Source organism: Streptopelia decaocto (genome assembly GCF_964273445.1).
Source record: "Streptopelia decaocto genome assembly, chromosome: 22".
Taxonomy (NCBI): Eukaryota; Metazoa; Chordata; class Aves; order Columbiformes; family Columbidae; genus Streptopelia; species Streptopelia decaocto.
Window position 1 is genome coordinate 3,959,427 of NC_138677.1, and position 68,101 is coordinate 4,027,527.

Consider the following 68,101-nt stretch of genomic DNA (forward strand, 5'->3'; position numbering starts at 1 on the left):
GAAGGAAACCAACCTAAAAAAAATAATAATAATAAAGCAACTCCAAACAAAGGGGGAAGTTTTCAATTTGGATGTGACCCCAGCAGGGCTGCCGGTCACCCCCGCAGCCCCGCGGGTGGGAGGTATGTGGAGAATGCAAACAGAGCCTGGTGCTCGGGATGCGGGGCGAGCAGCGCTGGGACGGGGACCCCCCCACCCCGAGCCCGGGGAAACCCCCCCCCCCGGGACCCCCAGGGCACCAGTGCTCCCCTGGCTGATTCAAACTGGGACCCACTGGGATCATGGAGCCAGCGAGGGGCTGTGCAGCACTTTGCACCCGGACTCTGTCCCCACTCAAACCCTCCACGGCCCTTTTTCCTCCCCAGGATTCCTTCAATTGCAGGGTTTTTTTAAATAATCACCCTGAGGACTTGATTATATTTTTAATGATTTTACAAACATCTTCAAACTTTACCGCCCCACTCTCCTAAAACTGCTTCTGATTTTATACGTAAAAATCTGTCTTGGGCAAAAGTTGAGGGGTTTTGAAGATTTCAATCTTTTAATGAGGCAGAAGTGGTCTTAATGAGTTTTGATCATTTATCTACAAGTTCAAATAGTTATTGTTGCCTCTTAGGAGTTTGGGGCAATTTCTTAAGGCAGGAGGTTGTAGCTGGGTGGTAAAAATGCAGCAAAGATTTCACTGGAACGAGGGTTTGATACAAAAGGATGTAATTCCTGCAGTTTGCTGAAGTGCTGCTTGTCCAAGGCAGAAAATAACTAAACCAGAACCATTTTTAATGTCAGATTAGCTGTAAACAAGAAGAGATTCTATTCTGTTACTTTTCTGCCAGTTATCACTTGAATCTTTCTTTAATTTGTTTTTTTGGGGTATGTTTTTTTTAATCTCTGGTGTATCACTGATTTTTAAATTTGGACATCAGAGATGTGCTTAGAAACCCCAAAACTTTGGGAAAAAAAATCTTCATGTTTGAAAGTTAATTCATACATGAAAACATGTATTAATTACTATCTAATAAATACACCTGGAAGTTTTCAGGAAAATACATGGGTCATAAAGGAAAAAAATATAAGAATTTTGTTTTCATAGAATCTGTTTCAATCAAATCTCAACCAGCAGAAATAACCTGAACATGGAGCAAGTTTGTCCTGAAAACATGGGTGAGAATTGAACAGAATAAGGAGGGCGAGGGCTGCAGTTGGCAAATATTTCCTTTGACTTAAGTGGAATCCCAGTTTGAACCACCTTTTGTTCGGTTTTGATGACGTGGAAAATATGCACGACTGGAAAAAGCAGCTCGTATCTCAGAAGATCCAGCTGATAAAAGCTCGTTTTGGTAAATTTGGTTGCGCATCCAACTTGCTGTGAAATTAATAGTTTGCTTTAAAACCAAATCCAGGTTTGCAGTGGGTTGTTCTGGATCCCCTGGTTCTCTGCACCTGAATCCCCACCCCGGGCACTGAGCTGCTGCTGCTGGGAGCTCAGGGGCATCCCCCATGTCCCCCAGTGTCCCCCCCCATGTCCCCCAGTGTCCCCATCCCTGGGGCAGGTCCCTGAGCTCCGGGGGCAGCATCTCCAGCAGCACCAAGGTGGGAATGGATAAACCTGCAGCTCGCTGGAAGATCTGCCCGCTCCCCCAACACTGCAGTGCTCCAGTTCAAACCAAAGCAAACGCTGCACTAAACCCTGCCTTGGAAAACCAGCTCCCATCCTGACAAATCCTTTCGTTCTGGTACTAAAAAGCCAGAGGCTCTTTCAAACCAGCCCAACAGAAAAGCACAACCAGAGGAGGATCCGCCGCTCCGGGTTCCCCCAGGACACACACCCAACTCTCCCTTGGGCTTTGCAAGCGCACAGAGAACTGTTCCAGTTCCCTCCAGACAAAGCCGCTTTGCATAGGTTTAAATTTTTGCCCCGCAATGGAAATGGTTCGGTTTGGGGTTTTTCTGTCTCTTCCTTTGGGCGAGTGGTAAACTTTAACTGCGAGGAAAAGAAAACGCTTCTCACAATGAGCCCTGAAACGTTGTTGTTCCGATAGTCCCTTTAGCGTTCAGTTCTTCCCCCAGATGAATATGCCACCACTTCTTTAGAGCAGACCCTTCTAACCTGTCCAAATTTAATGGTTTTGTCCTCAAAAATCAGGGAGAGCAGCTGGGCAGGAGCTGGAGCAGCCACTTCTACAGACGGCTGGAACAGTGGGGGAAGTTCTGGTCTTGGTACAACGATAAACTAAACTCCAGGAGCAGAGGAAGCATCGTGGGGGATGAATCCTGCCGTTGCTGAACTCCCCCTGACCCTATTCCGAGCAGGAGCTGCTCTTTTGAACCCCCCTCCAAACATTTGCAGCGCTTATAAAGCACAGATGAGATGTTTTCCTCTCAGGAACTGTAGGTATCTGTATCAGATTTCCTCCAGTCTGAAATAAATGCGTTTATATCAGACTTATGCTCCGCGAGTACAAATTTGGGGGGCCTATAATTTCGAGTCACTGTTGAGTTCTTGCTGCTCTTCATCCCTCCACTTTCCAAGCTCCCTGGAGCAGGAGGCGACAGGCGCCTCAGCCACTAATGCCGTTGCATTTTTGCCTAATTCTCTCTACCCAAAACAAGTGTATCCCGGGAGCTGCACAGCAACACTCGCTGCTCCGGGTCACTTTAAAAAAAGAGATGGGTCATTTCACAATGGAAACCTTGACCCGTTCCCCGCCGCCCGCGCCGGGGCACCCGCACCGCTGTGCTGCGGGACGGCGACGTGAGCGGAGCAGCGAGGGCACGAGATGGAAATAATCCCACGTTAGTGAACCGGCCACTTGTGCAGGCGCCTTGCCGTGGACCGGCCGGGCTCGTTGCTCGTCCTGCTGGTACAGACTTGGGATTTAGCGGGGCTGATTATTTCCTCTCCTTTCCTGCAGCTCCGGCGCCCTGACCTCCCCAGCCGGGCAGTTCTGGCTCTGTCTGTGCTCCAGGAGGTTCGCACATGCCAATAACTGCATGAGGTGAAGCGCTAGCGGGGTGAACGCAGGTGGGGTTCATGCGGGGCCATGTGGGGATCATCTCTCCAGCCTCTGGAAGCAGCGACAGTGCTCACCACGTGGAGGGAAAACTTGCAGTTGTGACATTTTTCTATATGGTCCAAATAAATCTTCCCTGTATGGATGTTACAGGGGCTGTTGCGGGTTTTTTGTTACACCGGTTGCGTCCTGTACCTGCTTCTGGGGGGTAGGATAAGAGCTTAAGAGAAAAGAAACAAGCAGAGCACGAAACAAGGAGAAGCCCACACTCCCCATGTTTTCCGGTTCCCATTTTTAGCTGTTGTGGGGGTTCTTTTCCCCAAAAAAGAACTGGTAATCAGGAAGGTTCTGAGACAGCCACCCCAGTGAGCTGAATTCATCAAGAACAACTCCCAGAGACTGAAAAGGCCCTGGGGTTTGTTTGCACTTAAAAGAGAGCACTGGCGACTAAAACCAGACCTGGTTTTGGCCATTGTGACAAAACTTGATCCATTCCCACAAGCACTGGAGGGGCTGACGGGTCTGAACCCCAGAGAGGACGAAGCGGGTTCCTCGTGCGCTGCCAACGTGCGATGGGACGGGCAAGGATAAAGCACCAAGAGTTAAATCCTCTACAAGACTTTGCTGGTGTTTGAGGAGAGGAATGAGCTCCCAGGACAAGCTTTGAGCCTCCATAGCAAAGCTGAGTTTAGAGCAGAACTGGTCCTAAATCGGGACCGAAGTTGGGATGACACTGAGATGACTGTGATTTCGGGGAGGACACTGCTCCAGAGGGAACGGGGACATCCTGCTCCCCACATCCCCTGGGAACAGAGGGAGGTGCCAGTTGTGCCATGGAAGGGGAGATGTTAGAACTAAACAGCAAGAACTTTCTTGGGTAGTTTGCAGCACTTCAGCTTCTGAAAACTTTTGGGAATGGATCAGACTCGTCCATTCCGAGTGACCGAAGCAGAGCTGAGGTTGCCTGGGAGCCGGGAGGGAACCAGTGACCTCTTAAGGTCACCTCAAGCCCTATTTTCCATTATTACAGGGACATCTAATACTCGAAACGCTTTGTAACTGAAGTTGCCCTTGAGAGGTTTCGGTGTCTCAGAGCAGGATGGTTTCGGTACCGCAGCTGCGATCTTCCCAAAACCCCGATTCCTGGAGCCGGTTCGTTGTCATGAGAAATTCTAGAGCGATGCTGCCATCCAAACCGCATCACGAGCGGATGCCCTGAAATAACCGTAACTGCGAACCCCGGGTCAACATTTAATATTGCTCGATATTTATTTCACTCTATTAACTTTACGTCCTACAGAGGCACTTAATGAGAGGAAAACAAATAGGTTGCACTTTGGAGAAACAAGATATCTGGGTTGGCTGGGAGTGAAGTACCCAGAATACATATAATAAAGATGCCGGGATAAACTATTGCATTTTATTGATTAGCAACTGTGCTAGGAGTGCAAATTGGCTACTTGTAACTATTATAGAGCCTCATTTATTGCAGCGGGAACAACGTTCCTGCATGGGCGAGCAGCTTTTGGAGAGCCTGGCACGCGTGTGCTGCCAGCGAAAGGACGAAGCCGCGTGTTAAACAGCTCCTGTGAAAGTCATAATTACTCCCTAATAGCACTGCACTCTTCATCTCCACTAATAACGTCCTTCTGAGCCTTTAGCTTAACGCAATAGAGATGCAACAGCTTTTGCTGGCGGGGCTGGTTGTGCCGGGAGCTGTGGAACAACCAAGCTTGGTGCTGCCGGTTCTGTGCTCTGGGGCTGGAACCAGCCTGTGTCTGACACTCTGTCCCTGCAGCACGTCTCGGGACAGCACAAAACCCTCATCTTTTAGAAATAACCTACAAAATGGAGAGTTTTTACGTGGAGACACGAAGGTCTTCATGCTGCCATGAAACCTTCTCCCGCGCCAAACCACTGGCACTTCAGTTTTGCTGTTGTCACCATGAACCCACCATGGGCTGCTTCTTGCTCAGCCCCATCACCCAAAATCCCACTTCTTCCCCACACAATCGCTGACGTGGCTGAGCCAGCACAAACCTGGGAGAACAGATACACACACACACAGGTCCCTGCGGTTTGGGCTCCACAGCTCAGCTCAACTCCACAAATCCGGCAGCAGAGCCGAGGGGAGGGTTGTAACTCAAACGCCGGCACAAGCTCCGGCTGCTCAGGGGAACCGAGGCCCGGACAGGACCGTGCTCTGTATCACCTCAGGAACAACGTGAACAGAGCTCAGCTCCGGGTTAGGCTGGCACAGACATAATCCTGCTCTGCTGCTTCCGCAGGTGGCAGCTGGGGGGGACAGGGACCCTAAAGCAGCGGGAACACACCTGGTAACGGTCCCCGAGCAGACCCAGGGGACGTGGGGCAGGTTGGACACGGGGAAAATCTCTTACCGGGACAGTCGCAGCAGAGCCGGCGGGAAGCGGATTCGCCCCTTGTGCTCTGGTGGTACAATGAACATCTGCAGAACATCTGCTTGCCTGGATCCAGCTGTGCAAGGGCAGGGGGAGGTAGTGGCCCCGCTGACCCATGTCCCCAGCAGCTGCAGAGCCCCAGGAGCCGCTTCAGTGCTCCATCACCCCCCAGGAGCTGCTCCATCACCCCTCGGGAACTGCTCCATCGCTCCATCACCCTCCCGGGACAAAACCAGCCCAAACAGGGCTGGGGTGCAGCTGCTGTGCTCACCCCATGAGTGGCTGTGGTGCCACCACTCCCACTCTTTAACCAAATCTGCCTCCCCAGCTCCTACTCGTTTCCCCTTGGAAACTCTCCATCCCAAGCTTTCTCCTCGGAGAACGTGCATTTTTGGTGACAGACGCTGTTCTCTGTACTTGGGGTTTGCACAAGGGGTTGCAAACCACAGCTGGGATGCCCAGATTTGATAGCGACAAAAATAACCATGACGGGAGCTACTGATTTTAGCAAAGTTATGTCGCCCATGAGAAGGGAGCAGCCTGGATCTCTCTAAGATCAGCGCTCACACTTGGCAAAAGAAAAGACGGAAATTAAGGCAGTTTTTACCATGGAAGAGGTGGAATTAAGGTTTAGACCAGCGCCATACGTATTACCCGTGTTCGTTCTTGATTTTGTGATATAGCGATGCTTAATTGCCATTAATGTAAACATATTTTAAAAGGTTATTTTCCTGCTCCGCAGGTCAATGGACCTAATGAAGCAGCTCTAAGTGGGTTTGAATTGCCCTGATGAGGGGTTTGATTTCCTGTTTACGCCCAACAGAGGGTTTGGTCCTGCAGAGCCAACGCTACAAAAGCCCCACAGGTCCCCCCAGCAGCAGAACCTGCTGGAGCCCTCGGGGCAGCAGAGAGGAGGGAGGTAAGAAGCTCTATGGCACTCTCTCTTTTGAACTACTTCTTTAAAATATAAGGTTATTTTCTCCTAAGATAACGGTGGGGTGAACAAGTGTGAGCGTCAGGCAGGAGCCCCAGCAGAGCAGGACCAGCTGGGCTGAGCTCTTCCCAAAGTGCTACAGGATCTGCTGTTTCCTGCCCAGCTTTGGGCTGCTCTTCCTCCCTGTTCGGGTAGATTCTGCAGAGGAGCGCTGCCCTTCCTTAAAATTAAGGCTACAATGCATTTCCTCTCCTAAATACCTGAAGTAGAGCAATATTCTTGCACAACGCGGCTGCTTTCAGATCATCATTGCCACAGTTGTAGCACCAATATATTAAATGAAAAGCAAATAGGGAAAACCTCTGTTATTTAATCACTATTTTCTGTTCTCATTTAAAATGCTCCTCATCTTTCTGTACAATGGAATTTACTTCCACTGTTAACACTATTTGTCTTTTATTGCTTTAGCGCTCCATACTTGGGGGCTTTTGCCAGTGTTGAGTGTTACACCTTTGCTTTTGAGAGCGCTCAGAACTTGAGGCATCTGAGATCATGTTCAATATCTTTCTCACTTAACAGGGAGGGCTGACAACGCTTGTAAAAGATATCACAACTTTCCAGAAATACCAAATGCCACAATTGCAAGCAACATCCTAATCTTCAAATTCTCGCTCTTTCCAAAACAATAACCGGGGTGTTGTGAGGGTACCGGTAACTCAGGAGTGATGCTCTGCTGCGTGTGAGGATGTTTCTAAAGGGTGGGATACCCCATCCGGAGCTGCTCCTTTGGTTTTGTTCCCGTGTTGCCCCTGTTGGCAGCAGCTCCTTTGCAAACAGCTCTAATAAAGACTGAGGTGCGGGACGGCAAAATCTGCCTGTGAGCCGTGATCAAACACATTTTTGTACAGTTTGCAGGGCTGGAATAGTAATTAAAAGAGCTCAGATGTCCAAGGGCTGTTGGGCTGAGCTGTGGACATGAGGAGCAGGAACAGCTTGAAACCAATAAATCTTGGAATCCATCACTGTCCATGGGTTATTTCATAAGTGATATTCCTGCCTGTGGCTCCAGTCCCTATCAAGCACCATCCGTCCTGACAGAACAGCTCCCAGAAATCAGCTCAGGATCCCAAATCTCGGTGTGGGACACGTGGATGTGGCTGAACTGCCCGATCCAGCTCTGGTCCCATCAGGCTGGGACTGAGCCGACCCTCTAGGCACAATGAGGCACCCCCAGGGTCAGCTCGTAAACCCGGGAGGACAAAGCGCGCGCCCCGCAATGAGTTATTTACAATAAAAGTGCAGGGAACCGACGTTAAAACCACCAGGGTGGGAAAGAGCATCGGCATTGAACGAGTGATTTAACGGGGAGGTTTGCGGGTCTGCGCCGGCTGCTCCGCGCAGCCAAGGAAACGCGGTTACAAGCACCGGCACGTGCCCAAGCACCGCGGGTCACCCCTTGTCCCCTGTGCCACAGCGGCCGGACATCTGCACCGTCCTCCGCCTCGGGACAGAGAAACCGGCCGAGAACATGCTGTCTGTCAAAGTCCTGTCTCTGCTCCTCGCTTCTCTGGGCTTCGTTCTGATGGAAGACAACGTCTCGGGGTAAGTGTTTTGGAAAGCTCACGGTGGATTTTGAGTCTTTTCCAGCTCCCTGCCAGAGGCAAATTGACGTTTTTCTATCGGTGTCTCGGTAAGTGGGTGAGAACACGAGTCCTGGGGTGGATCTCGGATAACAGAGGCAGCCAGGCGTGTGGAGATGAGCAGGTGATACGGGAGATATCAACCCAAAGCCCGGAGCCTTTGAGGCAGAGCCAGGAACTCCCCAGATTTCACGGCGTAGTTGGGAGGGACCTGCTGGAACCCAACCAGAGGAGGAGGTTGACTCGGAACTAGAAACAAGATCCAACCGTCTCCCATGAATGAGGCTGGTGGGCATCCAGTATCTGGAAGCTTCTGAAAATGTGCCCACAGAGCAGGTGTAGAACAAAAACTTCCCCTCTTTCCCACCACAACATTTCCAGCTACACCCAGGAATATCCAAAAGGAGCTGCCGCATTCGCGGCTGATAGCGCTAAAAACAGATCAGCCATGAGCTCCTTTGCACCCTCTCTGTGCTCTCACCAGTGCTCCCAGTGCCAGACCAGTGCACAGACGCTACTCGGAGGCCACCCTGGCCAGCGACTACAGCCGCACCATGGACACCATGCTGAAGAAGAACTTCGTGGAGTGGTTGCTGGCCAGGCGGGAGAAGAAAAGCGAGTAAGCGTGCGACGCAGGGCGCTCGGAGCTGTCAGCAGAGTCGGCTTCTCTTTTCTTTCTCTTTTATTTTCTAAGTCCCAGAAACGTTTCTGGTCTGTTGGCTCAGGGCGCAACCATCGCTGTCCCTGGCCAAAGCGCCTTCTCCTCGGGCTGCTGGATGGGGCGGTGGGAGGGGGGAAGCCGGTTTTTGGTGGTAAAGCTGCATTTTGGCTCCATCTGGCGGCACCTGCCCTGAGCTCGCCCTGTTTCCTCTTCCAGCAACATCATCGAGCCCTACAAGAGAGAAGCGGAGTCGCAAGTGGCGGCGGCGAAGGGACAGAGGTGGGACCTGCACAAAGATCTGCTCCCCTGGCTGCTCAGGGCCCGGGAGAACCCCAGGTGAGGGGAATGGGGGTTTGGGGAGGGACGAGGCCCCCGAGGGTTCAACACCAGCAGGAAAATTTTGGGGTGGGTCAAGATGGTAACTGTGTCGCACAGGAAAATGAGCGGATTTTAATTCGAAAGGAAATCTTCACGTTGTGCAATCCTGTCTCATGAGGGAGGAAAAGAAAAAAGGCGAAAGAAGCCTCTCTAACCTTGAAATTTCTCACAAAATACGAATTTCGAAAATATAGATGATTGGGGTCATTTTTGCCTTTGCAAAAGCCAGAACGGGCTCATCAAAAGCCAGCGCCCCAAACTGCTCCTGACACGTCCGTCCAGCCTGTGCTGGGGAGGGAAGGGAAACTTCTGATGCTGGAGATTAATCAGCTTGATTAGCTGCATTAAAAGAAAAGGTTTTCTAGTGTTTCCATTAATTACAAATAAAAAATGTGACTTGCAGGGGAAAGTCCTTCCTGGAAACAAAGACTTTCCTTGGGGGTTTACGGCGCATTTCTTGCAGTTTTACTTCTCTGGAGGGCTTGGAAGGTCTGAAGGACGTTTTGACCCCCGAGATTCTGACGTGGCTGATGTCGACTGGTCTCTGCAGAGACACGTGAGTGGCTGATCCACCTGTCCCGTTGTCACAAGTGTCCCCAGATCCTTCCCTGTCCCCAGTGGCACTCGCTGCCGTGCTCAGCCCATGAGTTCAGCATTTCTGAGGTGACCACCGGCAGCGCAGTTGGACGGGGCTGCAGAGTTAAGAGCTCTGCCCAGAGGTTGGTTCTGCACAAGCATCTTGAGACGATTCCTACAACACAGGTGGGCGAAGACACATTTCAGAACTTACTGTCTGGAGAAGGGAGGTCAGTAAAGCCTTTTCTCCTCTTTAATGAGAAAAGGAGGTGTTCACCAAACCACCGACAGGAAATACATTTGCTGTGCGTTGCACGCTGCTGTGAAAGGCGTTTGGAGAGAAACACAAGAAACTGGGATGCAAAAGGTGCAGGGAAGGGCCCCAGGGAGGCTCAAGGGAAGGGTGAGCCCGTCCAGTGCTCAGGCTGAGAGAAAGGCACCATCTGTAACAAAACAGAGCCAGAAAAGAGCTGTTCATGCTCATGGCAGAAGTTGGCACAAGCACAGACAGGGATGAACTGGCCATGAATAAATGGAGGTTGGAAATAAGAGGCAGCTCTGTGCTCTGGACAATTCCACATGGTTTGGTTGGTGAGCTGAGCAGCCAGAGAACACAAGTGACTGCTGAGCTCGTCTGCAGCCTGTCCTGTGCAGAAACGCTTCTTTGCACCTCTCACCTCTCACCAGTTGCTGATTTTTTGGTCAAACTTGAAGATACTTACAATGAGATCCCAACCTTGGCCCCCGCCTTGCTGCCCAAACGTGTCTGCGGGTGTCGGGGGGCAGAGAAGGGAAGAACTGCCCTATTTCTTGCAGGAACCAGATGTAGAGCGCTCAGTGCAGCACCGCAGGGACCGATGGCTTTGTCCCCTCTGCTCCGGCAGGACCGTGTGACGCCCGGAGCTCCCGTCACCTCAGACGCCGCGGAGGACGGTTGACATTCCCTGCTCGGCGCGCAGCGTCTGGTTTGCCGTATAAATAAAGAGTTTAGTCTGAAGCTGAAATCAGACTCGGAGGCGTGATTTGGGGATGGACTGTAAGATATTAGTTAAATCTGTAAAACCGAAGTGTCCTTGCACACGAGGCTCACAGGAGCCACGGGTGAGTGGGTGAACACACCGACCCACCACCCGAGTTATCCCGGTTTGGGGGGTTTCAGGACCCAACACTGGGTGGTGGCTTAAAAACAGATGTTGGCATCGGCTGGGGGGTCCTGGCTTGGAGGGTCCTGGTTTGGGGGGGTCCAGCCTGGGCGGGGGGACGGGGTCCTGGTTTGGGGGGTCCAGCCTGGGCTGGGGGACGGGGTCCTGGCTTGGGGGGGTCCTGGTTTGGGGGGGTCCAGCCTGGGCTGGGGGACGGGGTCCTGGCTTGGGGGGGTCCTCGTTTGGGGGATCCAGCCTGGGCTGGGGGACACAGCCCTGGTCCAGAGGAGCCCTGAGCCCCCCGCTCCCTCCTGACCCCCCAGAGGGGACCCGATCCCCCAGAACCTCGCCGCCACCCCTGGGGACACCACCCCCCACACTCACGATGCCCCCATTGCCCCCCGTGTCCACCGGGGGTGACCCGGGTGTCCCCGTCACACGTGGGGAGTGGGACCCCGCCGTGCGTCAGCGCCGCTCGGCGCGGGGTGATGACGTCAGCGGAGCGCGCCGGGCGGCGGCGCCGGGATGCACCGGCGGGGAGTGGGCGCGGGCGCCATCGCCAAGAAGAAACTCGCGGAGGTGACGGGGGCACCGGGACCGCGGGGGGGGGCACCGGGACCGCGGGGGGGGGCGGCCGGGCCGGGGTGTCGGACCCGTACCGGGCCCGTGGGAGCGTGCCGGACCCCCCCGGGCTCGGGTCGGGGGAGCCCCGAGCTCCCTCCTCCCGCGGTCCCGGCGCCAGCCCCGTGTTTTCCTCCGCAGGCCAAGTACAAGGAGCGCGGCACGGTGCTGGCCGAGGACCAGCTGGCACAGGTGCGGGAGCGGCGCGGGTGGGCCCCGGGCGCGTTTCCCCTCCGCCGTGTCCCGGGTGTCACCCCCGAGCGCTGGGGCCAGTCCGTGAGGACTCCGCTCCCCAAGTGCTTATGGAAAATCTGTGTTCAATAAGCAAACACCTCTCTGCAACCACCTCTCTGCGGTTCTCTTCCAGATGTCTAAGCAGCTGGACATGTTTAAGACCAACTTAGAAGAATTCGCCAGCAAACACAAGCAAGAGATCCGTAAAAACCCCGAGTTCCGGGTGCAGTTCCAGGACATGTGCGCGACCATCGGCGTGGATCCCTTGGCATGTGAGGAGCAGGCGCCGGGTTAACGGCCGCGGCTTCGGCAGCTGCAGCTTCCCCGGGCAGAGCTGGTGCTGGTTCGATTCTTGGGGCTTGTGAATCCGTGTGATGTCCCTCTGGGTGTCATTTACTGAAAGCCGGGGGGGAAACAGGCGAAGTGAACCAAACCGGAGACTAGTTTGTCACTGACGGATGGGAGTCTCCTCACAGCTTCGCACCAGTTCAGGCCTGCTCACTTTCCCCTTTCTCTCTTCACAGCTGGGAAAGGATTCTGGTCAGAGATGCTCGGAGTCGGAGACTTTTACTACGAGCTAGGGGTTCAGATTGTAGAGGTTTGCCTGGCTCTGAAGCACAGGAATGGAGGTGAGGACTCCCCAGGCTGGTTTCCAGGGGCTGCAGCAAGCGGGAGGGCAGCGTTCGCGGGGGAGAACGAGTCGTGTCGCTCAGTGGAACGTTCTGTAGTCGATTTCACAAAATACTGAGATGGTAGTTTTGTCTTTATTGCCCCCAAAAACTCGTTCTGTTTGTACAAGGTTACAGCTACTCCCCGGTGACAAACGCACAAAGGACCCTTAGGTGCAGCTGGAGTGATGTTGCTGTGCAGTGACACTTCCCTGTCCCCTTTTGTCCACTCCCAGGGCTGATAATGCTGGAAGAACTTCACCAGCAGGTGCTGAAGGGCCGGGGGAAGTTTGCTCAGGACGTCAGCCAGTGAGTGTCTGTCTGGGACAGGGAATCGAGTGGCATTTGGGGAAGAAGAGGGGTGACTGGGCTCCAGATGTGGAGCCACGTACATGTGATCCACAATTAACCCACGACTAATGACGTTGCAGAAAGCAGCGCTGTGCTCAGGGAGCCCTGAGGTACAAAGGGCTGTTGCCTTGAGCTGGAGACAGTGGGTTCCCCGCAAACCCAACTCGCTGCCGCGGTCTCTGGAGCTGCGGGAAGGGGCTGAGACGCGTCCTGCAGGAGCGGATTTAAGGACACAGCTCACCACTAATTGTGGCTGAATCTTGCAAGTTCAACACTTGAAGCTCAGGTGCTACAAGTGTGTCTCTAGCGCAGGTCTGCACTTCTGAAGGGGGCACAGACACGCAAACTAATTCTAAGTTGCGCTATGAACACTTTTTCAGCTGCTGATTACCTGAAACTGCAGCAAGCTCCGAGGAGCTGCTCTTGCTCGTATCTTCTGCGCGTCGAGTGTCCCTCATTGCAGAACGCAGCGTGCGGCTGGGGAGCAGCTCCCGCTTGACAGCCTGGTGCATGTCCCTCTGCTCCGCAGGGACGATCTCCTGCGGGCCATCAAGAAACTGAAGGTCTTGGGGAGCGGCTTTGGGATCATCCCTGTCGGGGGAACGTACCTGATCCAGTCTGTACCCGCCGAACTGAACATGGATCACACTGTCGTCCTGCAGCTGGCAGAGGTACCGAGCCAGGAGGTTTTAAAGTACAGCCACCTTGAAAGAACCTTATTGCATCTGTGATGGGGAGCTGTGATTAGGCCAGGCCTGAAGGCAAAACTGTCCACACTCTTCTAAACTATGGACTTAAGTCTCACCTGTAAGCTCATAGTATTTTTCCTCTTTCAGAAAAAGGGCTACGTAACGGTCAGCGAGATCAGGTCCAGCCTGAAGTGGGAGACGGAACGTGCAAAGCAAGTGCTGGTACGTACGAGGGTCTCTTGTGTGCAGCGAGTTCAGGGGCTGTGTTAGCGCAGCAGCGCGGGGGATCCTGCACCAGCTGGGAGACCGGGGGCTGTGGACACGCTAAAAATTATTGTAGCCCAAGCTCTACACCCTCCCTTGCCCTGGACTGAAGGTGGGCTCAGGCTTGTGTTGTGAACGGCTTCTCAGCCGTTAGGTTTTGCTCACGGTTTCCGCTCTGCGCAGGAACACTTGCTGAAGGAGGGAATGGCCTGGCTGGACACACAGGCAGAGGGAGAAGCTCAGTACTGGCTGCCCGCGCTCTTCACGGAGCTGTACGCCCAGGAAATCACTCCGGAGGAGGCCAAGGAGGCAATTCCGTGACTGCTCTGTGCTGTGCCCCTACAGCCCTGCCTGCGAGGGTATTTGCACATCAGCTGCAACAGGGACAGCGGACTCGAAATAAACGTTTTGTAAAAAGTGTCTAGCTTGGAAAGTTTAATAGGACTGATTCATATTCGCTTGGCTCTGAATTTTCTCTGTTGTGGGTGGAAATGCCACTTACCATTACAGACAACTTATGACCTTGTCCCAGCAAGAGGCAAAGGGCCTGAGCTGCTCTTGCAGCTGCAGTCTGGGGGGCTGCAGCTGTGGCAGCAGCGACACTGAGAAACTGTCCTGTTGTCCTCTCTGCTCTGAGCGAGTCGTTGTTCCACTAAGGAGCAGCACAGGCTGGATTCTGCCAAAACAAACTTTATTGCACCAAAAAAAAAAAAAGATCTTATGTACAATAGTATATAAACAAGGTATCTTAGAGTGACTCTTGTGCATATATTTTCAACTCAATTAGGTCTAAAAATCTGTTGCTAAAACATCTCTGCCTAGAGCAGTCATTGGAGGATTGTCACTTTGAAATGGAAACATTCGGAAATGGCAGGACAGACGACACCAGAGCTAGAAAACTAATTCCTTTACAGCCACATGCGCGTTATGTGAATAGTGTCCACAATAAGGCATTTTCTTGTTCCGTCGGGTCAGTGGATGGTAACGCCACATGCATCACAGACAGATTTCAGAACCAGCTCCGCCTGAAGGCAGCGGAGTCACAGCTCCACCCGCAACGCTACCGAACGGCGACAAATGTGACATTTACAATGGGATTAGAGAGGCGGTGACACAGCACACAGTTCATGGCTTCTCGGGAGACCCCGCTGCAACCCCCAGACCTCGCGTCAGGGTGAAACCCGCTTTATTCCCTCTCATCTGGTGTATAGATGTAAGTCCTATGTAAGTTCAGCTTTCCCTTGAGGGAAGACAGAGTTTAAGTCTAAAGCCAATGACAGACCCACGGGCGTTTGCTCACTAAAGGGAAGAAAGGTTCCCACGTTGTTAAGTGGCACCTTCACAATTCAGAAACGGCTGCAGGTTCCAGCGCCGTGGCCGCGGCAGCGCAGGCTCCGGGGTTCTGCGAGACAGGTGGGAATCTCAGAGGCTGAAGGTCCTTCAGTGCCGCGGGGGCATCGCCATCCTGTCCCGCGCACGCCGGGGCTCTCGGCTGCTTTCAGCCGTTTTCACTGTTTTCAGAACCAAGGTGACCGCGTTGGGAATTCTCCCGCCATTGAAAGTCTGAAACGGGGCCGAGCTGGTGGGAAGGTGTCACAGAAACTGGGAGAGGGCCCGGGACAATGTGCAACTCTGTGCTTAGCTTGCTATTGAAGCTCCCATAAAAATAACTGAAAAAAAATATATAGATTAAGCTCTTTATCAACAAACATTCTGCTGCTCCAATGAGTCATCACCAGGCTCCTTTACATGGGGAAACTGGGTGTTTCGCCTCCACTCGGGTTACACCGAACATGTCCTGGGTGCGGCGGCACCTGCCTCTTCGCTCCCCGCAAAAAGCTGCTGCGTGAATCAGTCAAAGCACTTGGCTGTTAAACGTTTCACTCGGCCAAGTCTGGCAAAGGAATTGGTGGGTACCGAGGCGCACGGCTCTGCAGAACTGCACCCACAAACTGGCCTCCTTCACTACAATCGCCCCGTTCTAGCGCTTCATTGTGGTGGCTCAGGGCGGCAGGAGGGAGGAACGTCAAATACTCCACTGCCCGGGTGGCGAGCAGAGAGCGCTTCAGTCGAGGCAACAAAACAGCTCCGTTCAGAGCAGCCAGAACAAAAGCTTTCCAGAATGCTAAACTCAGATCAACACCTTAAAAAAATAATACTTAAACTAGACTTATTTTTAAGTGCTCCCCAATCTGTGACCAATGATTCGCTCGCCCTCCTTTCCCCATAAGGCCAGGACAAACACACCTGCACTGCATTCAGCGATTCTTGCAGTTTCCACTTTTCATCCAGCATTTTGCAGCTGGAGTCTCAGTGGACGAAGGCTCCAGGAAAGCTTTCGGAGAGGAGCCCAGACTCCAGCACTGCTCCTGATCTTTGGTCTGTCTAGAACAGCGTCTAGAAGAACGACATGGGCTGGGTGGGCTCCCCAGAGCAGCGAGGCCCCGGCTCTCCCCACCCGCACAAAAAGGCTCTGCGTGGGCCCCGTCACAGCCTGGGCTCATCGTGGGCTCCCGCAGCTCCTCGCGTGGCCCCAGGGAAGGGCTCGCTGTCTAGCAACAGAAAAGCTGTCAAGAGGATTTGCAGTCGAGATCTCATTCTTTAATCAAATGGAGGGGAAAAAAAAAAAAAAGAAGAAAAAAAACCAACCAGTGTAGGCGTTTCCCAAAAAAATAACCTGATGCCACATGCTCCGGCTTTCTAGGGTAGTCAGTACCTTTGAAGAGTAGCCTGCCACAAGCTCGGCTTTGTCTCGCGTGAAGTCTCGCTCAGCGTTATCCACCAGAGCAGCACGAGGACACAGAACATCCCGCAGTTCTCTCCGCCCTGGCCCTGGTTGGGTTGAGTCTGTCCGGGGTGCGTGAGAGGGTGAAGACAGAACATCCCGCGGGCAGCGCAGCTCTAGGCTTTGGAGCAACCTTGCGTGTCCGTCTCTGTCTCGGAGGAGCTGCTCTCAGAGTCTATTTCTGTCGTCTCCTGCTGGTGTTTCTCTTGCACCTTCTGCCGGATTCCTTGCAAACGCACCAGTAGGGACAGATAGTCAAAGTGGCCTCGTTTTTCACCAAAGGGATCCTGGAAGAAAACCAGAGATAAGCCCATCAATATAGACCGTTATCCACCTGGCAAGAGGCAGAATGAAGAAAGCCGTGTAGCAACTGGGCAACAAATGGTCAAAGCATTAAGGGTTAAATCCGATCTTATGATGGAGAGGCCCCTAAACTTTCCCCTGTCATGGCAGACCTTCCTGGTGGGAATTTCTCACTCCATACATCAGCCCTTCTGCTTTGGGAGTGCTTTGCATTTCTGGATGGCACTGACAGGAAAAAAGGGCTCGGATACACAAGATCATTAAATCAACCACCTCCATCTTTTCTCAGCAGTGGAATTTCTCAATGAGTCAGACAGAGGTGGCTGATGAGGGAGGAAGACGTGTCTGTTCACATGCAAACAGCTCGGCAATCTGTTCTGTACAGTGCAGAACCCGGCTCCTGCGCCCAGCCTGCCCTGTTGTCACTGCTCCTCCAGCCCGGCCTCCCCAGCAGCTCCCGACTCGGCCACTTTCAGTCTCATCTGCCAGAACAAGGAGCATCGGGGCAAAGTTCCCACCCAGAACCTCAGCGAACGAGAAACTCTACCTGTGTGGCATCAGGAAACGCTGCTGTGGCGCTCGGCTGCCACCAGCACCGCGTAACCCGCCTGCGCCCGCCCTGCCAACCCAGATCCAGCGGGGAGCAAGCGGCCCCGGCTGCGCTGCTGGGAGAAGCCCCTGCCTGCCTGGAGCGGCCCCAGCCCAGCGCCCGGGGACTCTCACAGCCTTGAAAACACCGCGTGCAGCCTCCAGACTTGGGGCAGGTCGGGTTTTATCCACAGGAATGTCTCCGCTTCATGCTTCGAAGTTGGAAAATATAGTTCACAGAAAGATCCAGATCCACCCCATGTACCTCCAGGTGCTGCACGTTGTTGTTTGTCACTAACCACACAGCTGTACCTAAAGCAGCGAGTTATCGACAAGAAAATTGTCTGCCACCCACCTGCATTGTCTGTCCTTGGAGATAAAGTCTCTCTTTACACACCCCTTCGTAGAAGTCGTAGTATTCCATGAAGGATTTCTCCATGACGCCCCTGAACGCAACGAGAGAGCAAACGGTCACCACAAAACAACAGCGACATCACCCGGGGTTGCCCCCTCCCACTGAGCTCCAGTTTGTGTGGCCAGTGTGGACACAACACCGCGTGTCCCCAGCCAGTAACAGGGGACAGCAGGGCAGGACACAGCGAAACCGATGGCAGCATCGCCGCGGCTGCAGAGCTTCTGCATGTTGCCACGAGAGCTCTGCTCCCCTCCTGAAAGATGGTTTTCCCCAGAACACAAGGCACATTTATTCTCCAGCAGCCGTTGGAGGTTGTGGCCATCGTGCACATTAACTCAGCCCTTAGCGCACGGATGCCGCCGGCCGCTTCAGGGGAACAAAACAACTCAGGGAGAGTTAAAGACCCGCTGGTCCCTAGAGCAGCTCTCAGGAGTTCAGGAAGGGCAGCCAGAGTTTATTCTGCCTCCTACACCCACGTATGCTCTCTCTACAACACCCTTCCGTACCGTAACGGCTCGGGACAGGGACACTTCCCTTCCAGCATGTCACACACCGCTACGCGGATGGTCTCGTGCCGAATGCACTCGTTGTAGTTCTTGCTGTCCCCGGGGTGCCTCTCCTGGAAACAGAATTTGGGGCAGTGAGTCTGTGCGGTGGGAATGGCTTTTTGTCTCCTGGCCCCGGTGAACTGCGCTGAACCCACCACAGATTCGTCTGTTTGGTGTGTGCTGAACTAATTACTGCTGCCAAGGCAAAGCTGGCAAGATGTTATATGTCTCCAGAGCCTCGGAATGCACAGCTGTGGAGACGGGTCAGCTGGTAAGTCAGCACAGAAACGCGCCTCGCTCCGAGATGCTGGAGACCACGAAAACCCAAGCAGTTTGCTCCCTGCGTGACAACATGTCCCAAGAAAGGCCATGTCAGGAGCCGTGTAGCAGAGCAGTGAAGAGCCAACCCCTCCCCGGCACCTTCTTGAACGGTGTTTGTTCCGTTAGCTCATGCACCGGGAGCCCAGCAGCCCTGGGGCAGAGCTGCCCGTAAATCCCCCTGCACTCTGCCGAGGGGCAGAGCAAGGCGGGAGGAGCCAAGCGCCACAACCTGCTTTTGTCCTCGTCTCCAGAATGGGACCTGCCACCAGCAGCGAGGTGTGCAGGGACCTCAGGCTCTCACCTGCTCAAAGCCCGGCTCGTTGTGATACGGGTTCTCGGTCATCAGAGACTGGATGGAGATGAGGACTGAGGAGATGCTCTGTGCGGGGCTCCACGCAGGCCCGGTCCAGGTGCTGAGGCATTAAAACAGAGAAGCATCGGTTAACAGCGCAGGACTGGCCCGGTGAGCACCATCCCTCCAGCCGCCAAAGGTCGGAATGATCGTGAAACCACATCTCTGCCCTACGGAAACGTGACAGAACAGAAACCACTGCTACGGACACAGAAAGCACCGCGCACCGAGAGAGTTTTCAGGGTGAAAGCAGTTTATTCTCTCAACTCTTGAGCAAGACGAGAGGCTGGTGAACGTCACTGCTACAACACACAGGGCATCACGCAGAGCTGAGGAAAAGCACCATTTCTGAGCGTTTTATGGGCACTTTAAGCTACGGGCTGTCATCTCGCACAGCAGCCCAGGGCAACGCGAGCCGCCAGCACGACCTGCCACAGGTCAAAACCAACAGCTTCTTAGGAACTGAAACCTGATTTTCAAGCCTCAGACAAGCCATGCGATGCCGACGCTCCGCACCGGGACTGCCCTCAAAAGCACCGACGGGAGCTCTGCTGGAGGGACGAGGTGCCCGTTCCACACACACGGAGCAGCAAAAACCTTTCCACGCAACAGCAGCCGCAGAAAACGCTGTTCTGCCACTTGCCCTTCACATCCCAGCTCCGACACAGGCCCGTCCCCCGTGAGCTGAACGCGGCTGCGCTGACCCACATACGCTCTCCCTAAATCCTCACGCTCCCCCCCGTGCTTCTCGGTTCTGCTGCGGCTGAGGCTCTTTGTTCGCTCTTCAATAATTCAGCTCCAGGGCTACAATTGCCAGAGCGACACGGCTTCACGCGGTTAAAAATCCAGCAGGTAAATAAGGAGGGTTTGCAGCAGCGGAGCTTGTTTGAGCAGGCGGTGAGGGAGCAGCGCTGGTGAATTGTTACACCCACCACTCGGCCCCACGTCTGACGTGTAGGTGGAAACCCAGAGCAGTCAAATGGCTCTCAAGGAAGTTGTTAGCGGCTTTTAATTTTTTTAATTTATTCTTAAACCCACACGGAGAGAGGAAATTAAAACCACAAAACCCTACATTCAAACAATATTGAGGATTAGGCTGCAAAGCGCAAAAGCAGAAGAAACGCGGCGCTCGGGCTTTGCGGGGGAAGCGGGAGACGCGCAGCAGCAGCCGCTGGGCTTCGTGCTTCCCCTGCTCCGTCCTCAGGTGCTTTTAAAGACAAGTTGGACTCTCATTTGTGCCGCTCTATGACCCTGATTCTGTACACGACTTCACAGCAGCATAAAGGCGCATCCAAGCACATGTGTGGGGCAGGATTGGGGCACAAGGCACAACCCAGCCTGCAGCCGCCTCCTGGCTCCCCAACAGAACAGCCAAAGTCTCCTCTTACCCCAGAATACTCAGGCAGACTTTCCCATTGCGGTAGAAGTTGGGGTTAAACCTCACTGTGTTATTTCCTGTTGTCATCAGTTTGACCCGCGGAGGGTGGATGGGATAATCTGGAGGACAGCGAAACAGGAACAAGAAGAAACCCCCTTCATAAGGCGTGTCAAATGGGCCTGTGATCAATGCATGAATCTGCAAAACAAAAGCCCGTCTTGCGCACCCGCTGCCAGGCTGTGCAGCGCCCTGCAAACCTCCACAAACCCTCCGGCCTGAGCAACCCCCGCCCGCAGCGGCATCTCCCACCAGCACCCACCGTGTGTGGCCCATGCCGACCCCCCCCTACCCCCCGCTGTGCCCCTTGGTCCCCCCAACATGCAGAGTGGGTTCCCAGCACAGGGTTTGGATGGAGGCCGCAGCAGCTGCCTCCCATCCAGCTCTGCACAGCCCCAAGCAGACTGAATCACAGCTCAGCTGGTAAGCTCCGCTTTAAAAAAAATATCAAATATGAAAAAAAATCTAATTTTAGAAGGAAAAAATCCAGAATTTCTGCCAAAACTAGAGCATTCCTCAATTTTGTGGTCTTGTGCTGATTTTTGCTCTTATTAAAATCAATCGCTCCATTTCCTCTGCCAGGATCCAAAATTAAGACCCTATTCTCTCCATGCTAATTGCCCTCAAAGATCCCAGTTGTCCAGGAGGAAATGTGCTCCCTTGGGCTGCTAAGGGAGCTTGTACCCCCAGGTGATCCAGGCAGCCCCCATTCACCATTCCCTGGGATTTGGATCAAAGCCCCCAGGCTGCCGTCACAAACCCCCATTCCCGCCATAGGGCGCTGGGGCCTTTCCAGGAGCCCGCGCTGCAGCCAAGGCCCCCAGTTGTGCTCCCTCCAAACCCCGCGGCCACACTGCAGGCAGCGGCTTCCCTGGGGTGTCTGGGGGATCCGGGGGGGGGGGCACAGTTGGCAGGGGGTGGGGGAGCCCGGCGGCCTCTCTGCAGCGGGACAGGGAGCAGGTGTGGGGACAGGGACACATCCCGCTGTCGCCAGCCCATGATTCCACAGCTCCGGGTGCCACGGGGGGATCACGGACACCCCAGCACTAATGGACGCTTCTCATTCCCAGCTTCCCTGAGAAGCCCCCATGGCCAACAGCTTTCCCGGGGGCTCTTTCCTCTCCAAGCTGCTCTGTTGATGGTTTTCAAACATCCATAGGGTGAAAGGAGCTGGACCAGCCCCCACCAGGTCACAGGGACACTAAAGCGTCTGGGGAAGCTGCTCAGAACCCTGTGACAGCATCTTGCTTTCCAAGAGCCTCCTCCCGTGTTAAACACAGCCCGGCTCAACGGCACAGCCAAAATGGGAGCCTCGTGATGCTCTTGCAAGGCTCACCCTGACTCCTCTCAAACCACTACAGGAATAAACACTCCGTTCGGGCAAACGCTCCTGGCAGCCGTCACCAGCAACACACGGAGACGCAGGAAGTTGAACCAGGTCCAGACCTCTTACCTTGGTCATGTCGTGGGGATCAGGCACAACGAACATTCCTGGGGGTGGTTCCTTGTAAATGGACATGATATCCCTGAGCAAAGGAAACAGGAATTAGTTGGGATCTCCCTCCCTCAAGGTGTGGAACCTTCTAGATGCAAAGGGACAAACTTTTAAGACAGAAATTTGCAACTTGTGAAGAGCTGGACGTTTTTCTTTTGCCTCTGTTTCCTGGCTGAGCTCTTACAGCTTGTCCCCAAAATAAATGAGGCGTTCCAGGAGCACAAGCAGCGTTCAATGGATCGATATGCGAGCCATCAGGCCCAGCACACCGTGACTACCAGCCGCCTTGTCTCTTACCATCTCCAGTACATAAAGCTTTAGCTATAAACTCCCCCTATGGCCGCATTTAAAAGTCCTCGTGGGCAAAGTTCATTGTTTCAAAGATGACTTTCCCACCCCGTGGTTTCCCTCTTCACGCTCAGGCTGTTGATGGGATCCCTTTCGTATACCCAGGCGTTTGTTTTCCCCACATATACCGGGGCTCAGCTGCCTCTGAGATCGTTACTGCTCTGACAGGTTTGGGCTTGAGGGTCCACAAGTACTTGGGATGCACATACACACACACACGACTTGACCACGATGTTTCCTTAGGAATGTGGCCTCAATGAACTGAACAGGAACAAGTCACCTACAACTCCATGCAGTTTACAGATGAACCAAATGCCACCCACTGCCTTCAATCACCAAACCCCCCTCCCGTGACCCGAGCCATGCAGAGCTCCAGGACAAGCTCCACCTTGACCTCCCCCCTTGGGAAGCAACAGCAGCTCAGGGAGGTTTTGGGGCAAGAACAAGCATGGGGGCACTGGAGCGCTCGGCCCCGCTGCCACCGCAAGCTTTGTGCTTTGGGCTGGAAAGCGCCCAAATATCTGGTGCCATCTTGGGAAGAGATTCCAGAAGCTCCAAAGCAAGGGTGAGCAAGAGCCTGGCGGGCAGCGATTCCTGCTCCGAAGGAAGAGGAAGGGCTTGTTGGAGCAGCACCAGCGTTTCTAACGACGCCAGACCATATTGCTCATTATAGCAAAGGCTGTCGCCACACTGGGGTGCACCAGATGATGCTGTAAGGAGCTGGAGCGGCAGTGGTTGGGAGGAGCATCGCTACGGGCAGGTTTAGGACAAACATCTGAATGTGGCTGTGGGGGGGGACTGAGAATCCTGTTCTCCTCCCCATCTGGCAGCGTCTCCGAGGAGGCACCAGCAACCCTGCGGGCAGGACTGGAGCTGAGGAGCCTGGCTGGACACAGCCCCAGCCACAACCCGATGGTGGGGCGGGCGGCCACGGCTGCGGGGCAGGGGAGACCCGTCCCACCCAAACCCCCGGGCAAGGGGCCACCACGGGGACCGGGCTGTGTCCCCAGGAACCCCCTGGGCCCCCAGGGCCTGTCCCCAGGCCGGGTCTCCAGGCCCGCAGGCGAGGCCCAGGGGTCAGTGACCGCCGCGGGGTCCCGTCCCCGCCGCTCCCGCCCCAGCAGCCCCGGGTCCCGGCGGGCCCGGCCCGGCCGCTCTCACCGCTTGATCCGCAGCAGACAGGCCGCGCTGGGCCGCTCGCTGTCCCAGTCGCCGCTGACCGTGGGGTCCCAGAAGGCCGAATGCGTGAGGAGCGCGGCCCCCGCGGCCGCCGCCGCCGCCGCGATGGGGGCCCCGCCGCTCCCCGGGCCGCCGCCGCCGCCGCCGCCGCTCGGTGTCGCAGCGCCGAAACCCGCCGCCGCCCACAGCTCGGCCGGGATGAAGACGCCGGGGCTGGCCGTGCCGCCGGACGGCGGGCTGGCCGAGCCGCTGCCCGGGGCCGCCAGCACCGCGGCCGGGGCCGGGGCCTCCTCGGCCGCCGGACTCTCCGCCATTCCGGGGAACGCCGCTTCCGGGACTCCGCACCAGCGAGTCCGTCGGCCAGAGCGGCCCCCACCGCCCGCCTCCACCACCGATGGCCGGCCAGAGCGGCGCCTCCCCCGCTTCCCCCCCTCCCACTGCCGGCGCAAACTCCCCCCGGCCACCATAGAGTCTTGTGATGGAAAAGCCTCATCGCAGGCTAGAGCGTCCCACTACGGAGCAGCGCGCCCCCTGCTGTAGCGGGGGGTCTCCCGAGGTGGGGACAGCAGAAATAACGAGTTCGGGGCTTTTTGGGTGGAAAAAGCCTCGTTGAGGGGAAAAAGGAAACAGAACTGAGCTGTGGTGCTTGGTGTAGACAGATGTTTTGAGGAGGTACATCAACAGTGTGGCTCTGAAAACAGCTCTTCTGGCCGAAATGAGCAAGTTCAGAGGAGGTGGCAGCACATCCCACGTGTACCAACTGGCGATTCGATGGTGCAAACACCATCAATACACTTTCATACACATGGACCTGCCAGCTCATTTCAGTGAAAAAAAAAAAAAAAGAATGCAAAGCATTTTCAATGCTATGTTAAAAAAAAAACACCACTCTGACAGCTCATGTGGAAGCGTTTGCTTAACCAGTGCAGCGCTTGGTGGGATTTCTGCATCGATCTGAGCTGTTCGAGGACATTCCTCCCACCATCATTTCACATTCCCTTTCTTTATCATACCCAGGATGTTCACCCTCTTCAACCACCAACTCACAAGAAGTCTCCCCCGCCACCAGCCCAGAACACAAGGAAAAAAATAAAGCCACCAGTTTATTTAGAGAAATGTTTTCTTTAATTGTCAGTCTGGGGCGCTCAGGTGGAAACGTTCTCCAGGCGCAGAGGACGGGGGCAGCCGCCGCAGCCGGCCCAGCACTGTCACATGGCGAATAGGATGAGGAAGGCCACCATCAAACAGAACAGCCCCATGGCCTCGGACAGCGCGAAGCCCAGGATGGCGTAGGAGAAGAGCTGCTGCTTGAGAGAGGGATTCCTGAGCGGGGACACACCAGAGAGAGGGGGGGGGGAAAGATCCACAGTGAGAAATAAACACTCCAAACCAGAGTCCTGATCATCCCATCCCAGAAACCCAGGACGATGTCACAGCAGCGGCACATTTGGGAGCAGGTTCAGGGCAGGCGGCCACTGGTGGGACTGAGAAAGTCCGGACTTTCCCCTGGTTTTAGAAATGGGGACACGGTGAACCCTGCAGGCTGCTGTCACCTGCCCTGGTGGCACCGAGTAACCGTTCCCAAGAGTTTCATTTCTCCCGGAGATGGGCAGAGCGGCTGCATCGCTCGGGGAGGTACGGCGTGGATTCACACAATGCAGGCATTTTTTAATTTAATAGAATAATGGATTATAACCACCATTTTCTGTTCCAAGGAGCACGGCTGCAGTGAAACAGCGTTTGCTCACACCCACTGCTCACGTAGAGCTGGACGTATTCCTGAGAACGCTCCACTGATCTATTTAATTTAGTGCTGGGAGACGGGGATGAACTGGAGCGGGCCTGGCTCACCTGGCATAGCCGATGATCAAGCTGCCGAACACTGTCCCGATACCGGCTCCCGAACCGGCCACCCCCACCGTGGCCGCGCCGGCACCGATGAACTTGGCGGCCGTGTCGATGTCCCGGGAGACCGCGCTGGTTTGGAAGCCGCGGCGGGACAGCTGTGCGTGGGACACACCGGCGGGCTGGGGGCACAGGAGAACAAACAGCCTAATGACACGCTTTAATTATAAATAGATTAATTCAATAAAACATCGTCTCTATTTATCCTCTACTCAAGGCTGAGCATGATCAGCCAAGCTTGCTAAGCCACCACCGCTCTGGGCTGGAATTTATGTCCCCATATGCGTCACCCTCATGATAAACAAACTGATTCCTCCCTCTCAGGTGGAACCATCACATCTCGCAGGCAGTGAGTGGGGAAATACGGGACCCAGTTCACCCCACAAGTCTCACCTGTATGGCCTGAGCCTCAGGCCGGCTGAAAACAGACACTGACACGGGTCTGACCAGCGCCCTGGAGCAGCAGCGGAACTGAAACAAAACACAATTAACTCCTGTAATCAGACGCGTCCACAATAACCTGCAGAAAGGAGCCGTTATTTTATGCAGAATAGTCTTAGAATTTTTTAAAACATCTCAAGAATGAAACGAGACTCAAAAGCAAAGGCTTGTGGAAATGTAGGGCATTTCTAGTTTAGCCAGTTGGATTATGACCACGAGGAACGCTGCCCCAGAGCACACGTGTCACGGCTACTACAGCAGCTCAGTGGTCACTGCAGCTCCACCTTTTCTCCCCAGTTCACACCTTGACACAAAGGGCTGACCCGGCAGCTCCGGGACAAGCAGTTGATCGTGGAGCAGCCTCGGGGCTGCAGTTCAGCACAGCTCAGCTGGCAGATCCCACCCGCCGGGCACCAGAGGTCACCTTGTTTCCCCTCCTCGCCAAATCCACCGTGAAACAAACCCGCACAATCCCAGCTCAGCTTCGCTTCGAAGCGAGCAGCGCAGGGTAAGGTTTGCAAGGACACATCCCACTGAGCGCCACCGCAGCGCTCAGCGGAGACACCACTCACCAGGGCTGGGGAGCTGAGGAGCGCCAGAGGAGCCTGCATCGTGCTTCACCTGCCACAGAACAGAGACGGGTTGGATCCCCGCGCCACCGGCCAACGCGCGGTCCCGGGGCCGCCACACGGCACGTCCCGCCCGAGGCTGCTCCCGCCGCCCCCGTCAACCCTCGGCCGGGCCCTTCTCCCTTTCCCTGCCCCGCTCCGACCCCGCCGAGGCCCAGCTGAGCCCGCCCGAGCGCTGGGGGTGCGTGGGGACAGCGGAGGCGCCGCCACTTCCCGCGCCCGCCGCCTCCCGCCGAAGGGCACGGCCCGCCCGGGCCCCGGCCACACCGCCCGCCCGGACCCAGCGCTGCCCCGCGGCCGACGGAGCCGCTCCCCGCTGCGGGCGGGGCGGGCGGGGCCGGAGCGGGACCGGAGCGGGTCCCACCTGCGCGGGTCCGGCCGGGGCTGCGGCGGCTCTGCGGGCAGCGCTCACCTTGCCGTGTCCCCCCGCGTCCTCCGCGCTCATTGGCTGCCGCCGAGCGCGGCGCGCGGCACGCTGGGACAACATCCGCGCTCCCCATTGGCTGAGACCCGGACGGCACCTCCCACCAGCATCCGGGACAGCGCAACGCGGCGAGAGGGCGGTGTCTCCACACGGATCGTCATTGGTTGGTTATTTTCTCTGCCTGCTTGCTGATTGGCTGGCGGCCTGGAGGTCTTCCAGAGGACCATGAGGCCGCGGGGCCGCTCCCCCCGCACCATAGAGGTTACCATGGAGGCGGGCGCGATGGCGGCTGCGCCCGCCCCGAGTCTCTCCCAAAGGGTCGTTTTGGACATTTAAACCTTTTCCCGTCGTTATTAAAGCGCCCGGTTCAGCCGAACGTCTCTAGGGCCGAGGTTTAGCGCCGCCGCCTCGGGGGCAATCGGGGCCTCGGGAGGGTTCGCCGGCCGCGGTGCGGGGACAAGGGCTCCGTGCGCCGGTACCGGCAGCCCAGGGCCGAGCCGGGGCCCGTCCGTGTCCCGCCCCCGGGTGCCCCGGGACAGAGAGCGGCCGGAGGGGCCTCCCCAGGGCTCGGTACCGGGATTGAAACTCCCTGAGCTCCAACCCCTCCCGGCCCGGCGGCCCAGGCCACCCGGCACCGCTGTCCCCGCACCCGGCACCGGGGGGAACACGGGACCCGCCCGCACCAAACTACAAGTCCCGGCAGCGCGGGCGGGGCCGCCGGGGGCGGTGTCGTGTCCCGGGGGCGGTGTCGTGTCCCGGGGGCGGCACCGGCGGCTCCGCCTTTTCCCGCTCGCTCGCAGCCCCGGCGGTTCCAGCCGTTCCTCCCGGTGAGTGGGGGGGGGGGGGGAGGTGACGGGGTCCCCTGTGCCCTTCCCGGGTCTGACCCCCGGGGCTGGGGGGGCCGGGGCTGCCCCGCTGCCGAGCGGCGGCGACACTTTCACTTTCGTTTCCCGGTGGCGGAGCCGGGGCGGGGGGACACGACACGCGAAGCCTGGGGCTGCCCGGGTACCGGTACCGGGGGTCGGTGTCACCGGAGAAGGGGGAGCCCGCGTTGTTGTGTATCTGCGGGACGCTGCGGGCTTGTGGCAGCAGAAAACAGCGACAATAATTAAAATACCAAACAAAACAAACAGAGAGCTGTCGCGATACCTTGGTACCTCTGCCCCGTCAGGCACAAACACCCAAAGGTGCCGCTGTCCCGGTCCCGGTCCCCTCAGGGGCCACCGCTGGTGACTTCCGAGCTGTGCGCGGAACAAACTGAGCGGTGATCAAATGTCGTCCCGCTCGTGTCCTGGAGCCACCGCGGCCCTGGGCACCCCGGCCCGGCCGCCTCTGCCCTCAGCGTCGCGAGGATTCCACCCAAACCCTCCATTTGCAGCAGGCAACGACTCTTCATTTTCTTTGCAAGTTGCTTTTAAGCCTGGTGGCAGCAAGCGCCTTGTCCCATGCTGAAGCGATGCAGGAAAATTATTAAGGTGCTGTCCTTAATTTCTTTTTAACCTTTTTTCATCCCAAGGCAGCGTGTCAGTGCAGTTCTCGCTGCTCTTCTCAGCTCTGGTGCCTTTTCCTTTCCCAGCACAGCCCTGCAGTCCCCACCTCAACTTCTGCCTGGTTTCCAGGCTGTTCTTTGTCACAGAATATGGACGATCTCCAAAAAAAATAAAGAATGCAGGTTCCAGGGAGTTAATTTCCCTGTGAAACATCTGGATTAGAGATGACCTGAAATGCTCCAGTGGGCTGGTTGTTCCTGATGAACCTTCCCCCGGTTCTGAGCTCCGTCCTTGCTGCTGCTGCTGTCACTGAGAGCAGCTGAGAAGATTCTGCTGGGGATTCCTGGAACTGCCCAGGGCTGTAACAGGGTTTGCTCTGCGCTGCGGCACAGAGCGGCATTTCGTGTCCTGTGTCCTGCCCTGCCCTGGCTCTGGCACTTTCGGTGCTGGTTGGATTGATGCGCCCGCTCTGGATTTATGTTGCGTGATGTTTAGTGTCACAGCACGCTGCAAAGTTTTCTGTACTGGGAACTCGTGTGAAAGTTTTAGTGCTATTTGTTGACCCTGCTGTCACCCAACGTATTCATTTCAGCACTGGGAATCATCTTGCAGCGGTCACGAGTCGCAGGGCTATAATGGCCTCATAACACGGGCTGGTGAGACAGAACCGTGAGGACCTGCCCAGCCAAGACTCCTCTATTTGCGCCATTCCCGGCCACAGCAGCAGGGCCACCAGGCAGCCCGTGTGGCTGCTGAGACACCTTGGGCTGTGCGCAGTGGGTTTGGACCTCGCAGCTGCGTCACTCACAAGCCAAACCTTGTCGAACGCTTCGCGGATACAACTGTGTTGGCAGCATCTGAAGATGAGATAATCCCCTTCTTCTTTCCTCTTGCAGACCTCCACAATGGACAAGACCTCAGACGAGCCGCCCACGTCCGCCGTCCTCTTGGACAACTGCCACTTCTCCCAGGTGGTCTTTAACAACGTGGAGAAGTTCTATGTTCCCGGAGGAGACGTCACCTGCCAGTACACGCTCACGCAGAACATGGTTCCTCGTGGGAAGGACTGGGTGGGCATCTTCCGGGTGAGTGAATCCTGTGAGACCCCATGTGCCAGGCACAAGAAGGCAGCAGCGGGAGAGACGAACAGCTCAGCATCTGCTTTATGCTTCATTCTGAGACAGGACATAGGGCTTTAATAGAACAACGGGGAATTGTTTTCAGTAGTAACCCCGTGTAACGGGACATGTTGTAACGGGACAAGGTGCCAGGTCTGTTGTGACCTGAACAGCTTCAGCACTGTCAAACAGTGGTTATCATGTCATAGGATAATCATAACCTGTCATAGGTCAGATATCAATGCAAAAGTCCTCCCAGTAACTGATCTGTGTGGAAATACAGGATAAACATGAACTGTGTGATGCCATATAACAAGTTGGCTGTTTCAGGTGGGATGGAAAACAACCCGGGAATATTACACGTTCATGTGGGCTCCTCTGCCCAGTGACACCCACAGTGACACCAACAGTGACGCTGCTGCACAGCACCAGATCCAGTTCAAAGGTGAGCAGGGAGTCGGGGTCACTCCGGAGTGCACACACTTTCTGTGCTATGTAAAGAGACTTGGATAATTAGAAGCTGCATGTGACGGGGCTGTTGTATTTGTCTGAAGCTTACTACCTCCCCAAGGACGACGAGTACTACCAGTTCTGCTACGTGGACCAGGACGGCGTGGTGCGGGGAGCCAGCGTGCCCTTCCAGTTCAGAGCAGAGACCGAGGATGACATCCTGGTGGTGACCACGCAGGTGTGTGTCCCCCATCCCCAGCTTTTTCCTGCCTCCGCTTTGTTGGCGTGTGCTCACTGCCAACACGGAGTGACCCGGTAAATGGGATGCCAAGACTTGGGTTCTGTTCCTGGCTTTGCTGTGGATCTGTCACACAGGTTTGGGCAGAGTGGGGAGAGTGAAGCAGCAGCGTGGTCTGCGCTGGTAGTGAAAGCGTGGGGAGGTGCACGGGGTTCCCTGCTGCAGAGCTCATCTTCCTTTGCTCTTCACGCTGTGCTGTTTGGAATGTGGCTTTTTGGTGCTGCCTTTGTGAGTGAACAACTTTGCTGCTTGCCAGGGAGAAGTGGAAGAGTTGGAACTGCAAAACAAAAATTTACATGACGAAAATAAGGAGCTGAAGGCGAGCTGTGCAAGTCTCCAGCAACAAAACATCAACCTACAGGAAGACCTCAAGAAGACACAGGTAAACAAAAAAGTTAATCTAAGTCAGCAGCTTTAAGTCTGAAAGATGAAGAGGGATCGAGTCGGGTCTTGTTCCACTGTATGCTTCCGGGAGAAAACAAAAGAGGTTTCTCCACGTGTTATCTGTTTAATCTTTTACCAAATCGTACAACACCTCTACTGTGATGAGAACAATCGTGATGAACAAGAGGCAGCAGGAGACACAGAGGTCAGGAACATATGGGAACGGGAGTGTTCAAAAATGTTTTGTTGGCTGTCCCTAAATCGCATTATTATCTTTTCCTCCTTCAGTTCTGCTCAGGGCTTAGTATAAATTAAACGGCATCTGAAAGAGGAGTCAGAATGTAAAGGAGAGATTTTCCTCCTTCAGACGGGCTGCCGGGAGGGGTTGCAGTTGAGGGATTGTGCAGTTCCAGTGCAGAGCAGGACTGTTGCTTCAGTCCCGTTTACCACTTGTCAACCTCACTGTGATTTTCAGGAGCTGCAGAATAATGTAGAGTCTCTAAGGAGCAACATAGAGAAACTGGAGCTGGAGCTGAATTCCCTGAGAAAGGAAAATAAACATCTAAAGGAACAGGATGACTGCAGAGGGGTGGAACTGCACCAGTAAGTGTATTTACAGCATATCTCAAAACAGGGTTTCATGTAAGCACCTTGCCTTTATGGATTAAATTTCCATCTGTGAAAGTGCGGTGTGTTTTGATTTGTTCTGAGTAGACTCAAAGAGCAAATTCAGAACGTGAGCTCTGACAAGGACCGTCTGGCAAGCAGACTGAGAGCAGCCCTGGAGCACATGGACCAGCTGCAGGTAGCAAATGGAGCTGCCCTCCCTCGCTTTGCTTTGCCTCCATCAGAACTGAGCAATCTTGAGCAAATATGTGGTGTGTGAGTTTCTTTTTTGATTACGTAGGTTCTATAGGTTCTTTATCTCAACCTTTGATGTGATTTGACCTCCAGGAAACCTTGGCAAGCTGTTTTGTGAAAGGGCCGAGGGGGATGTGCAAAGAGAAACTGAGAGTTTATTCCCTGCAAGCGTCCCCTTTGCGTGCTCATTAAGTTGACCAAAGCCAGACTGTTGTTCTCCTCCTGCCAGCTAAGGATCCAGGCAGAAAACACTTCTGTTTGGAAAAACATTCTAATACATTCAATACGTGGGTGGAAACAAGACTTGTAGCTGGGAGGTGTGTGAAGGGAGACTGATAATAGCTTGGTGTTAGGTCTGGGACCTGGGACACCCGGAATGATGGGCTGAGCATCAGCTGTAGAGTCCGATAGATCCCCGTGGACCTATTCTCAGTTTCTACAAAGGTTTTAATGGGAAAATGGAGCTTTGCTTTCTGCAGCAGAAGGTGCCTGTGCTCCTCACTCACAGCTATTTGATTTTCCCTTTCCGCCCACCCGTCTTTCTTCCCAGTCTCAAGTGCTGAATTACGAGAAAGAAGTAGAAAACCTGTCTCGTGTGAACCATGACAAGACAAAGCAGCTGGAAAGTCTAAAGGAGGAGAATCGCCGGTTACGCGTGAGCAGAACTCAAGAGGTAGAGCCGTCCCTGAGCACCGCGGTGCGTGGGGGAGCCGGGATGGGGGGCTGAGGCATCCTCAGCACTGAGCAGGGACAAATAGTGCTCAATCCTGGGAGAATTCAGGGGATTCCGTGACAGAGACAGACATTTATGGTGCTGTGGGCACCGACACAGGCGGCTCTGTGAGCACACTGACAGATTCTCATAGTACACAGATATTCCTATAGTGTACACAGATGGTTTAGTTCTGGCAGAAACGCCAGGATAACAAGACATTGTAACTGGGATTCTCTGTAGGAGGAAAGTCAACCTCTGTCTTGATCTCTTTTGGGTCAGCTCAAGGCATAAGGTAAATCAGTGGGAATTCAGGATTGATATTTGGCTGATTGCGAACTGGTTTATTTGCCTGTTTGCCATGATTTACCAAATAACACCCTTTGTTGCGATCATCTTGTCTGCCGTTCTTTGCAGAATCCGAGGGGTGAGAACGACGCGCTCCTGAGGCGTCTCCCGCGGGCTCGAGAGGGTTCCTCCTGCTCCGGTGTTGCTCAGGCTCCGGGTCCAGTTCCGGCAGTTCTTCTGTTTGGAAATCCATACCGTGGTGAGATCACTCTGTCCAGAACTGCAAACACACGGCAGCGAGAGCCCCAGCAAACTCCCCTCCCTCTGGAACCGAGGGCTGGAGAAAAGCCACTGTTGGCAGCACCTCCGTGCAGCTTCACCTGTGCGCAGGTGACTTGGCAGCTGCAAAAGGCACCAGGTGTGCCAGCTGCTCAGTGATCAGGGGTGGCTGTTCTACCAGGAGGGACAATGATTAGTGAGTTGGTTCAGCTGTGAGACAGCCAGCTCTGTGGCTTATGTCCAGTTTCCATACTCCTAAATATAGAGGTTTCAATCCAGAGCCCCATCCTCATGTTTCAGGAATGTCTCGTTATCAGCACATTACGGTGTTAATCATTTTGCTGTGGCTAAATTGACCGCTTCTTTTTACAGCTGCAGGAGCAAACCTGGGGGCAGGAGCTGCAAATGTAGTAAGTAAAGCGGACATGAATTTGTGGTTTATGGACAGAAGTTAGTGCTTGGAAATAAAAAGCTGCAAGTTCATCTCTGTAACTAATTGTCTACATGCTGGTTTAATCCCAGTAAGACAGTGGACAACAAAATGGAGCCAGAGATGCTTAACACATAGAATTAATGAGAATTATGTGTCTCCAAAAAGAGAAAGCAAACTCTATAAGGACCAGCTCTTGGCAGCACCTCATGTCAGAACGAGCAGCATGCAGCTGCTAATGACCGTGTTTCATACTGGAGACATGGACACGTGCTGCGTAGGACGGGAGGTCAGAGTGGCTCTCAGGAGCTCGTCACTTTTAAGTGGTATTTAGAGAAGCTTGGAGACATTTGAAAACTTGAGAGTGTTAGAAGTCAGAGAGACTTGTCCAAAAGTGATAATATCTGGCTACTAAACTTGTCTGTTTCTTCTCTTTGAATATAACTTTATTTACATTTCCTTTGTACTTCAGGCTTCTCTACGGCAATGCCCCATGTGCAATGAAGTATTTCCTGAAGACACAGGGACGAGTCAGTATGAGGCACACGTGCAGAGCCACCTCCTGCAGTGCCCGCACTGCAGCCAGAGCTTCGACAAGTCCAACAAGCAGGTGTTTGATGACCACCTGCTTTGTCACGGCCTGGAATAATGCTGATTTGGTATCTGCGCTGTAGAATAGGTCCAGAGGCTGCAGTATAAATGACCGAAATCACTGTATAGGCTTAGTTGATGCTACGATCACGCAGACCAGACTGACCGTGCCACCGATGCGGTAATTCTGAGCTTTCTGTTCCATGCGGGACATGAGCAACACATAATGGGGTCAGACATCACATCCCGAAACTGAATCACCGGTGTCCAACCTCAGTCCTGTCTTGGATCAAGTCTGTACGCTTGTTAAACGAGCCACAGAAAAGCAGGGGCTGAGTTGTCTGGGCAGCACAGAGGATCAATGGTCTCTCAGTGAGAAACTGGGCACCCTCATTGAAAGAAAATTATCAATTTGGATTATTTTTTGTCTCTAAACTTTCTTGATCTGACAAGAAGAGCGTGTTCTCAAACCAAAACGCTGTGCTTCAAAACTAAGTGCCTTGGGATATTACAATGCTTTGTGCACAGATATCCAGTTACTGTCTTTATTTCTGCCTCTGGATTTTCAATTTATAATCAGCAGCTCTTTTTTGTGCAGACACAAATGGGTAAATGTTTATTATCCAGTTGTATTAGACTGTGTTTCCTGCTGAATATCTGAAGCAATAGAAAATCCTAAGAAGTTTATATAGAGTTTTAAGAATATTTAGAATAACAAAGACTTCAAAATGGATTACTGTTTTGATTTTGACATAAGGTTTTTATCAGTTTAGGTTTAGAGTAGCTGCTTTGAGATACGCCATGCTGGTAAGCATTATTTTTTAAAAATGTAAAAGAAAATAGCAGCAAACAAAATTAAAAGCTATATGAATAAAATATTGGAAAAAAGATGTCTGTGTTCATTCTTAAAGGAATAAATTGGAGGAGTCGATGGCGCCTTAAGGGAGCTGTTTGCTCTTTGCAGCCTTTCAGGTACTTTCTGAAGCTTCTGCCTTAAGGAAGGGCTTCAGCACGGCTCTGGTAGCCCCGGATCACCTTCCGCTTGCCTGCTCCCACCATCCCTGCGGATCTCGGAGCCTGTTGGAGGTGCCTGGCACACAGGCAGCGAGCGGGTGACCGGCAGAGGGGGTCAGACTGCAATAAATCTCGCGAGGATGCTGCCTTTTGGAAGGATTTTAGGGTATCTCATTTGTTCTCTGTCCTAATGACCCAGCTTCTGAGTCGCAGCCATCTCCTTCGGCCTTCCACAGGTCACACCTTCCCTGGCCTGGGCAGCCAGGGACCAATTTACCCCTAAGCACAAATTACATCATATATTTTCTGACCAAGTTTTCATTTTGCTTGTAATTTACAGCATTATTTATGTTACTGCTGCATTTAGCCTTTGGAATCATAAGAGGTTTCAATCCTATCTCAATTTTGCGGTTTAATACAGAAGTAGCTCAAATGGCTGATAATTAGATACAGTTACACTTTGGGTGAGATCCAGTATTACCTTGATGTGTGTTGGATAAGGACCCTGACATACATTTTCTAAAGGGACAGTAGGGGGTTGGCACAATTTATGCCCAAATTCATGTCACATCTGAATGGACGTTCATTAGAAATGTATCTAAAAGGAAGAAGTCCTGCTCTGTGAATCTCTATCTTTTAAAAGCTGTGGAGCAGGGTCCATCTGGCAGTGCTGCTGCTGCTGCTTCGCTTCACCTTAATGAGGCTCCCGCAGAGAGTGGAGGAAGCAGAAAGGAGATAAAAAGATTCCTGACAAAAGGAAAAGATGCAGGTGAACAAAGGAGGAAAAGGAAATCTGTGGGCAAGCCGGCAATTGAGTGGTTATACTCGATAATCAACTTGTCAGTTTGATTTTAAGACGCAGCCGAAGAGATCGATAATTCTTTACAGCAGCATAATGCACATCCAGGGTTTGAGGTACTTTGATAATTGAAAGCCTCATTTCAGAGATCAGTCCTGTGCTCGTAAGTGGCTTTTGTATTGGGCATGGGAAGGGTGAGAGAGCAGCGTTGGGAATGGTGGAAAAAGTGTTCTAAGCTCAGTCTCAGCCAGACTGCCACACCGGCTTAGTTGGGCAGCTCAGGATAACCTGGGGAAGGAAACGCTCACAGGCCCCTGTAACACTGAGAAATGAAGATATGACCCTGACACACAGTGGGGTTTGTCACTTACGTTATTCGGTAAGGACACAGTGTTCACCTTTGTTCTGCTGTGGAGATCCAGACTGACCTATTCCTGCTCACGCAGGAGTCAACCGGCCCCTTTATCTCTAGGGCACTCGTACAAATCGAGAGTGCAACGTGGGTATATAAACGGCACGAAATCCAAACGCTGCCATTTATCACGCTCTTTGTACTGAATTCAATCACTAACGTGAAACGCACTGAAGAATCGAACCTTTATTGTTTTGTTGGTGAAAGGATTGGGTCCCAGAATTACATCAGTTGTTTTCTCTAAACACCTATTAGCCTCCTCCATTATACCAGCGGAACTGGTTTCCATCCTCTGGCTCATTTATTCCAAACCAGCATTATTGAAGTGAATGGGGTCCAGGCCCTGGATATTAGAAGAGCTGTTGGTCTCCTCATAAATAACAAGTTGTCAAGGATTTTAATGGAAACCCTTAGAGTGCTGTAAATCTGTGCAGTTCTGCCCGCATCCCCTCCCTCATTTCCATCACAATATCGCTCCGGCGGGACTGCAGCTTGCAGCATGTGCCAGGCAGCCCAGATTGGTGGGACACAGGGGAAGGACGGCAAAAAATAAAAATACAGGAAAAAAAAAGAGCTGGAGATGGGGTGGGGGACTCAGAACAGTTGGTACTGCGGAAGCATCTGCTGGGTGGCAGTTTCGGAGTCACCTGGCCCACATGGCAAGGGGTCAGGGCTGTTCTCAGGGGGAGCAGAGAGGGGAAGAACAGAAGCAGGGATGTTGGTGGAATAAAGAGGGATGTATCACAGTTTACATTTCGCTCCGTTGGTCTGTGAAGCAGCAAATCTCGGCAAGGAGAGGGTCTTGTTGGGTTTCGATCACAATTTAAGCGGTAGAGCTGGTGCAGTGGTGTTGGGTACCTTGGCTCTTGTTGTCGGGCAAAAAGGACTTTCCTTTTCCAGGTGATCTTTTTACCTTCCCAGACAGTCCAAACTGCAGGGAAAATGTAACACCACATCCTGATGCAAACAGCAGCCGTTCTGCACTTCACTGGATGTGCCCAGAAACCAGGTTATTACAAAGTATTGCCCTTGACCTCAGTCATCCCCCAAATATCTGGAGCTCAGCCGCCTGCTCAGCTCGCAGCACCCGCTGCATACACCACTGAACCCTTCTAGGAAGGAACCTGAGCTCATTCATCTGTTCTCTGCCGGTGACACAATATTATGGAATATATTATGACTGGCACAGCCCCGCTCGTGTCCACCCCACTCAGAAAGCAGATGGGACCGCATGGGCGCTGGTTAAGAGATCATGTAGACTCTCTGCCCTCTGAGGCATCAGAGCTCATTAAGATTTGTATGCAAGGTCAGTTTAGGCTTCAGTGTAAGCTTGCGCCTTGGCTTACCATGTAATATAAATTAAAAATTACGTTGGTGACAAAGCTTCTACGAGCTTCAGAGTGCCCAGGGCTTATAGACTTCGGTGATTATTGAGAGTTTAAAATACAGCAAAGCCATCAGCAACACAGATCTCAAATTAATTAATTTAAATATAGCTCCTTTCACGTTATGACCTCACATGACAAGCACTGAAGTAGCAGGCCTTACGAGACTTATGCTCTACGTAATTAAATATTACTCCCATAATTAAATATTACTCCTACGTTACAGACAGGAAAAGCACACATGAAGGAATTTGGCCCAGATCACTCAGAAAATTTGTGACATAATCCCCCTTTCCCTCACCAGATTTAACACTCATTTTGAGAAAGGCTGCACAGCACAAGTGAGCCAGGATGGAGAAAAAATGGACGGTTGCCAAAAGGGATTGATGCCCTTCAGACCCCGGGGAGTTTTTAACCCTTCCCAATGGTCTTCCCAGCCCGAAAACCCTGGTGAGGTTCATCAGGCTGCGCTTCTCCTCTGCTGAGCCAGGAGAGATTTGCCAGTGGGAGCAGCTGCTGCGAGAGCGAGTTGATAACTCGAGCCCTGAGGCACTTACATCTGTACGGCTCGGCCCCCGCCGCCTTCTCTTCCCCCGTAACAGGAGGAGGCTGGAATATTGCGTGCGCTTTCAGAACGTGTATTCCTCTGGGGCCTTGGTCGTGATTACGGCGTCTAAATGCGACCACAAACAAACACTGACGACGAGAAAGACAAAAAAACACGGTCAGCCTGAAGACTCTGAACGGTTTTTACACTAAATTTGTTTCTATTTAATAATAAGTTGCAGTTTCGTAAGCCATATAGTGTAGTTAATTCCTTTTTTAATAACAGTTATAGTGGTTGTGAGAGCAGCTGCTGCACACGTTCTGTAGTACAGCTGAGAGAGCCATATGGATTTTTAATTCCTAAGAGTTATTACTTGGTTATAGCCGTATATATGAACCCACGCCTGCCTTAATGGACTCATTAGGCTTGACAATCCTCCCTTAAAGAGGGCTATTGTTAGACCCAAGCTGATCCACAATGTAGGACAGGTTTGGAAGAGGGGCTCTTAATTATAGCTGAGAACACCAGTATATTTTTTTTAGGCAGATTTTACACCTTTAGGAGGTTCTTTCTCAGTCACTATGATTTTAACGACCTGTACTCTGTCCTTTCAGAACTACACCTAGGAAGTGGGCCTTGACCTATTATTGTTGCTTTACACTGGTGGATTTTTTTAACATTAACTTGGAAAGAGATATTAAATAATATTTCTCAGTCAACTTTTCTAAAATAACCCCCAAACATGAGATTCTTGCACTTTATCCTAAAACATGTGGCCCGACAGGAGCCAGAAGAATAGACCAGAGGCATCACTGCTCCAGTCCTTGTGTTTACAGGCAGAAGAGTAGAAAAACACGCTGCTTTAATGCAGAAGCGATATCCACCTATATATCACTTGGATGCATCGTACTGAGCACGCTACAGATTGCTCAAATAAATCTAAGGAGCTCACTGGATCTTTCATTCTATAGAGAATGTTGGAAAACTCTTAACCTTATGACACATATCAAGATTGTAAAATTTAAAATGAATCCTAGCAAATCTGTTGCTGGCTGCCATGGAAACGGAGCAGGTTAAAGGAATCGGTCTCACACAAATAAAGGGAATCCAAGCTTTTCCTGTGTGTCCAACAATTAGACCAATTTTGAGCCATCTCGGTCTGTTTCCACGGCAGCAGGAACTGAATTCACGCAACTGGTGCAAATTCTGGATGTAAATGGTGCTGCCCATTGTGTCATCTGAATTTAAATTCTTCAGAGCCCCATTTCAGCTTCCTAATGCTGCTCATTTTGTCTCGTTATTATTTATTTAGGATTATTTTCGTGCCATTTTAAAGATCTAAGACAACTCTGGCCGGGAGGCTCCCGCACGCCCTTTGCTGCTCAGGGACCAACACTGGGCTCTGTCAAGGCCTTTGCTCTGCTGGACCCGAGGCTGCCGTGGGCCTCACACCCGCCCACCTCCAGGATCACACACCCGGCGGCCCGAAGGCAGAGCCCAGGAGGCTGCAGACTGCCGGGAGCAGGGCCCCGAGCTGGGGACCGCGCCGGTGCCCGCGCCGGTGCCCGCTCCGGTGCCCCAGGAGCCGCCGGGCCCTGAGGAGCGGGAGCGCATCCTGTCAGGAACACCCACCTCCGCCGCCACCGCCGCCTCCCACAACCCCCCGCGCCCTGGTGAATATTCAAATCAACCCGCTTCCCGCAGCTGTGATTGGCTGCGACCGTTCAAATGAAACCACGCCTCCCGCGACGGGGCGGGGCCGTTAGCGGGCCGTTGGTTCACCGGAATGCGCATGGGCAGCTCTGGCGCACGCGCGTGACGCCGGCGCGTCCTCTGGTTGCCGTAGCAACACCTGCCTCTTGCCGTTTTTATCCAATCAGAGACCCTTCTATCCGCTCGGACCAATGGAGAGGCAATATGTTAATAAAGGGGCGGGGCGGGAGGAGGATTATGCTGGTGGTTTTGACCAATCAGAAGGCGGGGAAGGGTGGGGGTCAGCTCTCCGCGGTTGTCCTGGTGTTTCACCCAGCAGTTCCCGGTTCGGCCCTGCCGGTGCCTCCGTGTGGGGCGGGCGAACGCGCTCCGGTCCCTCGGGGGTGAGATCCGGGCTGCGGAGGGCGGCGACTGGGGATGGAGGCCCCGGGGAGGGCGCTCAGGAGCGTCCCGCTGCCGTTCAGTTAGTGCCACGTCCTGTGCGACCGGTACAGGGGTGAAACCTCGGAAAAAAGGTGCCTCAAAAGTGTTGTAGCCGCAGGTGTGGGGCTGTTGGGTTCTCAAGTCTCCCGGCACAAGGATGGAGCGTTGGAGGAGCGTCTCTGTCTTCTTTTGAGTGGGGAAGCCAAAATAACAGTGGTATAGTTGATTCCTAAGGGACCAGTAAGTTTACACAGGGGTCACGGCATTAACAAACCCCTGGAATTGTTAGAAATCAAAAGCTTTGGTGTCCGTGCAGCTCGGTTTGCGCAGGGTTTGGCAGCCGCTCTGGGAATCCCAGCTGAGCTCGGGCCCGGCGGCCCCTGTTGTTGTAACACTCGCTCTGTGCCAGCGCGCACTATCCCTAACGTTCAATCTCTCTGAAGCACTAACTTGCCTCTCATAATGACTGAAGTCAGGCAAGATGTCAAAACTTAACACGCCCGCGATCTCTTGCCAGTGTTTGCTGGACTCGTGCCGCAGAGAGGAGATGGAGCAGCGCTGGAAGTGGCTCCGTTCCCAGCTCCAAGAAAGCAGCATTCAGAGCTGTGTTCCAGGAATCTTTGTTTTCCACCGCTCGTCAGAAATATCAATGGAACTGTTTGTTCCAGCAGTTATTGCTCGGTAGTATGAAGCTTCTGAAACAGCAAGAAATGGTGGCATTATTTGGTAGTAATTTCTGACTAATTGCCCAGATTATTATCTAAAGCAGGCGGTTTGTAAATAACACACCCACAGTGAGCAGAAACAGTTGCCCTGACTGATGGCAGAGGTCGGCAATGCCGCGTTATTCTGGTGCTATTCTTCACGAAGCAGTATTGTGGGAAAAAACCAAAACCAGACAAAAAAAGGTAAGAAAAATAAATCTTGGAAAGAAAAAACGGTCATATATGCTGAGATAGCTTGCTTTACTTCTTTATGAAAAGAAGTTGTGGCTTAGCTGATGGCTGGAAAAGGTTCTGCTTTGCAGTTCTGGATCATTCCAACACAGAATTAGCTCTGCTAATAAGTGCTTGTAGAATGGGGCCTGGCTGAGAAAGAGGGTTTTCTTCCATCGAAACTGCTGATTTCTCAGAAGCGATGGAATTGGAATGCTGATGAGATTGCAGTGAAGTGAAATTGAAACTGTTGAGCCTCATTTATTGGGTTCTTTAGACTAATGGGATCGGTATAGGGCTGATCATATTTAGTGCCATTAAATCTCCTGTGCTTAATTAAGATGCTGTGTACATCACGCAGTGTGCCCAGGATCATGGAGAGAAGAAGGGAGGAGGCAAATACCTTTCCAGCCCTGCATCTTGTTCATTCAATTGCAGGATAATGTATGCATGCATCAGACAAATTGTTCCATTAACAAGAACAGAGTAAATTCTACCGGAGAAAAGGACACTGGTGAGAAGAAGAAAAAGGAGCCAAGAGGCCGGCAGAGGGGGATAGACTACACCGAATCGGGGGAAAGCGGCTTTAGTTCCTGGCTGCCTGCAGGAGCCCTCACCTTCGGACCCAGCCGCTCGCTGCACACAGAAATACTCATATTTCGGTTCCCCCTGGCCCTGGGGGGAGCTCCTCGGTGATGGGAAGCGCAGACTGTGCTGCTCAGCACAGCACGGTAATGCAAATTCCTCCTTTTCTACTCCCAGCACATACCAGATTGGTATCAACCCTGCATTCAACCTCAGGCGATCATTTCCAACTGAGTGCGTTACTTATTTGTTTCCCTCTTTGCGCTAAAAAACAGCTGGCATCGCTCTACCCAGAACACGCTGGGTAAGAAGGTGGTTTTGTCCAACTTGTTCACAAATCCTTGTTGAAGCCTCAGCAAACCAGATTTCCTGGGTCACCCCTGACCTCAGGTGCTGGGGTGGAGCACAGTGCATCCCTGGCCCCGCTCCGCACACCTCTGTCGCCTCTAAGATATGTTTAACTCCCTAATACACCCGATATCTTGTGCTCTAGGTGGGTACAACTCCAATCCAGCCCCAAGACACCATGCAGGACGTGGTTGTCACCCTGCGACACGTCAGAGAGTCAGGTCAGCAAGTAAAAAACACTCCGAGAACCACATTCCCAGGATGTTTTCTGTTTTCTAATTCCAGTCCTCTAAAACCTTCATCCCCCAATGAAAATACTGACTGGCTCGGGGCAGCAGCGTAGGGGATATTTGACGCAGAGAAGAGCAGAGTGTGTCCTAAGTCGTGAACAGTGGAAGCTACAAAGAAATGTGAGGACAAAGGAAGAGGAGGAGCAGAAATTAGGTGGTGATACCTGTCTGGCCAAGAACTGCCACCTTCCAGAAGTGTTCTGCGAACAGTGGGCACTGGCTGGCCAGGCATGGAAAATGGTGCATTCCACTTCACACTGGAGTAAGGAGAGATGTGAGTTACTCAGTGGGTGATTTTTCTTCCTCTGACTCAGCGTTGTATCCTCAGCGGACTATTTATAGATTTAAGGCAAAGCATCAAAAGAGCAAAAGATTCCTAATTTTAATTTTAAAGTGATGTGGGAATGAAAGATTGAGCAGTGCTGGGAGAGGAACTGATTGGCTTTGTGCTCTAGGCGATTCATCAGCGATGTTCAGCGTACGATAGCGGTCTCGGAAATGATGTATCGAAGGGACAGAAGTTATATTTAGAAGGGAAAACCTTGACAAGGGAGGTGCTGCTTTCTGCCGCCTTCGCTTTCATTATTGCATCGTTAGTGGAGACAACACAGGACAAACACACCGATGGGCAGAGGATGTTCAGGATCCATTGTGTTCAATATTATATTTCATTCCTTATGGGGTTTGAGCAAACCTCTACTCCCAGCATTTTTGTCTCAAAAAATCAGAGAGATCCTCTGTTCTGTAGACAATGTTGTTTGCCATGAACTGACAGACCCGTTTTGTTGTTTCTTTTTTTAAAAAAAAATACGTTCTTTGGCAATTGCCTCCATTTTTACAGCTTGGCTAGCATACAACATTCCTCAACAGATGACCAGTGAAATTTGCCTTTAAAAAAGAAACGTCAGGAGCTTGTGGGTGTCCTGACGTGGAACTGCTGTACTGGGACTTGACGTGTATATGTTTGCTGTGCTGGTATCTGGCTGCTGCCAGCTCTTGTTTTGCTCGGTGACAAATCCTTTGCTGAGGACACCAGGTTGGTGTCTGAGCCACTTAGCGGAATGGAGTTCATGAGGAAGAAAGTTCTTTGTACTGAACTTCAGCCAAGTGCTTGCACCGCGGCTTGAGAATCTCCTCTTCACGAGGAGATTGGATGTGTTGAAACACAACCTATACATTTATGATTTTTCATACGACTATAAGGATCAATCCATGAGTGTGGTGCAGCAGAGTCTCGTTCCTCAGGCTCTGGGAGAGGCCAAAACATGGCCCAGCGACCGATCCTGCAGGGTCCCCAGTTAGGTTGCTCCATGGAGAGTAATTTGTTGTGCACTTAACCCTGCTGGGAGTGTATTGGGCACAGATCTGCCCTTCTCTGGCCCAGTTTCCAGCTGATCAGAGGCAAAAAGGCCTCGTGCATCTGACAAATAGCTCCAGTGGATAAGGCGATTTCTTTTTCAGGCTCCATTTCGGATAATGTACATTTATTTACCGCATATTAACAAAACTATGGATAACAAGGCACTGCCCTTGTCCAAAGCACACACAACATCTGCCCTGGTAAAAGAAAGATTTGAGGCTATTGTTTCATCTTCCTATTGAACTGCTTTGTGGTCAGTGGGTTCAGTTCAAGGTGGGCAGTCACTGGGGAAGGTGGGGACCGAGCAGGGGCTGGAAACCTCTGCCCCAGCAAAACAGCACCATGGAACAAATTAAAAGGTAACCAGGGTCTCATCCTCACTTTTTCTTAGCTCGTTTTTAACAGCAGCTGCTCCATAGCCTGAGCGGATGCTCTGCGTTTCACTGACCTCAGCAATGTTGCTCCAAGAATAAATTTCGCCCGTACCATCAATCTGACTTTGAATCAGCTCCTGGTACAAGCTATTTAGCCTCGTGAGACAGATGTGTCTGCCTTAAGGGAGATAATTCCAATGTCAGACATCAATAAAAGAGTAATCTTTTCATATATTTTAATAGAACTTCTGGTAGAAATTAAGCTAGCCACTCCAAGGCTGTTCCTATGTAAAAATACACTATAATGTAAGTTGCTGGGAACTACCACATACACAACGTGCAGTTAATCAGTCACTGTGAGAAGGATCCTGCGAGCTGGAAAGGGGTCCAGAGTCACCAAATGAGAGTCAGACTCCTTTAAAAATCTGATCAAAAGACACTACAGCAACTGCACCTTTTTATTTCAGTTGAGGAAAACCAGCCAAGCTCATATTAAAAAAAAAAGCCACTGTCCGCTTGGTCTGGCTGCAAAGCCCATTTTCAATAAGTTTATGCTCTAACAAGCTGTATCAGTTTCATCTCGGTAGATCTGATGGTTATTGAACAGTGTTCAATGTTCTGGAGGGTGCCAGGCACATAATTGTTTTTACAACACTGTAAAATGAATCAGACTGGAATTAGTGTCACTCAGCAGAATCACTTTCCTTCCCTTTAAATTACTTCATCTGAGGGTTAATCAAAAAGAAAATGAAGTTTTGACACTGCCCTTCAGCTAAGGGCAAGTGCGGGTTCAGTTGTCTTCACTTCTTTTTCCTCTCACAACATCTGCGCTTGTCCGTGTGCCCCGTTGGGGAGCAGGACCATGTCCCCAACCCTTCCCACTCCAAAGTCAAACGGGCAGAGGGTGGAAACTGGTGCCAGGAAAATGGTATTTCAGCCACAAGAACAGGCTGGCAGCTCCGTCTCTTGTAAAACACAGAGACTCTCCTCCCTACTTGGGTGCTCAGGGGCTGCAAACAGCCAACATCCCTCAAACTGTCCCTGTGCACCAATGCCAAACTCGTATCCATGGGCTCCTCAGTCACATAGGCCAACCCTTTGTTCTGCCCAGGGTGAGTCGTGTATTTTGGAAGTGATTCGGGAAACGTTGCTGCCTTCAAGGCTGTCAGGTCTCACTGGATGGAACTGTCGCTTCCTTCTGATCGTTCACTGCAGCGGGTTTATTATTTTTCACTCTGTCATATTTTGTATGCACGCAGGTTCCAGTGGCATTTATTACTAGTATGTTTCAGAACGTCTGGCCGATGAGTTATACCAATAACAGCTGGGCAAAGTAAGATGATCATGAGCTATAATTATTATACACAACAATACTGTCAGCTAAAGGCTTCCAGAAATTATCTAGGCTAGAGGATATCTGTAGCTTCAATAGTGCATAATCCCTTTGCAACAATACAATTATGCAAAATGAGATTAAAGGGTTTATCTGCACGTGAAAATCGCATCCGTTTCCATTCCTATTGCTTTTCAGCTGCTGTAGGTGATATTTGCCCTCTGACAGCTGCAGTTCAAGAGCACAGCAGGACCCAGCTTCCATTTTTCCCACTTCCCCGAAAGAACTGGTGCATCAGAGGCGTTTGGGTGCTTTTGGGCTGAGTTCTCAGCCCCTTCTCAGAGAATGGCTCTGCCAAGGCTCAGCTGCTGCAGTCAGCCCTCGGCCATCCTGCAAATGACCAGTTCATCCCATTTAACACAGTCCTATCAAAACCATTGCCGTCCGCCTCATGATTTGGGCAGGGCTGTCAGGATAGACCCACGGAACAAATGGAAACATGAAGGTAACACCAGAAACATGCCCCCCCATACCCACCCCAGCTTCAGTACAAGTAACAACAGGAACAAAATCAGAGCAATAGAGGCTGAACACAGGTCAGGAGCCAAAACATTTGCTCAGCATCATTCTGTAATTCGTGCTGCCAGCTGAGCAGGAAGGTGCAAGTCTCTGCCTGTGCGAGGAGCTGTGCTGCTCTCAGGACACGTCCCCTCTGTTGGGAACGTGTGACTGGCATTTAACTAGTTCCAGTGCAGATGGGATGGCTCCTTTCATTACAATGTATATCTGAAGATTTATATTCTAGCAGAGCCAGGGAGGGATGTAGCTCGTGTGGGGCTCTGTCCCCTTTCTGCTGAAACTCTTCTAGATTTCCTTCCTCACAGCGTAGCCAGAAGATGCATTGTGTCCAAAATCCTGGGTTATCATACCCAGGAAGTACAGGGATCAGGGGGAGCCAATACAGATATTTTGGAGTGTCCCAGATAAACCCCCTCTGCCTTTAGCAAGGATACCGGCCGTCACGGTCCAAGGAAAATATCTCCTCTACAAGCAGTAAAAGGGGGAGCTCAAGAGAAGAAACCATTACAGTAACCCAGTCATGAGGAAACAATATTTAGTCCTTAATCTCTTTTCTTAAACAACAATCGATGGTGTTTCTGACACGTGCTCAGTAAGGAATGGAAAACATGAAGCCACCGCCGGCAATGTCACACACCCAGCTCCCCAGAGTTGGGGCCTGGGCACAGAAATCCGTGATGACATCAAGTCACACGGGTGGTAACATCGCTCACAACCGCCGAGGACCAGCCAGCAGCATTTATTGGTGCTGGTGTTGATCAAACGAGGCGGCACTGCCTGGTGAGCAGCCAGCAGGAGCTGCGCATGGCGCGGTGAGCGGCGGAGCAGCTGCCAGGCCGGTGCTTTGGAAAGGCTCCGATGCGGCGAATGTGCCACACGAGGAGGGAGAACCCAGAGCTGCAGCTCCTGCTGCTGAATGTGGAACGACGTGGGCTCAGGCACTAAAAACTCAAGGTGATGTGGGCAGATGCAGCCTCCTGCTGTGTGCGTGCACAAGAGCCTCCCCGGAGCTTGTCCCTTCTGCTGGAAAGGAACCGGCCTGGGCAATGCTGGGAGAACATTTGTCGGCAGGAATGACTGAAAATGGGGTTTGACGGACTTCCTAGGGTGGCAGTGAATAACCTTGGCATTGCAAATCTTTTTTACCCCATATTATGCTTTGGAAACCAGAGTTATTCCCCAGCTGTGCCGACCAGCAGCAAGGACTGGACTGAAGGAAGAGGCAGAATGTCGCTGGGGCACCAAGGGCTCCGGGAGCTCCGGGCAGTTGGAGCAGCGTGGGCAGAGCCGGGGCCGAGCGGGTCCAACTGCAGCTCCTTGGGCAACGCTGGGTGTTCAGTAGCCAGCGTGGTCAGAACAGCCTGCGAGCTGCAAGCAAATCACAATGCTGCAAATGGGGAATTCTTGAGTGGAAATCATGACCTGCAGACAACTCGGAGCAGCGCACAGACACCTGGCATGAGGACACCGGTGAGAGAATCGCACCAGGCAGTGGGAACTAGAAAAAAATCCCTTAGATGCGCACAGAAATAAATGGCAGAAAAAAATGTGTAGTTTGCATGTTGCTTTCCTAACACCGTGCACGTGTGGTTTATGCCTTTATTTATGATTGTGCTGTAATCTGTTTAATTTTTTACTTCCTGATTGCTTGGTAATTAAGAAAGTTGATTCTCCTTACTGGAGGACAAGAAGCTGTAGAGATCGCCTGGAAATTAAGATGTGCAAAGGTATAAATTGAGTTGGGAGAGGTTGCTGAAAGATGCATTATCCTTTTCCATTCATGTTTCATCAGAACACAAATGATTCAACAGGGAAAGCTGTGAGTTTTTCTAAGGGTCTGTTCCGTGTTCACACCCGGGATCTCAGGGACCCCCGGACCCCACAGGATAAATTTGCCGGGAAAAAAATGAAAGAAAACGAAACCAAAATCAACCCCGATGTAGCCGTGGAGGTGGTGGAGTCGTTCATAAACAAACCTCTAATTAAATAAACGGCTAGATTGGCACCTTTGGGGCCCCTGGGGGCACCTTCAGCTGGGGCTCATTTTCAATAATCCGGATAATTAATGTAAAAGAAACCGGTTACTTTGGCGGGTGGGAACTCGATGTCTTTGGCAGCCTGGGAGGTTGGTTGATAACGGGGTTACTAACGGTCCCTGCTGTGGCACCGTCCCCCAGAGGGATGTGGGGGTGAGCGACCCCCCGAGCCCAGCGGGGGCTGCGGGGACCCCGGGGGGCGCAGAGTCGGGGGCACAGAAGCGGGAGAGGAAAAGTCACCGTTTGCCCAGGACGGCTAAAAAAACAGGTAATGCTGGAGTATTATAGAGACGAAGGGAATATCTCCTCCCCTTCGGGAACTGCGGTAATTCGGGAAACACGGGGACTGAGTGGGGAGAGGGGGGAATGAGAGTTTAAAAATAAAATCTTAACCGATTTTGTAATTCTTTCTCTGTTTTGCAGCGTTATCCCAGGACTGTTGGTGGTGTTTGGGGGTGTGTTGGTTGGTTGGTTGATTTTGGTGGGGTTTGTTTCGTTTTGGTTTTGGCACACACTAATAAACTAAGGGAAGGAACAGCACGAACCTCCCCGCTCCGCTGCATCGGCTGCAACAGAGAGAACGTGTAATAATTACTTCAGTAACACGGTGCTTTCTGAGCCCGCACGCTCCTTTCTATGAGGTCATCTGCGGGTACAGGTATTAAATAACAAGTTATTCGGGATGATATTCTGTTTATTATTATTATACAGATACTATAAATCCCTGAAGATCTTGCCATGGGAACAGAGATTTCCTCCGTTTTTAGGGAAAACGAATAAAAGGGCTCCCGGTGCCACGGGCTCCGAGCCGGGTCCCGTCCCTGCTGCTCGCCCACGGTCCTGGTTTATCAGAGGGACATTCCGAGCAGAGAGTATCAAACCCTTTGTCCCCGCGGAGGCAATGAGGGAAGAATTGCTGCAGGTTCAGGGTTGGACGGATTTACTGTAAACAGGGACAGTTCCCTTCTGCTGTAACTGCAGCTGCGGGGAACTTCACAGACCTGATTCCTTCAGTCCTAAAGCTGTTACTTCTGCATCGACCAGAATTTCTCCTTCTGCCGGCCCGACCTGAGTTCCTGTGCTGAAACCTGCGGGGTTTTGAACATTCTCTGGGTACAAATGGTCTGAACTGTCTGAGAAACCCCAGGTCACCCCAGAACCGTGAAGGCCGGGGAGAGGAGCCCAAATGCCCCATCCTGGGCTGGAAACGGGGGAGGAAAAGCGATTGCAAAGGTTAGGCTCGGGTAAGGTGCTCTCCCTGTGGTTTGTCCTTTGGAAAAGTGTGGAATTATGTTTCTGCAAAGCAGGACACAAAGCATCCGACCCTGTTCTCGTAAAGCAACAATCCCGCCATTGTGGGATTAATGTAGTCTGGCACTTGTAAACAGACAATTCACTCACCCATGGGCTGATACTTTGAGTTATTTTTCCCACCATTCTGGCAAGTAACTTCTGGGTGTTTAGTCGAGTCACAGCAACGCATTTAGCCCCCAAACCAGATCAGTTCGCCATCAGCCGCTGGTCCTCGCAGCCGACACCGTGTGCCGGGGGAGCTGAGAGTCCGGCGCTGAAAATGCCGGGAAATACCTGGATTTGGACATCGGCTCCACTGAAGACTAAAAAGCTGTTTAGGTGTCCGCAGGACCGGAGCCCCCGGAACCCCCGAGGAGGGCGGCGGGAGATGGTTGCGTGTCCCCCCGCCACCTCCTTCCTCCCCACCCTCCTCCTCCTCCGGCCGCCGCCCCTGCAATAAGGAAAGGGGCAAAGTGGGGGGGAAATGCGACCTTTGAGCCCACTCTCCCCCCAGGCTCAGCGCCTTTCCGCTCTGCGTCCCCCTGTCCTCACCCGAGTCACCCTGTGCCACAGGGCAGTGGAGGGACCTCCCCGGAGCTGGCCTGGCAGTGACAGTGACAATGGCAGTGGTGAGGCCAGCGCACGGACCGTCTCCCAGCAGCTGCAGTGATGCTTTGGCATGGCAGAGGGTTAATCACAAGGTGTCCCAAGACACTTGCTGTGGTCTCTGCTCTGCTGAGCCCACCCTGGGCCTGACGGTCACCCCCGGTAAGTATTATTGATCCAGCAACAGGCTCAGGAAGGCAGAACCAGCCTGAGTGAAGCGCTTGGCCACTTTTTGGATACACACAGAACTCTCCCTGCAGCACGGGTGAGAAGCACACAAGATTCTGCAGCAATGCTGCACCCCGGACACCTCTGCAGGGAATTTCCACAGCGCGGCTGCCCCAAGGAGGTTCTGACTCCCAATATTTTACCTGCTCTGAAAACCTTGGCCACAAAGGCCTGGGGAGGTTTTGCCATGAATGGCAGGAGCTGTAATTCCCACCGCAGCAGTCACTGCAGGCCTGGGGACCGCAGTCATGATCCCAATGTCCTGAGCACTCCTGTGCCCAACCTGGGACCAGGAGGAGCATCGCTCTATCTCACCATGATTTATGATCTGTCCTACTGTGAATTCCCTAAGCACAGGGTGTGAATCACACCAGGTAGATGAGCCAGGGCCTGGCCCTTGCTAGTGACCACCATGGTGATGGCTCAGCCCAAAAGACAAAGTTCTTGTGTTTGAATTTCTGCCCTCGGGAGAAATCTCTTGGCTACTAGAGAGACCAGAAAAGAGCAAGAACACATCAAGCGCTGCCCCAGAGCAGAGGGACAGCCCAGCTTGGGGACTTGCCTATAGCTTTATGCTATGAGGGAAGGGGATTCCCCTGGTTCCTGCTTTTAGGCTGCCCCGTGTCCAGTGTCCCCCAGCAGCGACAGGGCTGGATCCCACCAAATTCACCTCCTGCAGGGCACACTTTTGAGAATAGGCCTCAAAATTTTCCTGATTCCAGCAAAAATGTGGGACTGGCTGCAGGCTCCCACCAGGGAAGTGTAAATGTTCCCAACAGCTCTTAACAAATCAAACTTCAGAAGCAGGGTTTAGAAGCCAAGCACAAACCAACTCCCCTTTTCTCCCACAACAGCTGAAATAAATTGAGCAGGAACTGGGGGAACACGGAGTCAGTCCCGGTGTGTACAATGATGGGTGCAGGGTGCTCAGCACCGACAGGGAACGTACGCGGGAGATAAGGCTGATCCGGCTGGGCTGGGTGGGATGCACTGAGAACCAGGTTAACCCAACCCTGAGTTTGAAATCACCCCACTTCCCACCCCAAAAAAAGGGGTGGGAGGTCAGAAGTGCATTGCAGTGATTGCGGCGCCGGGACTTCAGCGCAGAGTGGGGATAAAAAGAGCCCAGAGAAGCCGGGCCGGGCTCTCTGTTCCCCTGCCAGCTGATTTGTTCAAAGGATCCACGAGAAATGTGCTATAAAGTACAGATTCTGGCCCTCCAGGCATCGGGGAGAGAAATATTCGCACCTACATCCCCCGGGCTTCCGGGGATGCCTGTGGGGGGGAAGGAGGGGACGGTGGTGAAGGGAGAAAAAAAGAAATAAAAGATCAAAATCTTTGCCTTTATTTGATTCTTTTTTATTCCCAGAAATATTGCCAAAATCTGAAACCAAAGCGCTGGGCTCCCTTCCAGACTCAGAGTCCAATTTTCCAACAATTGATTATTTCCAAACGCTAAGTCTTTAAATATATTTCTTTCCCCCCCCCAAACTGCTTTGGGGTTTGGGTTGGTTTTGAGGTTCTTTTCCTTGTATTTTATAACGACGGCCTCAAATTCAATTGTTTTTAAAAAATCACAGACTGTTAAGAAATTATTCTCAAGCTTTATCAGATTCCAGACGGCATAAATATCAAATGGTTCCCATCGAGAATATAATAAAATACTAGTTGAAATCTAATAAGTGCGTTTGGTAATTTTAAGCCAGATCATAGAGAGGAACTAGTAAAAGAAAACATTTTTTTTTCCACTTAAAATAACGCCGTTCCTCTTGCTTTATTGTGACCTTAAATATTACATTGAATTTTCTCTGTAAAATTGTCAAAGAACGGAAATCTTAATATCAATTTGGAAGCCGCATTTTAAACTATTTCCACGGCAAAGCGTGCTCTACATTTTCCGAACATGAAGTTGAGCGGAAGGGAAGAGCGGATTTAAAAGCACGAGGTGAAGCTGCAATTTCGGAAAGCGGTAATGCCTCTAAAATTAGACGAAGTGTCGTTTTTTGGGGGGTGAAAAAGGTGAATTCCTCCCCGACGCTGCTCCTGCCGGGGACGCGGCCGCGGGGCCGGAGCCGCCGCGCACCGGCTGCCCGGGAAACGGAATAAAACCCCGTTTCCGTCAATCGGAGGTTCCGGACCCTCATTTATCGGGGTGTCTGTGCGCGCTGGGCGCTTCTGCCGGTGCATCCCGCTCCTCTTTTGTCCCGCTTGGATTAAAAGAAATAATTAAATAGAAGGAAATAAAGTGACACAAACTACCAGGAAAATGTGCAGCAAGTCGCTCTGTCCGTGGCTCCCGCTCCAGCCTCAGCCCGGGACACCCCGGGAGCTTCTCCCCGCGAAGCCGCGGCCGCAGCGAAGCCCCGAAGTCAACAGGCTTTTAACTTTCAACTTGGCCTTGACCTCCGGATTCAGCCCGACCTGTCAGTGGCGGCGGCGGCGGCCCCGTCCGCAAACACCCGCCCGGCGCGGCCGCCGTGCCCGGTTCAAAGCAAATGGGGAGAGGGGGAGAATAAAAAGGGCATCAAAGAAGGACTGTAGTCGTTAAACTGCAGAAAGGAAAGAAAGGAGCTTTGAAATAGGAAAGGTGAAGGCTAAAAAGAAAGGGTTTGATTTTTTTTTTTTTTTCCCCCAGAAAAGGAAAATCGTCGATTTTGGTGAGTCTGCGGGATTTTTAGCGGACGAGAAGGGCCGAGGAGCGAAGATGCAGCTTCGCGATGTGGTTTAGTTCCCTGGGAGAGCGGACGGGTTGTGGGAGCGGATCTGGCCGAGACAGCCCCGGACAAAGCCATTGCAGATAAGGGGGGCTGCAAAGAGATGAGGTTTGGGGGGGACACCTGCCCCCCGCAGCTAAACGGGGCCTTTCGTCCCCTGGGCGAGCTTCATAATCATCACTTCTAACCTCTATTTTCTACCGGGATTTCTGTCCCTGCGCTTCAATCCCTGTCGCGGCTTGTCTGGGCAGATGGGTCATTGCTTTCGTGGCCCAAAGATGTGGCAGGAGAATTTTTATTGCGATTTAGTAGTCGGAAAGCAGAAATCTTTCCATTGCTTTGCACAAAGGAAACAAGGCAGAAGCTCAAGCTGCCTTTGGGGAAATTCCAGCAAGGCCTTTGGCTGAAAACCCAGGAGAAAAACGAGCAAGAAACGTCGCTCTGTGTGTTTGTACCACGTGTACAGATGATTATAAACGTGCGTACCTGAGTAATTTGTCAGCACACACATGGGCACGGGCCTCAGTGTATTTACCCCAGTGTTCCAGGCCCATGTAATCCTTCATCGCCACGTCCGTCTGTCTTTCCTGCTCTACCTGGCTCTCCACCTGCCTGCAGCCCCCGGACTCCAGAGGGGCTCTCTGTATCGTTTTCCCCCGCCTCTTTCCAAGCTCTTTCGCTTTGGGATGGTTTTTGGCCGCCAGCGCTGTGCGTGGCAATAGCGTGTGAAAGCAGATTGATTTCCACACGCACCTTTGCAGTTATTTTTTCAGAGTCCTGGAGACACCCTTTTCCCTCTCTCCTTGCTTTTATGTCCATGCCCTGTCCCTCTCCCCAGGGACACAGGTTTCGGCTTTTGCAGTTGGAAGTGGGGGTCCAGGACTATGTGCAGGGGATAAACCCCCAAGCGGGGCAGAGGGAGAGGCCGGGGCTGGGGAGGTCGTGGCTGCCCCACGGCTGCCCCACAGCTTCCCGCTGTCACCCCACTGGGCCGGGGGGGTCTCCGGGTCTCCTCGGGCTGGACGGGGCTTTTCCCAGGGCAGAACTCCCAGACCTGCGTGGGACGCAGGGGCCACACACACCAAAGGAAAAAAAAAAAAGGATGGTTTTAATCTGAGCCCGTATTTTTCCACGGGGACTTTTCCTCCGCGCCGCTCATGACCCTCCCTCCTCTTCCCCTCCCTTCCTTCTTCCCCATCATTCCTTCCCCCACCTCTGCCACTTTTTTTGTTGGCAAGATGCAGCGCAAGAGGCGCCTCCCGTGTACCCGCCTGTCACGTGCGGGGGGGTCCCCTCCTCCTCCCATTGCAATAAAAGTATTTTCGCAATTTCTGCAGCCGGAGTTTATTGAGGCTGGAGATTTTTTTGTGTGTGGGGCTGGGTTTTTTTCCCTCCTTCTCCGTCCTTTTCCCCCCGAGCGGCAGCCAATGAGGCAGTGCCCGGCCGTTGCGTCAGGGCAGCCCGGCGGGGAAAGGCCGCTCTCGGCAGCTCGCAGCCTTTTAAAAAGATCCGGGGACCCCCCTCGGGCAGTGCCCGGGTGCTGCCGAGCAGGCTCTCCCCATGCCCCGGCCTCCGCGCCGCCCCCCATGCAGCCCCCGGAGCCCCGCGGCCCCCCGGGCCTCGAGGGGCTCCTGGCAGCCGGCGGCTTTGCAGGCGGCCAGGGCAGGGGGGGGCTGCTGCCGCCTCCTCCCCCGGCCCTCGGCGGTCCTTCGCCTCCCCCCGGCATGAACCCCGGTTACCCGCCGGAGGGCCCGGCCGAGCCGCCCAAGCCGTGTCCCACCGCCCCGCCGCCCCCGGCCGCCCCGCCGGGTCCCGCCGCCTCCGCCCCGCTGCCCTACGGCTACTTCGGCAGCGGTTACTACTCCTGCCGCGTCGCCCGCAGCGCCCTGAAAGCCGGCCCGGCCCAGGGCCCCTTCCCCGCAGAGAAGTACCTGGACCCCCCCGCGGGCAGCGAGGACTTCCAGAGCCGCCCCGCCGAGTTCGCGTTCTACCCGGGCTACGGAGCCCCGTACCAGCCCGTGGCCGGTTACCTGGACGTGTCGGTGGTACCGGGCTTGGGGGGCCCGGGGGAGGCCCGGCATGAGACGCTGCTGCCCGTGGACGGTTACCATCAGCCGTGGGCTCTGGGCAGCGGCTGGAGCAGCCAGATGTGCTGCCCCAAAGAGCAGGGCCAGGCTGGCTACCTCCTGAAATCCGCCTTTACAGGTAAAGTCCCTGCGCTAGGGCTGGGAGAGGGGACGTGGGGTGTGTGGGTCCATCGTGCGGGGGAGGAGAGTGGGACCAAGGCTTAAAACAACCTTCTGGGGAGCTGCTCTGGGCAGTAACGCTTGTTTGCGAGCTGGCCCACATTGGCCACGCCGGTGGGACTGAACTCGGGCCGGTCGCGCAACGACGACGCTGAAACCGCGAAGCGAGTACGTGGGTATTAGCGTGGGTCTCCCCACGTCGGTGTTTTGCCGATACCTGGATTTCTCCACCAAAAAAAAACCAAACCAAACAAAAAAAAAAAAAAAAAGAAAAAAAAAGAAAAATAAGCTTCAAACATCAATAGGGAGAATATATAACTTAAATATCTTCGAATATCTTCGCTGTCAGGGAGGATGGAGGGAAGAATTGGGGTGGCAGGGCAGGAGGGTGTTGCTTGCAGGGCAAGGTGACGGGAGGTGGGTGCAGGGTGCGGGGGTCTCCCCGCTCAGCCCCGTCTCTCCCCTCGCCCAGACTCCGCCGGACAGTTGCCCCCCGACGGCTGCTCCTTCCGCCGGGGCCGCAAGAAGCGGGTCCCGTACAGCAAGGGGCAGCTGAAGGAGCTGGAGAAGGAGTACGCCAGCAGCAAGTTCATCACCCGCGACAAGAGGAGGAAGATCTCCGCCGCCACCAACCTCACGGAGCGGCAGATCACCATCTGGTTCCAGAACAGGCGGGTGAAAGAGAAAAAAGTCGTCGCCAAAATCAAAAGCAGCAGCAGTAACACCCCGTGAGGACACGGCCACCTCCAGCCCCGAACGGCTCCCCGCCTGTTCCCCCCGGGGTGCGGGCTCCGGTACCGTCAACGGCGGGAGAGGGGGCGGCGGGGGCACCGTTGGGAATTGCTCCCGCTGCTCCCGGGTGAGATGCCCCCAAGAGGAGGGCGAGTTGGGAATATGCCCCATCCCCGCCCGCTTTGCACGCACAGGACCCTGTACAGTTCGCTCCCGTCGCCACGTCGTGCTCTCCCCGTCTCCCACCTTTTCGGATTGAACAGCGTCCTCAGACCGCTTTTTAAAACAAAAAAAAAAGAGGAGGGGGGATGTCTAATTGCATTAATGAAGCCAAATCCGCAACTCCCGGCTCGCTGCGTCCAGCGGCAACGGGGCTGCCCGGGGTTGTGGGGATCACACGGAATCGGATCTTTGGATACGAAAACCAGTACGAAATCCCCTTAATTACAGGCAGAAGTATCGAAATGCATGTCTAAGGGAGAATAAATATATAGTGCAGGTGTGTTACATAGAAACACACGTGAATTGTTTGCATAAATGTACAGTATATGCGTGCCACATATGTACCGAGGCACACATTTCTGAAGGCACGTACTATGGTTTTGCGCGGTTATATATAAAATATACCTATACGTATGCACATGCATATATCTAGCAATACGCATTATTATACCTATCTGATATTTGTGTTTGTGTGTTTATATATAACCAGCTACCCAGACATATGCAATATAGTACTGGATGTGTGGATATAAATATATACTCAGATAAAGGTGTATATAAACGTGTTTGTATGCGTCCTTATACACATACTTATATGTATGTTCACGCCTATATTTTGATACAGGTAAATGCAATTCGTATAATTCCATACACGCTTTCGTTTGTGCCAATATACGTGTATTTGTACACACATTTTCCTTCTACTAATTCTAGTGATACGTTTCATAGCATGTGCTGAGGTAATCCCCATATAATACTAAACGATCTTGGTTAAAATTAAGAAACGTCGTCATCCTTTTCAACAGAATAAATAGGGTGAAATTAAATATACACGAACATGGGTTTTTCTCTGTTTTTTTCGGGTTATTTACAGCGTCGAGGAAGGGCAAACTCCACGTACACAATTTCTTTGTTTAATATTTCGCTGTTTGAAGGCAGCGGCGTGTCGGCTCCTATTTAAACCTGCCTATAAACCCCAAAAGCCTCTGAAAGGGCGATTAAGCTCCAAAACACCGTTACCACCACAACCAAAAATATGCCCTTTTTTCTGCCTTGTCTTTCTTGCATAAATTCGAAGTAGTATACCGCAGCGTGGCCTAAATTATGACCATTTTAAATAGTGATTTTGCTGTTGTTTAGTAGCATATTTATCAACTACTTTAGGCTTGGGCCGGCTCTGGCTTCCAGCAGGTTCCGGGCGGGAAGCGGAGCGGAGCCGGGCGCACTCTCCCTGGGATTTTCTCCCCGTTTCCCCCCATTTTTCCCCGTTTTCCCCCGATATTTTCGCCCCCGGGGCGCAGTCTCTCCCCGCCCGGCCGGGCGGCACTCCTCCCGTGACGTCACGCGTGGCGTCAGAACCCACCGGACGGGAAAAGCCAATGGTGCTTTGGCTGAGCGTCCCGAGGGGTGACGTCAGCGGGGGCGGGGCGGGGCAGCCGCACTAAACCCCGCCCCTCCCCATAGGCCCCGCCCCTCCCGGCGGCTGCTCCGGCCCACGGAAAAAAGCCAAAAAAGGAGGAAAAGGGGCAGCGCGGACGCGCGGAGCCGCGTGTGCGCACCCAGCGCGGGCCGTGGGCTCCGCCGCCGCCCGTAACACCCGCCCATGGGTGCCTGTGCTCGCCTATAGCGCTGGAGCGCGGCGGAAAGCGCTGCCCTGCAGGGACCGGTTACACTTTGCTCTTCCCAATCCGGATCCTGCTCTCAGTTAGCAGTCTTTGAACCGATTCGGGTTTATTTCCTTAGCTTTTGGCCCGGGGGAACAATCCCGGCTAGAAAGCGGCTTGGGATGTTTGTCTGGTTTTACTGAACGGGCAGATCGATGAAAAAACACCGCTTTTCTTTCCCCTTGTGTTACCAATAAGGACTCTTCTCGCCCTGATTTCGATGTATCCGAGGAGGCCTCAGAGCAGAAGTGTCTCTACCCAACAATAAAAGCAAATAATCCAATCAAATAAATGTTAGAAAATGGCTCATATTTGAGCGTGACTTCAAAACAAACCTGGTCTGTTTACGGGTTTGGACAGGGATGCTCCTCTTAGAACTATGGCACGTTAAGGGTTAATCCCTTTAGTGAGATGTTTCTTTTTCCGATAATTTTTTGTTCCCCCCCCCCATATAGGGATCTTTTCCTGATGTCCTCAAACCGACACTGGAACAACTGGAAGCCCTCAGATACCTCCAGCCCAGTTAAGATCCCCGACCCAGTAGGCAACTGGGTTGAAACTGGGAGACGTGACCCCCCCTCCCCGCCCCCATTCCCTTAGCTCCATCCCGAATCCGAGGCGGAAAAAGCAGCTGGGAAGGGGAGGAGGAGAGTCCCGGGCAGAGCTGTAAAACCTTGACACGGCGGCCCCAGCAAAGGGCCAGAGAGACCCGACATCCTCGTAAACCGCCGGGAAGGAGCCGCTGTCGGGGGGGCGGCCCAGGTGAAGGCTCCCGCCCCCTCCCTTTGCCGTTGAACTTGAAACTCCGAAAACTTGGGGCAGAGCAGTACAAAACGTGGGACAGAACAGGCTGAAACCTGGGGCAGCGCAGCGCAAAACGCGGGGCAGAGGAACCCTGGGATGTCCCGGGGGCTGAGGGGGCTCTGATACGAGTTTGATATGAAAATTGTACCCAAGATCCACCTCCGAGCATGAGAAAGGCATGAGAGGCGCAGTGGGGACACCTCTCCTTCGCCCCCCCGCCTTCTCCCCAGCCTTTGACTCCTTTCTTTTGTTCAAGTTCATGCCCACCGCACAAAGTGTCTGGGCTGTTTTTTTTCTCCTTCCCCTTCCCCCTTCAAAGGATTTTGTCATTGAACTTGAGCCCACGTTGTAAACATTCTTGGGTCTTACAAGCATCTTGACGGGATGTCATTAACAGGGACCTCAGACTGCTCTGTCTTGCACCGCTTCTCCTTCAGCTGAATCAAAGGTACATTGTTCTACGTCCTCACTCCATTTGTTTTCTAATCCGAGTCCCAAAATACAATTTAAAAAATAAAAGAGAGCTCTACCTCACTCCCTCTATTTATTTTTAAAATTATTAATAATATTATTATTATTTTCGCAAATGCTAAGACGATGTGATCTCTTAGTGTGTGCGCTGCCGCACATCACTGTGTAATTTTAGACCCGCAAACAAACCAGGAAAACTCGTCATTGTAGTTACATCCAATACATTTAAAATGAAATTCGTTACTCTAAAGCACTGCCAGGGCAATGACTTTTCGATATATTATAGTCTTGCACTCCGTAAAAGGCAAATTTAATTAATTTCCCACCAGAATCGATGTTATCTTTCTCTGCTAGGTGACTTAATTGTTTTTTTAGAAAGATTTTAAAAGTGTAAAAAAGATGAAGCAGGTTTATTGTTTGTAAGCGGACTCGCCAACGATGGGTCTCCCGCCGTTCTGGAAGTGCCACTGGGATGAAATATTCCCCCAACAGCAACTAAAGCGCTCTGTTCGTTGGGGTTTTCGCTCTGATCTGCAGAATTAAGCGTCCAAGTGAGAAATATTTCAATTTTCCGAGCTGAAATTTAATACAGTCATGGTTTTCTAATGGGTTTTTCTTCGTTCGCACTCAAAACCATTTCATTCCTACTGCAGAGAACCGTGTGCTGAATGTTAATGCCCACTGTAAACTGTGAAATATCCGCATTATAGATCCCCGTGCGATTTCCTTGTGCAACCAAAAGACGGAGAAAAAGGGGCTCTTTTCTTCTCCTTTCAAGCACCGCATTTTCTTTATTCTGAGAGCTAAACACTTTTATTATGATTTCTTTTATTTTATTTAAGGGCAACCAGAAACCCTACGCTGCCCGTTTGCATTTCACCGCATCCCTCAGCCTCCATCACCCCCTTCGGCATCAATTTGCGTGCAAGAAAGTGCAGGAAAGAGGCGATTCTTCCTGCTCTCGGCCGGGCAGGAGAAACCAGAGCCCGGCGGAGAATCGGGGGGGAAACCCGGATTTGTTGGGTTCCTCGAACGTTTGCTCCGGCTGAGGCTGCACTGGAGCGGCTGCGGACCCGGGAACGGGCTACGGGAGGAGGGAAAATCACTTCAAACCACAATTTTACCCAGAAAGAGAAAAGCCCTGGTTGCACCTGGACTTTCCATACAAGTGTCTCCTGTCCCCTTCAATAATTTGCTGTCCAATATATTTTTTACAGCACCTGTAGGCTTTTTTAAATTATTATTATTATTTTCCTAAACACCAAAGGCTGAAATAAATTTTTCTTTTTGTCTTTTTTTTTTTTTCCCCCTAAGGATACAGCCACTTGCTTTATTATTATTATTATTATTATTATTATTATTATTATTATTATTATTATAGCAAATAATAAAGCCTCCCTGTACAGCCACAGGAAGGGTATTACTTAATTAAGAAAAATACATGGAAATCGCTATGTCAGTTATTAGGAGACTATGGGGGTTTTTGCACAGAGAAGGGAAAGAAAATCCCGGTGGTGATTATCTTCAGTTGCATAAAGCAACAAAAGCAATCGAATTAAGGGATCTGTTGCTTTTGGATGCCATTAATTCCTCAACACTGCACAGGAACGGGGCTGGTGAAGGGAATTGGGGCACTGAGGGACAGAACACTTAGTGGGTGTGGTGGCCAGAAGAAATACAGGTCGCACCTGGGTCACCTTCCAGGGACCACTTGTCAGAATCTCAAAGGGATCTGATTCACTCAAATTCAGCTTCAAGCCCAACACACCCCTGCAGATCCATGAAACCATCAGGGTGTGCAAACCAGAAACCAGATCCTGGCAAGAATGTCAAGCGTGAAAGGGAAGGAGATGTGGAAATGTCAGGTACACACCAAGCCCAAAAGGAGCAGACATGGAGCTTACAGCAACGCTAAGTCACAGAAAATGGAAACAAAGCACATGGGCTCCCTGTCTGCTTCTCATCAGAATGCACCGAAACATACTGAAATGGAGCGGGATGGAACTGGGAGGGGTGGAAGCAGAGACACGTCTGTGTTTGCACTGAAGGAGGAGACTGGGACTATTGTTTCATGCACGTTTGCAAGGAATGAAGCTGAACCTTTCTACAGCATGAACCATTATTTTATGTCACCTTATTGTGGCTTCTCTTATTTGTCCCTCCACAGTATTCCTCAGTTGACACCACTGAAACACCAACCTGGTGCTGCAGATCCACTGGGGATGCAACTGTTGCTTTTCCTCCCACAGCAACTGGGATTCTTTCTCCACCTCTTTTCTCCATCTGTCCTGTGCAAACAGTGGCCTGTTAAGACAATGTCTTTCAGATGGGTAAGATGTTTGTGACCTTCAATAGCTAAAGTAGCATGTGCTCTTGTGTTCTTTCAGATGTGCACCCTGAAATGGTCCCCATGGGCCTGTGAATGTGAGACTGAGCCAGACAGTTGAGAAAGAGTTGGGAGTTCACGGCTTTGCCACTTCTTCTCTTTATCCGGCAAGAAATTTTGCCTTGAAGGAAGGAGAGGAATTTGCTCCTGGTTTTTGGACATCCACAAATACAGAGCAAAGGGAAGCAGGGAGGGATCAGCTCCATGGAGGTCAACGAGTCTGATGCATTTGGGCCATGCTGGACCCAGCTGTGCAGAGGCACCAGCAGCAAGTCCAGCTCTGTTGGACTCACTGTGTTCTCCATCACCTCCTCTTCATGCCAGGGATTTCCAAGCTGTGACCCTCCTTCCTTCCCCTCCTCCCTCCAGCACTAACCTCCTCCCATTTTTGGATGCTCATTTTATAACCCTGGGGAATGTTTGTTAGTGCAAAATCTTTCCTCATTGCTGCATTTGAAATGCATCCTGGCAAACACGTTGCAATCCTGGTTCTGCGGCAGCACGAGAGGTTGATCTGGGCCACCTCTGGGGACCATTTGCTGGGCTAATGCTTCTACCGGTGTCACACAGACACAAAGCATGGATCAGTTGTTAAGTCAAATGCCTTTACCATCTCATCATTTCTGGCTTATGACATTCCTCAAGAGTCTGCGTGAACTCTTGGATGCTGGGAATATACAAGTTCCTGACTCAATCACAGCATGCCAACAGCCCACATGCTTCTGCTGGTTGATATGTTTAAGAAAAAATGTAATACACCTTAATAACTTCACCTATATGTGCAAAACCCCAGCCATAGAGAGTTTAATCATTAGAAACAATATGTAAACTGATGTGCTTGATTAAATTTAACAGTGTGTGTAAAGCCATAAAGGCCAGTGCTGAGCTAGAAGAGACGGGCAGGTGCTTCTTGTTAAAATTCCTCTGCTGAATTACATGGCAGGTTGGGGTGAGTTTCCTGTCATTTGAAGACTCACCCTTTATGCAACAACCATCGATCTCCCCCAGGATTATAAAATAGTGCTTAACATCTCTGTATTTCTTGAACATACTTTTGAATAATCACATTTTCCTTCTTTTAAAATATATCAGCCTATCCCAGATTATTTTACTGAAAAGAACTGATCCTTATGTAGATGGCCCTAAACAATAATTTTCTTCCTATTTCTCCCTCCAAGAAGTTTGGCAGCTGTATTTAGCACTGAAATAGCTTCAGTGCATTTTCCCACAACCAAAAGAAACAATTTTCTCATCTCCAGCCCTTCACAACAGCGTGTTTGCCCAGCCCCAGGGTACAGAGTCTCCTGAGCAGACCAAAGGACCGGCATCTAAATAAATGTTTGCATAAAAATCACACACCTTAAGCTTTATGGCACGTTCTGGGTCTGTGTGCGGTCTGGGCAGGCGATGGGGGGGTGTGATGTGCACCCTGCACAGCCCGTGGCTCTGCCGGGAAAGCGGGAGTGACCGGACACTTGTCCTGCTGCCACAGTTGAGCCCAACAGGTCACAACCAGAGAGACTCTGCTCTCAACCTTGGCACTTTGTTCTCATTAACAAATGGGCTTCTCCTCCACAATGACTCAGCTCAGTGCAAAGGAAAAAAAGGACAAAGCTCATTCCTACAGCGTGCACGGTCCCAGTTCAGAGAGGAAAGGGAGAGTCAGGCATAACCAGCCCTTCTCCGTGCCCAGTCAGTCCCTGAGTCTGGAGAGCTTGTGGTAAAGCATCAGAGCACTTTACCTGTGCTTATGCTTATTTTGCTTTACCACCTCAGTCTGAATTTTGCTGCGTTGTGGACCACTGGCACCTGGGAACTGATGTTCTCCCAGTCCATCTCTGTGGTGCTTTCCATGCCCTGGGACAAATCCTTGTCACAGCAAATCAATGGGGAGAGTAGTTTTCAACACAAACCATTGAACCACCCTCATTTCTTTACTTCTGATTTCCCACCTACGCACTGTTGTTGTTGCTAAATCTAATGCTGAGCGTATTCATGAGCTGCTGGCGGTGAGACACCAGCCACCCAGTTTCCTATCCCTCCCCCGAGTTCTCCATCGCCATCAGTCCACAGAGGATGTGAAATCTGGCACAAGATTCCAGAGCTCGTAGCCTCCATTCCTGCTGATGCAGCCCCATTTATTGCCCGTTCCATGTCCTTTCTTGGAATGCTTTTGGCAACCTTTTCCTACATCTGTGCTCAACCATCATTCAGGCACATTCCACTAAACCTGGGGTTGCACAAATGCATGAAGCAACGTGACGTGTATCAATAGAACTGGAAACACACCTGAGAGCAGAAGGGCCTCAGACTCCTCTGTATGATGGACTCCAGGATGATGCGCGGGGCCGAGTGCCCCCCAAGTACACCCCAAAGACCTGTGTCCCCTCCCAGGCTCTGTCCGGGAGAACCTGGGTGTGTTTGGCTCTTTTTTGCCTCTCAGGAAGCATAATTCAATCTAAATATGGATATAAATCAGGATCCCTTCTTCATCAGAGAACCCGTGTGTGCAGGGACTGACAAAACTGGGGGTTCAGAGCACTGGGACAACACTATGAGCGGGGGGAACCGTCGGCGGGGCTAAAGCTGCAGATAAAGCTGCAAAAATTAAGGAGCTGCAGCAGCGAGCCCCCCCCCCCCCCGCCCCCGCCGCGGTTCAACTTGCTCCGTGCCGGAGGGGAAATTTATCGCCGCCCGAACAAGAGCACGTTTTTTGGGCGACAAACTCCGGCTAAGTGACATTCTCAGACTTTGTCGCCTCCGGGAAAGGCCGCCGCGACGTTTTACAGTAAATCCCCGTGCTTCGGTTTCCTACGGGTCGAATCCAACTCTCCGGCCCCTGCCCCCGCGGCTCCGCGGCCGCGCGAGGGAAACGCGGAAAGGACCAATCGGGGAGACCTTTTCCGTGAAAGGCGAAGGAAAGTGATCGGGGATGATCTGTTAATTAATGAAATAATGCCCCTCCTTGCCCCCGAACGCCGTGAGCACAGCCCGGGTCGCTTGGGAGCCTCGGTCCCCCCGGGGACTCCCGGCCGGGATTGATGTCCCGGTTAATCCCGACAAATCCCGGATCGCATCCCCCTGCCCAAAGGAGCCGAAAGCGAAACCACATCCCCGCACCGACGGGCAGGGGGGGTCCGTCCCCGCTCCGCACCCACCGTTTGCCGGTAAAATAACCCGGGGAGAAACTACAAATAAAAGAACAAACTTCAGGGAAGCGGCCGAGGGGCTCAAACGGCCAGAAACGGCCAAGAAAGGGCTGTGGGTGCAGCCGCGGGGGGTCCGGACCCGGAGAGGGGGGACGAGGTGGGTCTGGAGGGCCCGGGGGTTCACCCAGCAGACGGGACTGTGCGACCGAACCCTCTCCCACCGCCGAAACAACGCGGGGAGCTGCTGTTGTGGACGTATAGAAGCGCAAAAAATTACCCGATTTAATTTGCTTTACGTAGAAAAGAAAGTCATCAACACAGAGGGGAAAGAAGAAACAAACAAAACCCCTCAAAACTCGCCCTAATTTTTTGTAACAGTGCAAACTCGCAAATTAAGCCGATTTTAGATTATTTTGGACAACAGCAGCTCTACAATATACAACGCAAATATCAGACCCCTGCAGCCCAAAGCCCCATCTGCCCCTGTGCTCGCCAAGACCCATGTCCCGTGTCCTGTCGCGGCTGCAGCTCTAGGAAAACCTCTCCCTCTTTGTTGTTTTCGTTTTCTTTCGGTATTGTTTTAATGTGCACACAAAGCAAATATTAAGGAGGCACTTTAAAAATCATTCCCGCCGGGGTAAGGCTTTCACAAAATACAAATTCCAACCTTTAATATATTTCTGTAAAAATATTCGTGTTCATATTAGCCATTTGCGCTCTAGAAAATGTTGCACTAATTCACACCCACAGCCACTATTATTCTTCCAGCATCAACAGTAAAACTCCCTCTAGATCTAGACACCGAATTTCTAGACTACGAATTGTTATTTGTCTCTATTTGCAGCTGCACTTCCCGCACCGGCTTCTCTGGGCGGGGGGGAACTCTTCTTTGCTCCCTGCCTGGCTGAAGAAGAGGAAAGCGAATCGGGTACACACAGTTAAATAACAATAGAAAGTTACCACTGAGGATAAGAAGGATCCTGCAGCCCCAAGTTTCTAAAGGAAAAGCAAAGAGAAAATCACTTTCAGGTGAGTGAAAGGGCAGCTGTTCCCTCCTCCAAAATATTCTCAGACGCACCTGAGAAAGCACAAATCAGTCTGCAGAAAGCACAGACCCATCACAGCACCCTGATACCTTTATTTTACCACTTAGCTTCTAGATTTCCACCCCCTCCGCGGGAAGAAGTTATTCTTTCTGTCCTTCTGTGTTCAATGCCGCTTAAGGTAAGTATTTTTATGGCTATTATTTGCTCTATTTTAATTTGTAATTCAAGTTGACGGTGTTATTTCACTCCTGTAATTTCAGGTGGTGGTATTTTTGTCCTGTTGCATAGCGACTGCACGCACAACTACAAACAGAGAGATGCAGGGAAGAAAAGCAAAGTGCCAGCCCAAAGAACTGAGCTTTCTGAGCGCTGGGAGCAGGGAGCGCTGGGAGCATGGAGGACCTTTCCCAGTTGTGGACTGGGGAGGACTCACCACCAGTACAGCCCTTGCTGGTCATACCCAGCAGTAGCGCTGGCTGCGTGTCACAGAGGGAGCCCAGACCCTTTCAGAGGATTCATTTGGGAAAGAAGCAGCTCCCAATCTGGTGGAAAGGGAGAATCCCCCCGCTTGGTGGGCCAGGGGGAACTTTGCCGTCAGCTCTGAACGCTGCGGGTGTCAGTGCCCAGCCGGAATGCTGCTCCCATACCTGTGTGTGTCTATAGGTGTGTCTATAGGTGTGTCTGTACATCGGCCGCGGGGTTTCCTGCAGCCCCCTCCGCGGGGGGGTGCGGAGCTCTCCGCGGTGCTGCCGGGACGGGGGGAGCACGGTGTGCGTTAGGGGGTCCTGGGGGCCGGTTCCTGCCGGCAGGGGCCGGGGGGTCGCTCCGGGCCTGCCCGGCTGAGTGGTGGGTTCCAGACCCACATCTGGGCAGGGTTGTCGCTGCAGGACTCATAAACGTGGCAGCGTCTGATCATCGCTCAGCGCTTCCATGTCCCGGGTTGAGACTGCGTATTGTCTGAGCACTTTCTGGGTAATTAAGTAAAAAGTAACATTTATTATCTATGTTCTGTCACCATGAGTACAGAGTCGGACATGATTTGTTTATAATTTTCTCTGTGATCTCTCTCATCAAAGGAACAAGACCCATCTGTCGGGCAGAGCAAAGCTGCTCGGCTTTAATCCATAAATGTTACCAGCGAAGGGTGCAACCTTTGACAGAACATAGTACATGTCTTTGAACAAGACAGTTGTGTAACTGGCATTACATCGCCTAATTGAATCTGTCACCAACCACACACGCTTGCTTTGGGCAAAGGTTTTCTCTGTGCAAATATGATCTTGTCCATTTGCTACAAAATTTATTACCTTTCCAATCATGTGAGTTCCATACTATCTGCAGACTTAAAAGCTTAAACATCATGGATTCATCTTCTGCATGTATACGTGTTTCATTAAGGTGCCTCATAAATTCATTCTGACTTTCATTAGTTTGACTTTGCTTCCATGTTACACTTGTTTCTGACTTTTCAAAGCATCTCGCTTTGATTGTCCCTTTCAGCTCTGCCTTTCTGAGTTGGAGGCACAATATTTGTTCTGGTGTGTGTTAAACTCGAGTAGTTTCTTCTGGCTGAGCACCTGCCATTCAAGTGGAGCACCCAAAATACTATTTAAAAGTTGGCCATATGCTTTCTTCTTCCTCCCAAACTGTCTCTGAATGCCTGTGATCCAAACAGAAACGAATTACTAATAACTCTCAAGTCACCATTTCATGATCTCTCATTGTCCCCGTTCGTGCGGATGAGCCAGAGCCATGCGGCCAGGGCAGGATGTGAGGGCAGCTCCCTCCAGCGGGGTCTCATCCTCCACATCTGGGAGCAGGGCCAGGATGCAAAGGCCAGGAGCAGAAGGGGAAATGGGGATAAGTCGGGGCTGGTCTGTAATCTGCTAATCAGCTCTTCCTGGCTTACGGGAGCAGAGGCCAATAAAGACACTTTGCAGGGAAGCAGGAGGTGAGAGTGGTAAGAATGATTCTCGTCCCCTCTGCATAGCATTGGAGCCCTGGGCTCAGTTTGCCTCTTGGTCCCGGACAACTTTATCCTGTTATCGCTGTGACACGTATCCACCCAGCATCAGGGATCCCCCACTGCCCTCAGGCTCCAAATCCACCTTTTCCATTCCTTGCAAATACCAAATCTTTGAAAACATGTAAATCATCTTAACTATGCTCTAAACCCATCATTTCATGTCCTACCCACCACGACAGCGAAGTGCAGGATACACTCCTGTCTTGCACCGTTTTTGCTTATTATTTAGGCAATGCTCTGTAATTCAGCTTTAGTCTTTACTTCGGTAAGTATGCGAATACCTGCGAGGACTCATTGCATTTATACAGAAGAGGAGGAATTGCTGCACAACTTGCAGTGATTCACTGTTCAGTGTTTGCAAAGGGTTTGAGTAGGGATAAAAATATAAGCCACTTGAATTTCTTTGCAATCAGTCTGCAAGTCCCCAGCAGGGTTTGGCCTCACATAGCTACTGCAGTACAATTATTTTTATTAATAAAGATGGTAAAATTAGATGCGTGTGGATTATATAGTCATAATACAACTGGATTATATTGTTATGATTCCCTTTTATTTTTGAAAGAATCATTATATAATGGCTATGAAAGGGGAGTTAAAATTAGTGACCTGCTCTAGACATTGGATTTATTGCGTTGCATAAAACACTCATCAACCTGCTTGATCTGCCTTTTTGCTCTTTATAGCTTTCTGGGTGATGGCTATGACGGGACTTTGCCCAGACTC

The 68,101-nt window shown here is 52.2% G+C and overlaps 6 protein-coding genes across 9 annotated transcripts; 4 read left to right on the forward strand and 2 right to left on the reverse strand.

The window, feature by feature from the left end:
- Positions 1-7,893: 7,893 nt before the first annotated feature.
- On the forward strand, positions 7,894-10,733 carry GIP (gastric inhibitory polypeptide; the record flags this gene model as incomplete). The annotated part of the gene is made up of 5 exons (XM_082070789.1): positions 7,894-7,967; positions 8,490-8,624; positions 8,883-9,002; positions 9,508-9,600; positions 10,437-10,733. 5 exons carry the CDS (start codon positions 7,894-7,896, stop codon positions 10,447-10,449), a joined length of 435 nt encoding a protein of 144 aa, XP_081926915.1. The 3' UTR covers positions 10,450-10,733.
- A 508-nt stretch (positions 10,734-11,241) lies between these two features.
- On the forward strand, positions 11,242-14,009 carry SNF8 (SNF8 subunit of ESCRT-II). Its single transcript, XM_082070791.1, has 8 exons — positions 11,242-11,341; positions 11,525-11,575; positions 11,751-11,889; positions 12,142-12,246; positions 12,522-12,594; positions 13,166-13,307; positions 13,473-13,547; positions 13,773-14,009. Exons 1-8 carry the CDS (start codon positions 11,288-11,290, stop codon positions 13,908-13,910), a joined length of 777 nt encoding a protein of 258 aa, XP_081926917.1. The 5' UTR covers positions 11,242-11,287; the 3' UTR covers positions 13,911-14,009.
- Positions 14,010-14,263: 254 nt separating this feature from the next.
- UBE2Z (ubiquitin conjugating enzyme E2 Z) lies at positions 14,264-23,764 on the reverse strand. The gene is made up of 7 exons (XM_082070790.1): positions 23,341-23,764; positions 21,790-21,862; positions 20,290-20,477; positions 18,851-18,962; positions 18,187-18,299; positions 17,621-17,711; positions 14,264-16,661 (listed from the first exon to the last, which is right to left on the reverse strand). Exons 1-7 carry the CDS (start codon positions 23,670-23,672, stop codon positions 16,491-16,493), a joined length of 1,080 nt encoding a protein of 359 aa, XP_081926916.1. The 5' UTR covers positions 23,673-23,764; the 3' UTR covers positions 14,264-16,490.
- A 679-nt stretch (positions 23,765-24,443) lies between these two features.
- On the reverse strand, positions 24,444-26,852 carry ATP5MC1 (ATP synthase membrane subunit c locus 1). Of its 2 annotated transcripts, none has more exons than XM_082070825.1 (5): positions 26,746-26,852; positions 26,277-26,325; positions 25,657-25,734; positions 25,210-25,385; positions 24,444-24,681 (listed from the first exon to the last, which is right to left on the reverse strand). In XM_082070825.1, exons 2-5 carry the CDS (start codon positions 26,313-26,315, stop codon positions 24,567-24,569), a joined length of 408 nt encoding a protein of 135 aa, XP_081926951.1. In that variant the 5' UTR covers positions 26,316-26,325; positions 26,746-26,852; the 3' UTR covers positions 24,444-24,566. The 2 variants fall into 2 exon arrangements, with proteins under 2 accessions (XP_081926951.1, XP_081926950.1); XM_082070824.1 differs by having other exon boundaries at positions 26,698-26,807.
- A 152-nt stretch (positions 26,853-27,004) lies between these two features.
- On the forward strand, positions 27,005-34,546 carry CALCOCO2 (calcium binding and coiled-coil domain 2). 3 transcript variants are annotated; one of them, XM_082070822.1, is made up of 11 exons: positions 27,005-27,584; positions 29,144-29,332; positions 29,696-29,810; positions 29,920-30,053; positions 30,370-30,495; positions 30,973-31,100; positions 31,212-31,302; positions 31,909-32,031; positions 32,488-32,617; positions 33,010-33,047; positions 33,540-34,546. In XM_082070822.1, the coding sequence occupies exons 2-11, from the start codon at positions 29,153-29,155 to the stop codon at positions 33,714-33,716; spliced, it is 1,242 nt and encodes a 413-aa protein (XP_081926948.1). In that variant the 5' UTR covers positions 27,005-27,584; positions 29,144-29,152; the 3' UTR covers positions 33,717-34,546. The 3 variants fall into 3 exon arrangements, with proteins under 3 accessions (XP_081926948.1, XP_081926949.1, XP_081926947.1); XM_082070823.1 differs by having other exon boundaries at positions 29,937-30,053; positions 31,909-32,055; XM_082070821.1 differs by having other exon boundaries at positions 27,006-27,584; positions 31,909-32,055.
- A 19,672-nt stretch (positions 34,547-54,218) lies between these two features.
- Positions 54,219-55,610, forward strand: HOXB13 (homeobox B13; the record flags this gene model as incomplete). Its single annotated transcript, XM_082070964.1, has 2 exons — positions 54,219-54,837; positions 55,351-55,610. 2 exons carry the CDS (start codon positions 54,219-54,221, stop codon positions 55,608-55,610), a joined length of 879 nt encoding a protein of 292 aa, XP_081927090.1.
- Between the last annotated feature and the right edge of the window lie 12,491 nt (positions 55,611-68,101).

Excerpts from the sequence above, each read along its gene's own strand:
- SNF8 (XM_082070791.1), top strand. The coding sequence starts at position 11,288 with ATGCACCGGCGGGGAGTGGGCGCGGGCGCCATCGCCAAGAAGAAACTC. Across the intron at positions 11,576-11,750 it reads CCGAGGACCAGCTGGCACAG|ATGTCTAAGCAGCTGGACAT; the intron begins GTGCGGGAGCGG and ends GTTCTCTTCCAG. Across the intron at positions 12,247-12,521 it reads TCTGAAGCACAGGAATGGAG|GGCTGATAATGCTGGAAGAA; the intron begins GTGAGGACTCCC and ends GTCCACTCCCAG.
- UBE2Z (XM_082070790.1), bottom strand. The coding sequence starts at position 23,672 with ATGGCGGAGAGTCCGGCGGCCGAGGAGGCCCCGGCCCCGGCCGCGGTG. Across the intron at positions 20,478-21,789 it reads ATCCCCACGACATGACCAAG|ATTCATGCATTGATCACAGG; the intron begins GTAAGAGGTCTG and ends TTTGTTTTGCAG. Across the intron at positions 18,963-20,289 it reads GTCTGCCTGAGTATTCTGGG|CACCTGGACCGGGCCTGCGT; the intron begins GTAAGAGGAGAC and ends TTAATGCCTCAG.
- ATP5MC1 (XM_082070825.1), bottom strand. The coding sequence starts at position 26,315 with ATGCAGGCTCCTCTGGCGCTCCTCAGCTCCCCAGCCCTG. Across the intron at positions 25,735-26,276 it reads TCCTCAGCTCCCCAGCCCTG|TTCCGCTGCTGCTCCAGGGC; the intron begins GTGAGTGGTGTC and ends GTTTTGTTTCAG. Across the intron at positions 25,386-25,656 it reads CTGAGGCTCAGGCCATACAG|CCCGCCGGTGTGTCCCACGC; the intron begins GTGAGACTTGTG and ends CTGTGCCCCCAG.
- CALCOCO2 (XM_082070821.1), top strand. The coding sequence starts at position 29,153 with ATGGACAAGACCTCAGACGAGCCGCCCACGTCCGCCGTCCTCTTGGAC. Across the intron at positions 29,811-29,919 it reads GCACCAGATCCAGTTCAAAG|CTTACTACCTCCCCAAGGAC; the intron begins GTGAGCAGGGAG and ends ATTTGTCTGAAG. Across the intron at positions 32,618-33,009 it reads GTTTGGAAATCCATACCGTG|CTGCAGGAGCAAACCTGGGG; the intron begins GTGAGATCACTC and ends TTCTTTTTACAG.